Source organism: Vigna umbellata, chromosome 1, assembly GCF_029865625.1.
Source record: "Vigna umbellata cultivar VRB3 chromosome 1, Vumbellata_1.0, whole genome shotgun sequence".
NCBI classification, from domain to species: Eukaryota; Viridiplantae; Streptophyta; class Magnoliopsida; order Fabales; family Fabaceae; genus Vigna; species Vigna umbellata.
In genome coordinates this window covers 8,176,547-8,247,431 of record NC_142165.1, presented here as the reverse complement: position 1 = coordinate 8,247,431, position 70,885 = coordinate 8,176,547, and the positions used below count along the sequence as shown (strand labels likewise).

Genomic DNA, 70,885 nt, shown 5'->3' with positions numbered 1-70,885 from the left:
CGTGGCCTTTATGGAATTCAATCATCTCTTTAAGTGGATACTCACTGATAACATCACTGTTGAGAACAAAAAAGGGCTCTCCAGAGTCATCTATCAGCTTATCCCTAGCAAGAGCCAGGGGACCCGCTGTTCCTAGTGGCTCAGTTTCTTGAGAACACGTGATCTTGATGCCAAGCTTTGTTTCAAAATCCTTCAAAAAATTCAACATAACCTGCAGTAGGAAGTATTACACCAAAGTAAAAAATGAATAAATTTAGCCACGTACATCTCTTTTAAGAATTGACTTAAAAACAATGTCGAAAGGAAAGACATCGTTACCTCTGGTTGGTAATTGATGGCTAGCACCACCTCAGTAACTCCAATGGCCTTAAGCGCCTCTATCTGAAAAACAAGAAAAATGGAAAAAAAGAAATCAGAAGTATACTAAATTTTATTATCATATAAGGAAATAGACATAAAGGACACGTGTAATACATACTAATGCTGTATGTATGCACACACAAAAACTTGGCTCTTTTTATTATATATCTAGGATAAATAAGATTTTTTTTTCTCATAAATGTATAGGTCTCTGTTATATAGAAGGGAGGCATCAAATGTTGCATGAAAAAGGGTTCTACAAAAAAGTAGATCCCTGATTCAATTTTATTAACAAAAGATGAAAACCTTCTAAAAAAAAGCTTAAAGCAACTTTACCTGATGCAGAATCATAGGTTTGTTAGCGAAATCAACAAGAGGCTTAGGGAAACTGAGTGTTAGTGGCCTCAACCTTGTTCCAAATCCCCCAACCAGAATCAATGCCTTCATTTTGTTGTGCCCTTTATTTCCCTGGAAATTTATAAATTAAAAACAGATCAGAATAAGCAAACAGAAAATGTGATCTAAATATGAGCTGATAAATTAAACTGTGCTCTGTAAGTATCAATGCTAGGAACGAAAGAAGAGCTAGCAAAGAACACCTAAATGACAATTAATCTGTTGAGTGTGACATGGATCCCTTTATGAGTCACTGCGGGAAGCATAGGCTAGAACTTGAAAGTAAAACACACACAATGTTTTAGCCATACATAAAAAACACAATAGGCGGCTGTTTCCTTCTCTCAATGGGAGAAATTTTCATACTTGATTTTTATTAAAAAAGAAAAATCCAAAAGAGAATCCTTGAGGTGAAAATACTGCATTAGTTCAGCACACGTGAACCGAAAACACTCCAGACAGGGATAATAGGTTGGCTAGCTTCAATCCACATGGGATACTCTGTAAATAACATTTAAAACCAAACATAAAGGAAACAAAAGACAGAACTTAAAACTGATGTCACAAATGAAACAAGATATGCAATGAGGTTACATGAATTGGACAGAACAAGTAGCATGACATGACGTATAGTTGCTAAGAATAGTTTATCCAAGGTCTTTGCAGAAAAACCCTGTCTCTTCCAAACTAGTGTAAATTTCTTATTACATATAATTCAATTCCTCTGTACCAGCTTCAGCCAGAAATTTCACAAATCCATGAAAATTCAAGTAAATTTACCGAACAAATAAATCAATTCAACACAGAGCAAAAGAAAAATAACTACAGAGAGAGAGAGAGAGCAGGGACTTCCGCACCACACAGCAGCACCAGATCTGAGTAGAACACTGAAATATCTAACGGAAATCAAAAGCAGAGCAAAATTCGAAACAAAAAAAAAATGAGGAGCACGAACGTTGCGATTAAACAATCAGAATTCGGAAACAACATGCACTGATTGATTAGAACAGAGGAAACGGCAATGGCATTGCTTCAATGAGAAATACCTTTAGATCGGCGACGGCGAAAATTAAAATCGAGCTGAGTCTACTCCAACCCGGACCGAGTCAACGCGGCGAGTCGGAATCCACAACTGCAACGAACGAATCCAATAAGAACAACCCCCAAATTCTTCTCCTCCATCTTCCTCTTTATATAACACCCTCACGCGCCAACTGTAAATTATAACTACTCTTTCTTAATTATTACTTTTTTATTTTATTTTATTTATTATACAACATAAACCAATAATAAAATAATGATCATAAGAACCAACAAATTTGTGTATATTTCTATTGTAAGATTAAAAAATAATTAAATATATATTTTTTATCATTCAAAACTATTAAAAATTTGAAAAAAAATTATACAGGATAAGATTTCCACGTGATTTTTAACAAATTTTAATTAATAAAAAAAGATTATCCTATGGGCGTGGATTTTTCCTTTTCTTCGGTGTCGGTGGCTTGATATGCTGTTTCGGAATTTGGCCATTCTTCTGTTTGTTTGTGTTAACTTTAATCATCTTCTGTTGTTATAATCGTAAGGTGCTATTTCCTTATTGTTTTCTCTCTGTACTTCACATGCTACCACAGTTTCTGCCTTCTTCCACATTTTGTTCTTTCTATAATTATTGTTGTACCATTGTATGAAATTTCCTTTCTCTTTTCAATGCCTTTTTTTCCATCTCAACATAAATTAAATGCAATATATTAACTTATCCTATTTATCACATGCTAGATTAATTTTATGACGTCATAATTCACAAATATACCCTTAAATATTAAATACTCTCTTTAATATTAATTCACCATCTTATATATCTTTCACTATCTAATCAGTATTATTATATTTTTCATACTAGAGTAATGGTCGTTGGTAACTGTCATTATAGTATTGCTTAATTAATTATAGTTAAATAATCACTCAGCCAAGGGCAACAAAATAAATTCACATTTCACAATCAGCGTTAGTGGCGCCAAACTGGCATATTCCTGATAGATACTCTCCATCTCTTTTTTCCTTTTCTGAAAAAAATATATCCATGCAAAATCAGTTTTTTTTTTCCTTTGTAAAACGTTTTAAATTACCAACTTAATACATAATATTGTTTAAAAACAGTTATTCTGTCTTTTTTTTTAAATGTCTTATTTTAGCATTATAAATTTACACACAAGATTAATTCAATACATTTGCATCGATAAGACTGACAGCAAGTCTTCAAACGTTCTTGCTTGATAACAATTCTTTGAAGTATTTTTGTTTAAAAACAATTTTAAAAATTATTTCAAAAGATTCAAATTTATTATGTAAGAGGATATTTTTTATTGATTTTATATTAAACTTCCCCCCTTGTTAGGGTATTTCTTGTGGTCTACTTCAAGAAAAAAAAAATTCTAAATTAAAAGTTTGTAAACATTTAATGTTTAGTGGAATTTATTTATTTATTTATTATTGAATACTTAAATAAAGCAAAATTGTTAAATTTCCTCACCAAAAAAGGCGTTACATAGTCCACTTCTATTCTTTAGATTTTATTTAAATTATTATATAAAACTATTTAACATGGGGACAGGGTGACAATGTGAAACATATAATTTATTTAAATTGGTTTCTGTTATTTTAATTTTTCTCTAAAGGATAATTATTTTACACGCAAATGGCCTAACCAAACGTGTTGAATTTTGAATTTCCTTTGACATTATAACGAGTCTTAGATCTGGTCATGCAATTTTAGTGTATTGATTATTAATATTCAATTTGCAAATTTAACATAACATTTTAAAATAATTAAGTCTGACATTACGAAACAGAAATTTTATAAAAACGAAGAGTAAATTATAATTATTAAAAATGTGAAAAGTGTTGAAAAAAGTATATCGAGATTTGTGGGAGATAAGCTGGCATGGAGTATTAATAAAAAAGCTTAACATTGATGTTATTCTAATTAAGTAACTTGGTCAATGAATTCAGTTCCCTGTGCTTGAAGTTATGAAGCTCCAAAGTCAGAAATAAATAAAAATGACTAAAGAATCAATAAATTAAATATTTCCAATAAACATTATCGTAGAAGTATATATCACTAATATTAGTCATTATGTTTTTCTTATATAAACTTTTTAATAAATGTTTTTATATATATCACATGTATGTTCTTTGATTTACATTCTTAAGAGCACAATAGAATTACTTGTTTAGAGAAACTTAACCAGATGTTTTGTATATATGGAATTGTATTAAATATTAAAATATTCAAAGTGAGAGTTTGCCTACTGATAGTGATTCTGCCTAATATTATTGTTTCCAAACGGCACACAATTTACATTAAAAACGATCGTAATGTTCATAAATGCTTTTAAGAACATTTATTAACAAGTTTTTGGGTGCATTAAAGGAAAGGTTTTGACTCTTTGACAGACTCTGTTTAACAAAAGTGAGTTTGATAGTAGCCACCTCACCCACTTGATTTTGATTAAGAAGCAATTACTAAAACTAATGTGAACATGATGAAGATCCAGTGTGATGTCAAGCATAAGATTAGCATAAATACTAGGTTGAATTCATGATGGGGAATATGCCATAACTGCCAAGGTCTATCAACCTGAAATGGAAGGTGGAGCTTCATACTCAGTATTCAGGGCAATTTATTTGGCTACAGGATTTTTTATGGTCTCTACAGAATGATAGTTCCACTTTTTAAATATTGTTATTGTTCTTTCGTTGTTGATTAGTGATTAGTGACCAATTGCAAATTGGAACCACAATTTTGTTTCGTAAGTCACACCAGAGCATATCATATATCATTATCAAAGGATGAATATGACAGTGAAAGCCCTGTGAATGGTCTAAGACAACCTTCTTAAATCCATTGACGGTGAAATTGAGAAGTACCAGAAATATGGATCTCAGAGCATCTTCTACGAGAATTAATTTGACTATTAGGCCCAGCTTCGCTTTCATGGAACAATTCCTAATTGCTATCTTTTGTTTTCTACCGGAAAGAATAATAAAAAACACACGCTTTTACATGAAATTGGAAAAACATTACCTTACTTTCGTCAAAGAAAAGAAAAAGAAAATCACTTCCATCTTATTTCTGCCACTGACATAAAAGAAAAGGCATGCTTTATTTTGGTTCAGAAAAAACGTATTGGATGGGAGAGGTAGTCCTTACAGAGGATACTCTTTCACTCTTTCTGAGGTCCTTGTCAATCTCGAAAGAAGTTGAATGTTTAAAAATCTTAATAAAATCAATAAATAATATATAAATAGACTCAAATATCATTTTATAAATCAATTTTACAAAATTAAATTAAATTTAAAATTCACTTATTAATATTAATAAACTTCATGCCAAAATGGTATAGAACAAATTGATGTTAATTAGTCGAAATGGAATATGTGAATTGGATTCCAAGATTCTACAGATAAAGGGACGTAATCAATTTGTCTCTGGTTGAATCATCTAAAAAGTTGATCCGGGTAAATGTGTAATGGTTGTAAATGGTGCCTGGCAAGAAGCCAGTAAGTAATCCATAACAAAAATAAGGAAGCTGAGTTAGGTGAAATTTGGTTTATATTGTATTGATTAAAAGGATTGCATTTACAACTATCCAACAATTACATGCCAGCAGACTAACTTCCCAGTTCATATAACTATACTGAATAGTCTATACAATAAAATATAATATACACAATGGTTAAGAATGTTACATAGGTGGAAAGACTGAATACTTCTTTCCAAGCCAGATTATCGCTTTTCAATGGTGTTAAATACTAGAGCTAGTCATGGTTATTCACAAATCGCACACCATGAAACAATACACACGTGTATGGGTAGTATACCACTACTTTATGTACATTAACCATTGCCTTTCAGAAGAAGCGCGAATCTAACTAACAAAATTTGATGAAGAGACTCCGATAAAGCATGACATCAGGTGGGGGACTCGGCCAGAAGAAGAGTATGCCACCAACCACAAGCAACACTTTTAGGAACAAAACCTTCAATGGTGACTTCAGAAGGAACGTTACGGTCAACCACGTCCCCAAGGCCCAGCTGTGACACCCACAAATCACAACTTAGAACAGAATGATTCCACGACATGAATGTTACTAATACCAGCACAAGTCTACACTTACAATAGAAGTGGTAAAAAAAACGTTCCTTGTTTAAAACATGAAATAAAAAGATGTACATATGAAAAAGGTTGTGTGATATAAGCACCTGTCCATATTTGTTCCATCCCCAGCAGAAAACTCTTCCACCCTCTTGAAGAACATAAACGAAAGGAAACTAATTAAATGTGGAAGAATAGACATGGCAGTTTACATGTGTATGTTCTTTGAAGTGCAAAAAAAGATAAAAATTAAAAATTAGTTGTGCATAAGATCCTGATGACTACTGCAAAAGTTAAATTAAAAACAGTAAGGTACTTAAGAATTTGAGTTATGCTAGAAATCTTATTTAACTCGTGTGGGATTTGGCTAAAACAGAGATTACATAACCCATTCATAACAAACCATGTCCGAGATTGTTCAGTTTGACCAGCACCGTTGTCTTTATGGACATCACATAATTAAAGAACCTTTTTACCTTACATTCCTTCACAGTGGAACCGACATCCCACATTTTTAACAAAACAAATATGTTACAGCCTATTTTTACCATAGTTTTCTTCGCAGTTGTGTTGGCAAAAAATGAATCCAACCAAACATTGGGAAGGTGAACGAATGATTAACATTTGGGGAAATTTTAAGTGCTCACAGCTCATTTACTTGAGAGATATCAAACAGATATTCAGATTTATAGTGTTTAGATATGTGTTAAATGCCTTTAATGGAAGCCTAACTCTGATTAGACAGCTATTAAAATGATATAAGCAGGTATAGGATGGTATACCTGTTACCAAAGCAGTGTGACGAGCACCACACGATATATTCTTTGCATGAATATTTTCCAAACTCGGAGAATCCACTAGTCTTGGTAGAGTCTGCTTAAAAATTGAAGTTAATACTTGAAAAACTGAATCACAGGTTGCCTCAACTAATAAAACAATCAAATAATACCACGTGCTTAGCAGGTCATTCAGTGACATCAATATTTATGATGAATGTATAACCAAAGCACACTGATATGTAATTATTATTTGTTTTAGCGACAAACTGGGTGGGGAATATGGGATGACACTAATTATAGCATACCTCAGCTTGATCGGCACCAGTTCCTAGCTGTCCAAACTGATTACCACCAAATGCATACACATCACCATCAGCAGATGTACAGACTGTATGCCACAGTCCTGCAGCAACCCCCTCTATGTGGATACCCAATAAGGAAGATACACAAGTTGGGCTTAGTTCATCATCGGTACTTCCTTGCCCACACTTGACCAAAACAAGATGACATAAATAGAGTATAATGAGCTTAAGCATGCATTGACCAAGAGGTGACAAGAAAGATAAAATATTGTAAAGGAATAGAATAAATAATCCCTTGTTAGAGTGAACCACATCTTCAACATCTACTTGCTTTTGTCCACCATATTCTACTTTACCTACAGATTCATCCTTAAGAATGGTTAAGGGGTGATGGTATCCAAACAATGCCGCAGATGAATGTATTTCAACCGAGTATCACATAATTCAGTTGGATTCAATTCAGTTGGATTCAAGTGTATGATAATACTCCCACAATCTAAGGCAAGTCAAATCACAAATTTAATTAAGTACACGTTGCACTTCAAATTTTTCCCCGTACCAAGGAAGTATTACATAGCAAGATAAACAACAGATGTTGGTGATATATCATGCAAAGTGAGGTAATTCAGAGCATGGGGTGCTCCTCAGTACCAAGGGGTTACTATTATCTGATAAGATCTGAATGATAAAATGGCCGATGATGAAGAAAAATGGATTTCCCATGGAAATAAATTAAAGGCAAAAGCAGAACTGGAAGAGAGAGAATTTAAGCTCAGTCGCTGACAAGAATACTGCATCAGAAAGGGATTTTCTAATATTAGGATTCAGGAACCATTGCTAGCAAACTACAGCCTTGCACACATCAGAAGATTTCATTTACTATAAACGCTGGCAAAATTTATGGAAAAACTCAGCAAGTTTGATCTGCTATAACATACCCATTACATCAATAACCTCAGTTATGAAGCCATGAAAATGAATTGGCAATATGCTGGTGACAGTGCATAATTACAAATTCGTCCAGTTACATTGCCGAATAGATATGAACTTGCAGAAGTTAAAAATAATATCCCAGTTCACTTTAAATTTTACCTGTCCATAGAGTCCCCAACCAAAAGTAAGCAAGGCTCCAGCATCTGTCAACTCAAGATAGATATTCCAATATTAGTACAAACAAATTTACCAAAGATGACAAAAGTTTTTTGAAACAAAAACAAGCTTACGAAACAAGTTTTTATACTAGCAAAATTAACTCCTAATCTAGTACCCAGAAAGACAACGCTCTATATAGATCAATATTTTTTCAAGTTTTTGGATCTAATGTTAAGATATTATGTCTCCTTGTCAAATCAGACAATTCCCAATCAGTCCACTCGATCCGTTAAGAAACTAGTTTTCTCCTAAACACCACTAAGCACCAAATTTTGACACCATGTACGAAAATTGCACCATTATAAACAAAGCATATAGATATTTCATTTTAGGTTCTTCAAAGATCTAAAGTGCAGGCTGTCCAGTTTAGTTGCTGAATAGACTGACACATATGTACCTGTAATGACTGCACTATGTCGACCTCCACAGGCAATTCTCTTTATGTAACTTCCAGGAACTCTAAAACTCTGTCCCTCTGAACCCATGCTTCCTCGAACCAGTGTAGCAGATCTATCTTTACCATAATAAGAGGAATCAATACATGGAACGAGATGAGGAGAGGATACCATACGTATTCTTGAACCCAAACCAAGCTGCCCTTCACCTCCATAACCCCAAGCCCACACCAGTCCTGTATCTGAAACTCTCATTCAACCAAAATCAATGATACGTCTTAGACATCAAAGATGTTTCAATCAAACTGCGTTACACAATGGGAAGAAAATAACCCACATAAAATCTTGGACTTGGGTTTAAAACTAGTCCATTACAAGGTCCTGTACTGTACCTGACAATGCAAGCGTATGGCGTCCACCGGCAGCAACACTAGCTATCCTTATTCCTGGATTTAGTGTGACAAGACACGGAAACGCAGTTAGACTATCATCGCTGGATGATGAGCTTTCAGCTGTTTGCTTTGTTGCAGATACTCTCCTTCGCTTTGTACTTTCTTCTCCACTGTTATTGGAGGCAGTACCTCCAGTAGATCTTGAGCCTTGTGAACGAGGGCTCACTATTGCAAAACAACTCTATATCAGTCACCGATAACAAGGAATCATGGTCCCCCCCAGGGAGGGATAAATAACTGGAGGCAGTACATCCAGGTAGGGAATGAGGGTTCATCATAGAGGGGTAAGCTACAAAACTTTTGTTTTCTTCTTTCTTTTTTTGGGGTTGCAAGATTCTATCATAGATCCCCCACTCCTTCTTTGGAGCACCCTAGCTTGCGTAGACCACTCCTTGGGAGGGACAGCTAGCTGTACATAAGCTGTTGTTCTAAAGAGGTCAAACATACCTTGCTCTGTTGATAATTGACTATGACTTCCTGGCACATCCTTTTCAAGACCTACCCCTGTCGATGGTTCACCAAATACCCTCCCTGAGGGAATACATTCTTTCCATCCCCATGTATAAACTTCTCCATGTTCTGTGGCAAAACATATTTGCAGAAAACTTAGCTTAATGTACAAGACATAAAACTCCTTTCCGACTATATGATATTGTTGAATTCGTTTTGGATGTGTTACTTGTTAAAATAATAGATACATGAAAAGGCTTTTAGAAAACCAAAACTATAGGTTCTATTAAGTTTAGTCTTCTTCTTTCACTCTGATCGACTCATTTCTTCTTTTCCTCTCAGGCCATAACGTAAGAAAATCCACCTCACCTGTTACAGCAACACAATGAGCCCACCCTGCTGCAGCTTTCACAATAGATGCTTCGGTTGGAAGAGGGAAAGGCTCTGGAGTTTCCTTTACAAATAAATCAGAAATGTTAGTTTGTTGACAAAGAAGAAAGAGATAATAAAAGAGAGCATCGGGGTCAAACTATCCCATAAGCAGTTATGCATTACCCCGTGCTTGCCAGAAGTCACATAGCTTTGGCCTAAATCATCTGTCGAGCCCCACGTGATGAGCTTCCCTGATTCTGATTAAGGAAGAACACGTGAGTAATGATGAATCCATCATACAAATAAAATGGTAAAAGAAACCGAAAGAGAGACAGGCCATAACCCAAATGCTATCAATTAAATATTTACAACACAAGGAAGAACAAAAACACATTCCATGGGGTGAGGGGCAAGACATTGGTAGTAACAATAAATTGTCTCTACTAAAACAGTAATGAAAGCCTCACGAATTTCCAAACAACCCCATAAATTCATCTCCTTAGGTTTGAGCGTTTAACCATATTTGACCAACCTCACAAAATAAGACCCCATCAAAGTTCAAAAGCGCAATGCTTTATTTAATAAAACCATAAACAAAAATACAAAAAATATTGTTCACTCAGACCCCGGTCGAGAGAGGAAAACAAAAACTCCAATGAGAATAAAATCAGAGAAGGGAGCTCAAGCCGCTAAACTGAATTGAGTTTCTGCTCCAATCCTCCAAGTTCAACTATTTCCCCAAACCTGCTTAATTTTCAAATCCAAACCAATAGAAGAAATGATAGGTAATTAAAGGAATGAAAAGATAAAGCACCAGAGATAGCAATAGCGAATCCACAACCACCGCCGCAAACATCATTCCAAGAGTGACTACATGGCGGAAACCTAACGGCGACGGGAGTCAAGAGCGGCGTCCTCTGCGGCAGAGCTCCGGGAAGGTAACCCCACATGTAAAGCACCCTCTGCAATGCCCCTCCTCCACTTCCCTCGCCATTATTCATGCCCATTCCCACAATCTCAAAACCCACTTCCAAAAGAGTCAACAACACAAACACTCACTCTTTCTTTTTCCCTTTTGTTTTCTGGCGCTTTCTTCTCTTTGGAGAGAGAAAGAGAGACAGCGGGTTTGTTTCTGTTTTTCGTTTTTTCTTCGAATGGCCCAACGTATAAAATGAACGAATCATTTTCAGGGGAATGAGGGTGCCACGTCGGATGCCCATGTGGTTCCATAGCCACGTGGCCTACTTCTGGCCGCTAGATTCTTCCGCCATTTCCAGCCACGAGTTCCATCGAAGCTTCTGGAAGGTCACGCGCGTGGTGTGTTACCGTGTTCACTCCATTTGTCGACACGTGTTACGTATAGGAAAGAACTACAATGATTGTGCTTCCACGTCGCATTTTCTAAACCTGTAACGTAAAACACATCATCATTAACCTGAGTCAAAATGGGTTTAATTTTTGTTTACAGTGTATATTTAATTTTATATATGTAATTTTTACTCTTTTACTATAAATCTTTATATAATTTTATTTCTAATTACCTTTTTAAATATTTATAAAATCCTTTAATTTTTTCACCATTTCATTAATTTTTCCTTAAACCTAACATTAAAATGTATATTCAAAATTGTGGACTTATTTGTACATCACATTTTATTTTTTGAAAGTGCATGTGAACTTGTATTGCATTTTTTTTTCTTGTAAATTAATCAATGACATGTGTAATTTAATGACAAGAAATTAAAAGCTTGACGTAGAATTTTTTAGCAATAAATGGATGATTGTTTCGTCTGACCTTTTAATTGGACCATTACAAAATTTGAAAGAACTATAGGTTTGTTTGAACTTTTTTTTAAGATAATTTTAAAAAAAAAATTATAATAACCATATGAGTTTATGAAAAGTTAAAAGTAAGCTACTTCCAACATTTTTAAAAGGGAAAACAATGACTTCTAAATTTCATGTTTAAATTATTCTTGAATAATTTATTGCTTTTTAAAATTACAAAAAAACTTTTCTAGTTTCATTTCTCATTTATACATTTTTATTAAATGAGACGAAATAATGTAAAGAAAAAAGTTGTTTTATATTTTTATAATTCTTAATTATTCAAGAAAAATTGTTCATCTAACAAAAATTATATTGTAAGAAAATATGGCAAGAAATTAACAAAAAATAAATTCTTCGTAAATTTATATATATATATATATATATATATATATATATATATATATATATATATATATATATATATATACTAATATTATTTTACATTTATCCATCAATTCAATCATCAATTTCACTAAGCAATTATAACAATGAAGGTTTAACACGTCCAGAAGAAAAGAAGCAACTTTAGTTAAGTTATCAACTATTTTTTTAGATATAAGTAAAATAATATTTGAAAATGTTAGTAAAATTATTGTTTTACAAAATAAATTCAAGTTAAACTAATCTTGTTTAGAATTTCAAAAACAAAAATTCAATTATTTAATTTATGAAGCACGGTATTATGAAAAAGTGACATTAAAAATAAGGAGTTTTGTCTTTAATGAAATATTTTTCTTAAAAGGTTTTTTACCCTATTGTGAAAGTATTTGGCTATTTTGAAGGGTTAAAAGATGAAAATAATAGCAATAAAGTGAAAGTGGAAGTATGCATACACATGAAAGTGAAATTAGGACATGTCAAATATTTGAGAAAGAAATATATTATATATTCAACTTTAAAGCCTTTGGTTGCATTATTGGAAGAGTGATAAGGAAAATAAAATAAAGAGAAAGTGACATGAAAAATAAAGGAAATATATCAGAAATAGAACTTTGTAGTTGTTTTAGTGTGTGTACTGATGGGGTTGTAGTTGCCATGCACGTGGATCATATGAGTGGGGTGGGGCTTGTTGTGTTAGTGGGTTCAATGAAGGTAATGTGGTTTCAGGATATTTTGGGTTTCTATGTATTGTGTTGGTTATGGGTTGTAATGGTGGTTATATGAAGAGCTATAGTGTTTAAATGCATGTTTAAGTAATTTTGGGTTCTGGAATATAGAATAGCTGTATAGAAATGATATGGGTTTAAATGCCTTGAATGAACTAAGGTGGTTTAGAAGCAAGTGTATGCATCTCATGATTTCCGCAATTTTAGTGGTATGTGTATAATCAAGTAGAGTGTTACATTAGTCAGGATCTGCAGTTTGATTCATGATGCTTGTTAAGTGGGTTCAATAGGGGCTGAAACTAAATTGTTGAACATTGGGTAATGAGCGTACTGTCAGGGGTGTTTTAATGTGACCATTAATAGTACTTGTAAGGTTTTCCATGGTCATGTAGGAATTATAAAGAAAAATTCACGTGTGGATCATATTTGAACTTAAAACAAAAGTGGTTGAATGGTGGGAATCTATATATATATATATATATATATATATATATAGGGGTACGTGAAACTTATGCATATAATAAAAAAAAAATGAAAGTACATGGGAGATAAAACAAAAACGTAAAGGGTGAACATGATGCGTGAAAGGGATTAACGTGAAATCACTTAGTGATAGAAAAATGGTGGACACATATGGGTCCACTTTGGATGGTGCATGATGGATTGTCATGTGGTGGTGAGTTTGTAAAAGGGAGGGGTATGGAAAGTAAATTGTTAACTTAATCTTGGTATAAGGTTGACTTGTACCTTAGTGGAAATTGTTATATTTGTTCTCTTTAAAGTTTGTCTTATGTCTATACTTCTTTGAATTGGATTTGTGCCTTTTCCTTCTGCAGCCCAGCCAAGACATCCTAAGCTCGGCAACCCGACAATGCAGACCAACCAAGACATCCTAAGCTCGACAACTCGGCAATGCAGCTGGGCCAAGACATCCTAAGCTCAGCAATCCAACAATGCAGCCTGGCCAGGTTAGCCTAGCTAAAACACCTAAGCTCGACAACCCAACCATGCATCTCGGTCAAGACACCCTAAGCTTAATAACCTAGTAATGCAGCCCAGCCAAGACATCCTAAACTCGACAACCCGGCAATGCAGTCCGACCAAGACATCCTAAGCTCGACAACTCGGCAATGCAGCCTGGCCAAGACATCCTAAGCACAGCAACCCGACAATGCAGCCTGGCCAAGACATCCTAAGCTCAATAATTGGTCCTATTGGTATTTGCGAAAACCACTACTCCCACGCTCATGCTCAGTTCAGTTCAACCACACCCACACTCGCATTCGCTCACTGTTTTCTATAGACAATGGGTTTATCACTCAACCAAACTCACCACTAACCTGCGATTATGCTTCCTTTTCTGGAAACTAAGGATAGGTTTTAAAAACACGGACAATAAACACATTTTAATTCAGACTAATATTATTTTCTTGTTTCTGGAAACTTTGGGTTAAGGAGAAAAATAATGATTGTTTTCGTATTTGGTTTTGATATACAGTCAGTGAAATTTGACAATCAATGAAGGCCAGGCCTACCTTTCCTATGGCCAATCACTATGAAAGACTCTTACTCCAATGTTATCACCACAAAAGAAAAATCCAACTAAAACACGGCTAAGTATCACCACTTGGGAGTTGTCCAACAAAGAATTTTGGACCTCTAATATATCTTTGGATCTTTGATGCCTTTGTTTCAACATTGTAGCTTAATATTTTGTTTTGTTTTAGTGGTCCAGCAACTGTGATATTCCACATTTCCGCCCTTCACACTAGGGGGGAGTATGTTTCCAAGATACTGCAAGTCACATATATATGGGTGTAGTCCCTGCATTTTTGTAGATTTCAGCTACTACTGTTGATCCCGTCACCTAGCCATCATTGATGAGGATTTAGTGTAGTCCCTGCAGTTTTGTAGCTCTTAGCTTTCAGCTACCACTGTTGATCCCGTCACTCATCAATCATTGATTGAGAATCAGTCCTTGCAGCTTGTCATTGTACACCACTGCTCTCCTTCATCCACTTTTAAAGTTGAAGTTTCACAAGCTGCTGTTAGTCCATCTATGTTTGCCTCACACTCTTGAAGACAAATCATCTAGTTCAACACTGAGTTCATCTATTCCAAGCTTAGTTCATACAATTTATATGCTCTAGCTTGAGGGGGAGTGTTAGATATATTATATCTTTTATCTTTTAGTTAGTTTGTTATTATTTCTCATTTGTATTTTGGGCTTAGCCCATATTTCTTCTATTATAAATAGAGAACCCTATGTGTGTATTTAACACAAGGGAGATTAATCCAAATATAGTTTTTCACTATATTCAACAGTTTAAAAATGTTGAAATCAGTCCCCCATTTGCTTTAAAAATGTTCACATAGGTCAACCCAATAATGCATATGATGATGACTAATGGCACATATTACCCGTTTATGCAAAAATAAGAAATTTAAGTAGAAGTTTTGACCAAAACATCATCAAACCACTTTCATTCATTACCACACATAACACAAAGACATGAAGACATCAATTCACTAATATACAGTACATAATACCCCCAGTTCATCTAACAAACAGTACATATTACACCACCATACCATGTAAGTTAACTATCTAATAAACCAATTCATCTAAGTATCTTTTCTTCTGACTTTGCATTTTGTTGGACGGGATGATTGGGGACTTGGTGGCTGTGATGGTTGAGGGGTCGGGGAACTTGGAGGTGGCTGTGATGGTTGTGTTGTTTCTACTGGCTGGGGCTTTAAAGGGCATTTATTCTTGTTGTGCTCCCTCTGACGACAAATACTACATTTTTTCCTATGTCCACCAACACGCATTTGAGTGTCATCCTTAGTTAGCTCCCATGCTTCCAACCTCCTTTTTTTCTTTGGCCTCCCAGGCATCTTCCTCATCACTGGGGGTAATAAATCATTGAAATTTGTGGTTTCCCATAATAGGTGGCCATTGAGTGGAAAAATTATGGACGCATACACCTCTTCATAGGTGGATCTTGTGAACAAAGTGGGGATAAAATTCTCTGAATCAACGTTGGAGTAGTTCATTGCTGCAATTGCATGACAGCATGGGATGACACTAATCATCCACTTTCTGCAGCTACACTCCTTTGTGTCCAGGTCCAGTGTGAACTTGTTCCCAACTGATGAAGTATGCCTAACCTCAAAAATATTTCGTGCAGACCAACTGAAAGAAATGAAGCACATCAATAATGTAGATAAATAACAACATGTATATAAAATAAATTGATAATATTACCTTGGCACCCAAAATCTTGACATATTACATTCCTTCTGAAGTCTCTTCTTTATCTTTGGGCATATGGTGAAGTCCATAGATGCCACCTTGGTTTTATAGGTGGCCCACCTTTTCATGAGATAAACTCTGATATCCTCCATAATGGTGATAATTGGTTTTCCTCTTGCATGAATAAGAACACTGTTGAAAGCTTCACTGATGTTGTTATCTAGTGTATCACTCATTGCTTGACCTGTGAAGCGAGATCTTGACCAAAACCTGTTGCACAAAACATTTCTCAAATGGGTTACAATGCATCAGGGACACTAAATTGTATGTAATAACTAATGGGTTACCTCGGGGGAATGCCTATGAGGTATTTATATGCTTCAATATTGACTTCTTTAATTTTCAGCATCTCTCTCCCAAGCCTGGGGATATGTGCTTGTGGCAGCTCTCCACATCAGATTTTTTAATATTTGACCACCAAACATTTTCTTAAAGTTTGCATACAGGTGCAATCTTTGTTCTGCCCGAGGCAGAAGCTCCTGGATAGCTAGGACCAACCCCTGCACAATTAAATTTAGTCATAAAACAAGATCCTTTAAAAAAAACAATGAACCTGCTTTGTGTGAATATTCTTCTTTTTCTCTTGAAAATCCATAAATTCTCCAATTTTCTCTTCTCCAATTCTTTCAAAGTGTTATAGTTGCGAGAGTTCTCTTCTTTCACCCCTTCGGACTCTTCTTCTTTCTCTCTTGAAAACCCAGAAATCCACAAGATTTCTCCTCTCTGATTTCTTTCGAATTCTTTGCTCTAGAATCTTCCTCTTCTTCCTCTCTTTTTCAGTTTTAGAAACCCTCGACTTTCTCTTTTCCTATTCACCTCAACTCCTTCTCGAATTCCAGAAACTCCTCCTTTAATCTTCTCGCTTTTCGAATTCCCTTCTTTCGAACTCACTGTTCACCCTTTTTGCTTTTCCTATGCTTCAATTCCTTCCTTAGCAACAACATGACTGTTTTCAACTCACGTCGCGAGATTGGCGGGTTTTTCTTCTGACAAAAAAAAAGCATGAATAAAGTATTATGCATTTTGTTTTAATTTTTTTTATAAATTGTATTCTCTTAATAATGAGTTTTATTATTATAATATATATATATATATATATATATATATATATATATTTATTGTCCCCACCTTTTCCTATTTTTTATTTTTTTTATTTTTCCTCTTTTGGTTCATTTATTGTTATTACATTTTAAAAAAACTTAAAACAATTATTTCTATTTTTTCTGCATTTTATATATATCCGGATCTCTGTACCTGAATCAGAAGACTTCCTCCTTCGTCTGTGTTGGACTCAAGTTCCATATGAAAACTGCACAAAATTCGAACTTTAATATAAACTTAGATGTTTGCATGAAAAATAGAGATTCATTACGTTTAGTTGAAGTATTACTTACATTTTCAGAGTGGTATTAAGATCATCATGCCAACGAAGATCTTCTTCTCTCCTTCCAATTCGTACATTTGATAGACTGGGGGTGATCAAAATTCCAGGACAAAAAGTTTTCATTTTGGACATCCAATCACATGTACTTTTTCGAGGGCTGGAAAATTGAAGTTGTCACTTTCCTTGCAAAAGCTTCTAAGCTTCGGTAAGTTCTCCAAGTACAATTCTTTCAATTTTATAAAAACTATCTCAATTGCATCATCGTCTTTATTTTCTTTAACTTTCATAAAAACTGCATCATCATCTGTATTTTCTTCAAATTTCTTAAAAAATGGATGACTTTTATTCTGATGCTTGCCAAGGGCACCTCCACTTTGACTCTTCACAACAATGTTCTCTATGTTAATAGACCTTGATATTTCAAGCACTTGAAGCTGTTGAAGCTCCTTAGCCACAACAACTGGAAAAACATGTACCAAGGCACGACATCCTGTAACTTGTATTTTGTTCAACTTGTGAAAAGAATTTGGACCTTATAGTTTGTTCCATAATGATTGCAAACCACTCATGCCACTAATTATCAGTTTCTCCAAGTTTGGGAATGTAACCTATTATCAACATATCAACAAATACTCTTAAGTAAATGTATAAGTATGTATTTGTTAGATTCAATAAGACATCTAATCACACGTAGTTTTTCAAAGGCTGGAAACTTGAAGTTGTTACTTTCCTTGCAAAAGCTTCGGTAAGTTCTCCAAGTACAATTCTTTCAATTTCATAAAACCTATCTCATTTGTATCATCGCCTTTATTAAAAACTGCATCATCATCTGTATTTTCTTCAAATTTCTTAAAAATGGACGACTTTTATTCTTATGCTTGCCAAAGGCACCACCCCTATGACTCTTTACAACAATGTTCTCTATGTTAATAGACCTTGATATTTCAAGCTCTTGAAGCTGTTGAAGCTCTTTCGCCACAACAACTGGAAATACATGATGCAGGGCATGACATCCTATAATTTGTATTTTATTCAGTTTGTAAAAAGAACTTGGACCTGGCAGGTTGTTCCATATTGTTCGCAAACCACTTATGTCATTGATAAGCAGTGTCCCCAAGTTTGGGAATGTAACCTATCATCAGCAACATAACATATATTCTAAGTAAATGCACAAGTTTGTATTGTTAGATTCAATGGGGAAGTATAACATCCTCACCTTCTCTTGTTGGACAAATATCTGCACCAAAGCAGGGCAAGATTGAATGTCAAGAAGTTTCAATTTTGTTAGTTCTCTAGCAGTCGAGGATGAGAACAAACTTTCTGTGTGATTATGATATTCGTCCTCTATCAAATACTTCAAGTTTTCACTGAAAAAGGGGACTCGCCATTTTTCATCCCACATCTTCCTATATGAACCGATGTTAGACAACCTCAAGTTTTCAAGGTTGGGCATTGCAACCTATTAGCACTCAAAGTCATCAAAATGTTATTCTACATGTTTATTGATAGGGTAAAAAACATTATTAAGATAAATCACATTGTTTTCATAGCTATAGTGAGCTAGAGAGTGAGTTAGAAAATGAAATCTATGAAGACATTTGAACTTAAGTAAATGAAATAGATTAGGTTCACATTCCACATTGCAGATTAAACACCACCTTTTCCCTTTTTAGAAAACTCTTGAATATGGATTTCAACATTTAAGATGCATAAAAGATTTTAAATAGTGAAGTAGTCATATACCTTTTCGTTGAACAGATTATTAAGCTCATCATCCTTTCGACCATTTTTACCTCTCCATTCAAGCTGTGCTATGGTTGTGAAGTTTACATGACCAGAAGACTTCAAATTGGGACATCCAATCACCTCTACTGTTTGCAATGATGGAAATTTGAAGTCGTAACTTTCTTGGCAAAACTTTGTGAGCCCTGGTAAGTATTCCAATTTTAAATGCTCCAATTTTGTGAAAGTAATGTGTTATCTGGTGGGCCGTGAATATAATTATCTTCAACAATCATCTCTACCATAGATGTGGATATTTCCAGCACTTGGAGCTGGAGAAGCTCCTTAGCCACAGCAGTTGGAAAAACATGATGCAAGGCATGACATCTAGTAATTTTTATTATTTTCAAATTCCTTACAGAATTCGGAGCTTATTGATTGTACCATATTGAGTTCAAACAATTCATGTTGATGATAACCAGCATATCCAAGTTTGGGCAAGTAACCCGCCACCAATAACATACAAAAATAGATTTCAGCTAATACATTAGCATCAAATCTAGGGACACAACAATTATAAGCAATGCCTCCAGTCTTCCCTCTGTCGTTCTCTCCATAACTCGTTCTCGCGCCCAATTTGGGATCCCGCAGTTTCTTGATTACTTCTTGATCCTTCACCCTCCATTTCGAAACGGCAGGTCGGACCAATTTGTTAGGTTCCTGGGTTTGGAACCTAACAAGAACACAAACAGTAGGTAGAAAATGTAATGAAAGAATGGGTTCTATTTTTGTCAGCAATAGAAATCTCTTTACAAAGAATGGTTTGGGAGCATAACCTCCCTGGTAGAGAGCCTAACCTCCCCTCTCAGGATGACAAATCTTGTTAGAACTACAATCAAAACAATCCACACCCATCTACAATTGTTTATTTGCTATTTATATAGCCAATAACCCCGCCCTTACTAACTGCTAATGCAGTTAGGCATTTAATGTTTTATTCCTTCTCTCGTAAACTCTCCATCTCCTAACAATTTCTCTCAAATCCAACTACCACACTCATCAACATGTGGCATACTGAATCTTACGTTACATAAAAGATTGCCCTGGCTTAGGCATCTTCTTTCACAGTAACTTAGTTCTTCAGCTTAAAGGCTTCAATGACTGATTGGTAACATGCCCCGACACTTGCAAATCTATCATGGGTTTCTCTATCTTTTTATAACTCCATTATCTCCTAGAGATCAAAGAAACATCAAACCATTTTTTGAAGCTCATCTGAGGCTGAATATCACATCCTCACAATCACCACATGCAAGCTTCAATGGTTGACCTTTCTCCTTCAAGATCTTCAAGTTTCTCTTAAAACCCATGTCCTTCTTTACGCTGACAATCAATCAGCGGTCCAAATAGCCTTAAACCCAGTCTTCCACGAACGTACTAACTTAACCACATTGAGATAGATTGTCATATTGTACGTGACAAAGTTGCTAATGGCTTCCTCAAATTACTTTCCATTTCGACTACCCTCAAATTACATGATCTTTTTCTTAGACGTCATTACAACAGGTGCATCCAAGAATCTTTGGTTGAAAATGAAGCCAGCTCGGTTACACAATGATGACGCTGCACCAACAGAGAAGTAATGTTCGTAAAAGAAAGAAAAGAAGACTGTCAGTCAGCACCGACAATGACACAACCACCGCATTTCCCTATCCATGGTCAGTATTGTGGCTTTCATTTCTTCAATATTATCATGTGATTGATCCCCTGCAAGAAATAGATGAACCTTATCTTTCATTGTAATCCAACTACAACCTGGATTTTTTTTTATTCCTTTAAATTTTTTGGTCTTTCTTACTAAGTCACTGTCAATCTTTTCCCCAGAAGCACAATACATGTTAGATAATACCACATAAGGAGTTGCATTTTTAGGCTCCAGCTCAGTAATGTGTTCAGCTGCAAGCTTAGCAAGGTCGAGACGGAGGTAAGTATTGCTTGCACCAAGAATAGCCCCCCAAACACCAGAATGGGGCTTAAATGGCATTGAACGGATTAGATCAACAGCTTCATCAAGCAAATCTGCACGGCCAAGGAGATCGACAATGCAAGCATAATGATCAGCTTCTGGCTCAATTCCATAACGTGATTTCATGGAGTTAAATAAGTCCCATCCCTCTTCAACTAATCCTGCATGAGTACAGGCTGAAAGGACAGCAAGGAAAGTAACATGGTTGGCTTCATGACCTTCACTCTGCATTTTTCTATAGATACTGAGAGCCTCTTTGCCAAAACCATTTTGTCCAAACCCATTGATGATTGAGTTATAAGAGATGACATTTGGTTCAATGACATCTAAGAAAATCCTGTGGGCATCAATCACATTCCCACACTTGGAGTAAAATGATATAAGAGAGTTTTGTACAGACAAATGATACTCTAGGTTCATTTTCAGAATACAAGTATGAATCTGTAGCCCTTCATTTAGTGCCACTAAAGCAGCTGAAGCTGCGAGGACACTACTAATAGTTAAAGGATTTGGCTTGCATTCCCAAATCATCCGAGCATACCAATGCAAAGCTTCCTCATACTCCTTATTATTTACAAACCCAGATATAATAGTCGTCCAAACAAAATCATCCTTCACTGGCAACATATTAAAAAGTTGTATGGCATTTCCAATTCTTCCACTTTTAGTAAATCCTGTGATCATGGCCGTCCAAGAGATCAAGTTTTTCTCTGGCATACTCTCGAAAACCCTATACGCAGCTTCCACTTCATTGTTATGAACGTATCCAGAAATTAAAGAATTCCAAGTAACTAAATCTTTGTCGCTCAATATACAAAATACTTTGTCTGCCATGTCTGTGGAACCAAACATGCAATACATAGTAATCATGGAGTTACTCAAAACACTTTCCAATTCAAATCCCAAGCGTGAAACCAACCCATGTATCTGCATGCCCTCTGGCATTCTACAATAATTCCCGCACGCTTTAAACATGATAGTCACTGTGGTGGAATTAACATCAACCAGACCTTCCCTCCTCATATCAGTAAACAAGGAAAAACCCTCTTGAAAGAAACTTTTCCCCATGTACCCATCTATCATTGCACTCCAAGAAACCACGTTCCTTTCAGGCATCCTGTCAAACAGCTCCCTGGCAGCTGCAACCCTCCCATCCCTGCACAAACCATCAACCATGGAACTCCAAGAAACAACATCCCTCTCAACCATGTTCTCAAAAACCTGCAACGCCTCATTCACTTCACCTGCCTTCAAATATCCATTTATCAACGCATTTGAACAAGCAGGGTCCCGGAACTCATGAGGAGCCTGAAGGTACAGTTCCTCAGCCATGTGGAACTTCCCTGCCTTCACAAAACCCGTGATCATGGCAGCATATGAGACCAAGTTGCGTTCAGACAACACTGAAAACAGCTCATAAGCTTTGGTCACGTTGCAACCATTGCGAATGTAAGCCGAGATCATTGCGTTATATGAGACCGTAGTTCGTTGAGGCGTTTGATCGAACACTTTGCGGGCGTTTTCTATTTGGCCATTTTGGGAGTAGACAGTGAGCATGGCAGTCCAAGAAGCAGTGTTCTTCACGGGCATCCTGTGGAATACCAATTCTGCCCCATTAACGTTGCCATTTCTTCCATTCTCTGCGATCTGTTTGTTGCACTGAATCAAAAGTTTGCTGTCTCTAACATCTCTATTTACAGAGCCACTAGGTTTCGGATTATGCTTGAATTGAAATTGCTGCAACTTAGTAATTCGTTGATGTAAACTTCTGAAGTTCTGCTTCATATTCTACGGCAAATTCGGGGAAGATAGATAATTAAGAGAAAGATGAAACATGAACGTTAAACATACTATACTCCCTGCAGTTAATACACAAATTAACTAATTCAATTAAATTTTAAGAACATTATATGTATACAAAATATGAATAAATCATAATATTTAATAGAAATAAAAAAAACAGGTATACTTTTAAAAAAAATCTAAAATGTGTCTTAAAATAAAAACTAACAGGGAGTAAGTTTTTAAAAGCAAAATAATTGTTGTTGAACGGAACTAACTCCGACAAGAAGATCCAAAAGAATAATAAGTTTGATTTTTTTTTAATTAACAAAATTTAAAATTAAGAGATAGTACTTGCAGTGTTTTAATCTTTTTACTTAAACTCAAAGTTCATATTTTCTAAAAGTTTCTAAAAATCTTTGAAGAGACTTACTCCCTTAACCATCAAATGCTCTCAGCAATATTATACCTATTTTTGTCTTTTCTCTAAATTGGATGTCGTTTTATTTTGAGTGGATTTAACTTCCGTTTACATATTTTATATTTTAATTTATTATTTTTATTTAAAAAAAAAATCTTCAACGTGGTCACATTCATGTGATACATTCATTTTAATAATTTTTTTAAAATATTTTGATTATTATTTAAATAATAATATATAAATTAAATTAATAATAATTATTTTATTAAATAAAATAAAATTAATTTATAAATAATTAAATAATAATTTATAAATAATTAAATAATAATTTTAAAAAATTAAATAATATTTATATATTAATTTAAAATATCAACCATTAAAAAACAAAAAATTAAAATAAAATACTATAATGGATATGATACACGTGACACATTTGTTTTAATAAATTTTTTAAAAATATTTTAATTATTATTTAAATAATAATACATAAATTAAATTAATAATAATTATTTGATTAAATAAATAAAATTAATTTATAAATAATTAAATAATAATTTTAAAAAAATTAAATAATATTTATATATTAATTTAAAATATAATAAATTAAAAAAAAACTAAAAAAATAAATACTATAATGGATGTCTACGGATGTGACATTTAATAAATATTTTAAAAATATTTTGATTATTATTTAAATAATAATACATAAATTAAATTAATAATAATTATTTTATTAAATAAAATAAAATCAATTTATAAATAATTAAATTATAATTTAAAAAAATTAAATAATATTTATATATTAATTTAAAATATAATAAATTGAAAAACAAAAAAAAAACTGCATGTCACGATTTAATAAAATTTTTAAAAATATTTTAATTATTATTTAAATAATAATACATAAATTAAATTAATAATAATTATTTTATTAAATTAAATTAATTTATAAATAATTATTTAATAATTTTAAAAAATTAAATAATATTTATATATTAATTTAAAATGCAGTAAGTTAAAATACTAAAAACTAAAAAAGAAAAAAGAAAAAAACTCTCGCACATCCGTTTGAAGGACCAGCCAATAAAATAGAAGGCCCAACTCAAGTACACACATGGACAACGTTATAATGACTAGTTCATTTCACATCCCCATACTTTTCTTCTCCATCCCATAAATATGAAAACAAACATAACAGAGAAAGCTTGAAGCTGAGGTAACCGAGGATGCTTGCAGCGTTTGAAAATGCAGGAGTTGGCGGCAACGTTGGGAAGTGTTACAAGACAGCGGGATCTCTGGTGTTGCTGGCGAAGCAATGTCGGTCGACGAAGACGGTCCAACAGGTTCATACCCAAATGGTGGTGAACTCCATTCACAACCACCACAACCACCTTCTCTCCAAAGCCATACAAGTGAAAAACTTCACCTACGCTTCTCTTATCTTCTCCCACATGGCTCCCCACCCCGACGAATACGCCTTCAACATCATGATCCGCGCTCTCACCACAACCTGGCACGACTACCCTCTCGCTCTCACCCTCTTCTACCGCATGAAGTCCCTATCCGTCACCCCCAACAACTTCACCTTCCCCTTCTTCTTCCTCTCCTGCGCCAACCTCGCTGAAATTTCCCACGCCCGTGTTGCCCATTCCCTCCTCTTAAAGCTCGGCCTTCACTCAGACCCCCACTCCGCTCACTCCCTCATAACCGCCTACGCGCGGTGTGGCCGCCCCGCATGTTCGCGGAAGGTGTTTGATGAAATTCCCCAGAGGGACTTGGTGTCCTGGAACTCCATGATTGCTGGGTATGCGAAGGCGGGCTGTGCCAGGGAGGCTGTGGAGGTGTTTGGGGAGATGGGGAGGCGGGACGGGTTTGAGCCGGATGAGATGAGTCTGGTGAGTGTGCTTGGGGCTTGTGGGGAGCTGGGGAATTTGGAGTTGGGGAGGTGGGTGGAGGGGTTTGTTGTGGAACGTGGCATGGCTCTTAACTCGTTTTTAGGTTCTGCTTTGATTAGTATGTATGCTAAGTGTGGGGATTTGGGGTCTGCGAGAAGGATCTTTGATAGCATGGCCACCAGAGATGTTATCACGTGGAATGCTGTTATATCAGGGTGGGTTAGTTTGTTGTTCAGATTCTTTCTAGAGATTAAGGGTCTGTTTGGATATGTGTACCTACAAAAGAAGAAAATAGTAAGAAGAAGAAAATAATAAGGAAAACGAAATAAATTTCTTTACAAGGTAAAATTGATTTAGGTATAAGGGAAAAGTAATTTTTTGGAGAAGTTAATGTGAGAAATTTTTTACAAATTAGCTTTAATTTAAGTTAATTTTGACTTTTAGAGAAACTATTTAAATTTTGTTTTTTTTTTATTTTCTCTTCTTATGAATGTTTATAGATAATCATTTTCAAATAGACCCTAAGTTATGTGGTTCTATCTTTTGGCTTGTATGAGCATCATTATGTGTATGGACGTATAGTAGTGTTAGGTTAGTAATGGGTTTAGTCGAGGATGCTTTGTTCTTGTCAAACAAGCACAAACCCTTCAAAATAATACCTGTATAATCTCAAATACTTTGTGGAGACACGGACAATTTGAATGCTTCTGGTTTCATTTTACATGTTTTTTACTTCTATTTTTAATGTTTAATAACATAATTGATGTGAATAACACAATAATTAGATAAATTCTGTCCATACTTTCTAGGTTCATGTTCCGATCACTTTTGCAGTTATGATTCTGCCTTGTTTTTCCTAAAAATTCATTTTAACTCGTCCTGTGATTTTCACAAACATGACAGATATGCTCAGAATGGAATGGCGGATGAAGCGATCTCTTTATTCCATGCCATGAAGGACGACAGTATTAAGGCAAATAAAATTACCCTGACTGCAGTACTTTCTGCATGTGCAACCATTGGCGCTCTCGATTTGGGGAAACAGATTGATGAATATGCATCACAAAGAGGATTTCAACATGATATTTTTGTTGCTACTGCGTTGATTGATATGTATGCTAAGTGTGGGAGTTTGGAAAGTGCGCAAAGAGTTTTCAAAGAAATGCCGCAAAAGAATGAAGTTTCTTGGAATGCAATGATCTCCGCACTTGCTTCTCATGGAAAAGCCAAGGAGGCACTATCACTATTTCAGCGCATGTCAGATGAGGGTGGAGGTGCCCGCCCTGATGACATAACATTTGTGGGGTTGCTTTCTGCTTGTGTGCATGCTGGCCTGGTAGCTGAGGGCCATAGATTGTTTGATATGATGAGCACATTGTTCAGATTGGTACCAAAAATTGAGCACTATTCTTGTATGGTTGATCTTTTGGCACGTGCGGGTCATTTATACGAGGCATGGGATCTAATTGAGGAAATGCCTGAAAAGCCAGACAAAGTTACACTAGGTGCTTTGCTTGGTGCCTGTCGAAGGAATAAAAATGTAGATATAGGGGAACGGGTTATGCGGATGATTCTGGAGGTGGATCCTTCAAATTCTGGGAACTATATTATCTCATCAAAAATTTATGCAAATCTGAACATGTGGGAAGATTCTGCAAGGATGAGATTGTTGATGAGACAGAAAGGTATTACTAAAACTCCTGGTTGTAGCTGGATTGAAATTGAGAATCAGTTGTATGAATTTCATGCAGGTGATGGTTTATGCCTTGACTCTATAGATATAAGTAACATAATTTATTTGCTCTATGAAGAACTCAAAAGGGAAGGGTATCTCCCAAAAGTTGTTGAATAGTTTTTTGAGTCGTGCAGAGCTAAGTTTTGTTTTACTGGAAGTTACCAGAGCTAGGAAAATTGGGTCAAGTGGTAGTCAGCTCAATTTTAGATATTCATGATTATTGGATTGGGCTCATCAGATAAGAGATCAGACAAGGCAGTTCAGTTAATTTACAGTGAACCTTATTTGTTGTTCTGCTGTGTTGTATTCTTTTGTAGACGAAACTCCACATAGATCATTTAAAGAGGATGACATTTGGGCATTTGTATCAGCTTGAATGCCGTATAGAAATGAAAAGGAGATTCTCATGAAAACATGTGCTGCACTGCTGTTGCCTTTTGTAGTATCCATCGGCATCTCTGCTCCAAGTTTTGACACTCTTGAGAAATTTTTCACTTTTTTTATTTGAGGAAATAAGAAAACAGATTTTTCTTCTGAAGAACAAGACTCTGCATCGATCAGGCAAACATTTGGGGTCAGTGGGATCCAACAACTGATCTTTCTTTTAGGGAAGCAACAGTAAATCTTCTATATATTATATCAGCAAGAACATACAAGAGTATTTGAAAATTTTGGTACTCCCTATTTATATTTGATATTTCACAATGGAGGTTTAGTTAGGCATAATATATGACGACAAAAGCTGATGTCTATGGGTGTATTTACTTAAAGACAAATTTGATTGCATTAACTTATTCCAAAAAATTTTAAATATTTTGAAAATCATTTTCATGTTATGTTAGGTTTCCGACGTAGAAGCCTAACTTTCTCACAACACCCACTCACCCAAAGGCAATCAAACAATAAAGAACAAAGGAATTGTATGAATTTCACTGTGATTGTATGTATTTACTATAACGTATAGCGAAATACAATAACGGGAGCCTAATCCCCCTCAACAAGGTCCAAGACTTGTTTACACAAAAGTATTTGGCTAGCTACCTTTTAACAATGAATAGAACTCTATTTATATAAGATCTCCCATCCCGCCTTTCTTAACCGCTCTCTCATTTTCCCGTCTTTCTTAACTGCTCTCTCATTTCCTCTTCCTTCTATCCTCTTACCTTAGATTCTATCATTACACCCTGCTGCAAAACAACCTTGTCCTCAAGGTTGGAACAATGAAGTTTGAGCCCATTGCATTGTGATATGGTCTTATCATAGGAAGGGAACCCTCTGGCTACTCCCTGCAACTTCCTGTCTGGAGGCTTGGGTGGTGGTCGAAATGAGAGACAAAACTTATGGGACCATTTTCGTGTCTACATTATTTCCTTGAAGGCGAGGAGCTTCTTATTCTTCCCTGTAAGATAACTTCTTCTACCGTTCGGTTCTCTTCCCACTATCTTTATACCATTCGGCTTTTTTCCCCTATCTTTATACCGTTCGGCTCTCTTCCCACTGTCTTTATACCGTTCGGCTCTCTTCCCCCTATTTTTATACCGTTCGGCTCTCTTTCCCCTATCTTTATACCGTTCGGCTCCTCCCCCTTGCCTTCAACCGTTCGGCTCGCGTTAACAACCCTTGGCAGAGTTGCTGCAAGATCTTCAATTGTGGACAACTCCGTCTGCTTCAAGTCTAATTTTGTCTCAACTCCTTCAGTCTCCTCCTCTTCATCCTCCGCCAACCTAACCATCCGTAGACTCCTTCCTAGGCAATAGTTGCCTGGACCGAACTGTCCCCTGAAACACCTTCTCTCCTCACTCCATTTCAGGAATTCTGAGTAAGGTAGTTTCCGGGTGTTTAGTACTAACCCCACACTCTTGGCGGCTCCCGATCGGCCTGGGCTATAGCGCATTGCCTCGGACCGCTCGACAACACTCGATCGGCCTGGGTTATAACGATTGGTCTCGGACAGTGTCACCGTCCCCAAGACGACTGGTCTTCAATCCCGTTCCCGTTCCCCACCTTTGCGCCTCCTTGGAACTCCTCAACATCCCTTGCGATCCGCATCGCCACCATTAATTCCTGCGGGTTATGTGGTCGGACTTGATTTCGGATGTCTTCTTGCAATCCCGCAAGAAAATATCCTAACAGCTGCTCGTCCGGCGCCCTCCTCGTTCGACCCGCCAATATCTTGAAGTATTGTACATACTCGTCCACCGTCCCTGTCTGTTTCAATGCCGCCAAACGCTCAACAATGGTTCCAAACCTTATCACTAGGGCTTCCTTCAAACCATCCCATGAACGATTCTTGACTTTCTCCTTCCAAGCTCTGAACCAGTAGCCCGTGCTGCCCTCCATGCTTAGGTACGCGAGCCGCACTTTCTCCTTCTCCGCTACTCCTTGAAGCTCGAAAAATTCCTCTACCTGTGCGATCCAGCCAGTGGGATCCGCACCGTCAAATGTAGGTAGTTCAACGCGCTTCCTCCAACTGCGTCGAACTTCTCCTCTATCTTCTTCTGATTCCTCCTCCGAGTTTTCCGATGGTCGTCGTTCGCGTCCCGCATTGATGGAATCACCACTTCCTTCGGATCTCCTAGGCTGGTTCCTGGTGCGACGTCCTGAAGCTCGTGAAACGCGAGAATCATCGCTCGCACCTCCGCCTTCGATTCCTCCACCGTCGACTCAATCGCTATCAATCGTCCCTCCATTCTTCTTTTTCACACGCGCTCCGTTTGCTCCTCCGATATAGATCCGGCAGGTCGAACCAATTTGTTAGGTTTCCGATGTAGAAGCCTAACTTTCTCACAACACCCACTCACCCAAAGGCAATCAAACAATAAAGAACAAAGGAATTGTATGAATTTCACTGTGATTGTATGTATTTACTGTAACGTATAACGAAATACAATAACGGGAGCCTAATCCCCCTCAACAAGGTCCAAGACCTGTTTACACAAAAGTATATGGCTAGCTACCTTCTAACAATGAATAGAACTCTATTTATATAAGATCTCACATTCCGTCTTTCCTAACCGCTCTCTCATTTTCCCGTCTTTCTTAAGTGCTCTCTCATTTCCTCTTCCTTCTATCCTCTTACCTTAGATCCTATCATGTTACCATTAAAACTTTTCGTTCTGATAATGCTAGAGTTGTCTCTCCATGATTTTTTTACTAATAAGGGTGTTATCCATCAATTTTCATGTGTTGAAAGACCCGAGCAAAACAATGTGGTTGAATGTAAACATTTGCATACTCTGAACATTGCTTGATCTTTGCCTTTTCAGTCTAATGTTCCTATAAATATTTGGGGTGATTGCATACGTACTGCTGTGTTTCTCTTGAATAGAACTCCTAGCCCTGTTTTAGGAAATAAGTCACCTTATGAAATCCTTTTTGATAAACTCCCTTTCTATTCTGACTTTAAAGTTTTCCGTTCTCTCTGTTATGCTTCAACTCTTTTGTCTTCTAGACATTAGTTTAATCCTAGAGCCATCGTTGCTATCTTTATAGGGTATCCCATGGTTACAAAGGTTATAAACAACTGGATGTCAAAATTAGAAAACCTTTTATTTCCAGGGATGTAAAATTTCATGAGCATGTTTTTCCTTTTCAAGAAAATACTGTTTCTATTGCTCCTGATATTTTTAATCTTGTTACTCCTATTTTAAATCCCCATGATCTTAATGATCATACTTTTTCTCTGGATCACAACATTTCTGTTCCTACCTCTGACCCTTCCAGTGACAATAACCTTACCTCTCCCAGTCTTATACCAGCCTTCTCTTCTGACTCTACTGTCCTATTCGCAGGTCAACTAGATTTTCTGCTCCTCCTACCTACCTTTCATATTATCACTGTTACAATGTCATTCATGATTTCAATACTCCCTACCTTATTCAAAATTATTTTAACTATTCCAAGATGTCCACTCCTTACACACACTACATCTGTCGAACCTCTGAAAGTTATCAGCCTCAAAGTTGTAAGCAAGCAATTTGATTTCCTCATTGGTAGAAAGCCATTAAAGATGATCTTGCTGCTATGGATTTGAATAACACCTGGTCTATCACCCATCTTCCTATTGGTAAGAAATTTATAAGCAGCAAATGGTTGTTTAAACTCAAGCTTCACTCTGATGATGGCACTATAGCTAAACACAAAGCTAGGTTGGTTGCTCGTGGGTTTACACAACAATATGATATTGATTTTTATGAAACTTTTCTCATGTTGCCAAAATTACCACTCTATGTATTCTTTTATCTATTGTTGTATCTCATAATTGGCATTTAACTCAACTTGACATTAATAATGCTTTTCTAAATGACAATCTTAATGAAGAGATTTTCATGAATATTCCTCCCGGTTATGCTCCTAATTTTACCCCACATATAATACTCCTTTGGTTTGTCGTCTTCATAAATCAATATATGGTTTAAAACAAGCCTCACAGCTGGTTTCATAAATTTCATGATACTATTGTTTCTTTTGGTTTTTGTCAATCTAAACATGACTACTCTCTTTTTACCAAAGGCAATGGCAATAATTTTGTTGCTCTTCTTGTTTATGTTGATGATACCATCAATATTGGCCCAAACATGGATTGTATTCATTCTGTTAATCATCAACTGAAAAACATGTTCAAATTAAAAGATCATGGTGATTTAAAATTATTTCTTGGCATTGAACTTTCCAAATCTAAAACTGATATTTTTATGTGTCAACGTCATTATATTTTATCCTTGCTTGAAGATTATGGTATGCTTGCTTGTAAACCATATGTTGTTCCTATTTATATACTTGTCATTGGTAGATTGTTATATCTGACTATTTCTGGTCCTGATATTTCTTATACTGTCCATAAATTAAGCCAATTTATTTCTAACCCATATTCTGAACATATGGAGGTTGTTAATATTTTGCTAAGATATCTCAAACACAAAGCTGGATAGGATATTTTGTTTAAATCTACATCTGATTGTAATATTCATGTTTATGTTGATATTGATTGGGGCTCATGTACGGATATCCGTCGCTCAACCACTGGATTCTACATTTTCCTAGGCAATTTTTTAGTTTTCTGGAAAGTCAAGAGACTAAAGTCAGTCAGTAAATCTTCTGTAGAAGTAGGTAACATGCCTTAACTGCTATTTCTGCTAAAATAGTTTGGTTAAGAAATCTTTTGACAGACTTTCATATTTCTATTCTTCATGCAGTAATCTATTGTGACAACAAAGCCACCATTCAAATTGCCACTAATCCTTCCCATCGTGAGTGTAGTAAGCACCTGGGCATTGATCTTCATTTCATCCATGAAAAAATGTGGAGAAAGGCACTATCAAGCTTAATCACATACAAAAGCATCACCAATTAGCTGATTTTGATTCAAGAACAAGGGTCATAAGCTGATTTTGACCAAGTCAATTCTATTGACCAAGGACTATTCTGCAATTTTCAAAAATTAAAGAGGGGGTTAATGAGTAAAGGAAACAATAAAAAGGCTATATAGACAAAACTGTACTTTTATTTTTTTAAAAGGAACAAATATTATTATTTACATTAAAACACTACTAAAAACCACCTTTCAAATGATTTTTTTCAAAAAACTCAATTTTTTGTATAAAAACTAAAATATAACTTAATTATAGAATTTTGCAAACTAATTAAAACTAAAAAGAAAATTTTATTAAGGAAAAAGAAGAAAAAAAACAGTGTCAAGCAAAATTATATCCATTTATTTTTAAAGTTAAAAAAATATATCAAAATTTTAAACAAAATTAATTATAAGTTTGCTTCCAAGTTTAGAAACTAAATATTTAATTTATATATATATATATTTGGATTAGGTATTGGTATTGTAAGAGTGAGTGAAGTGTTTTATATATATATAATTATTTGCTTAGAATGATACATATATAACTTCTATCACTTAGTATCTGAAACAGTTTGATGCGCACGGGCAAACATGCGATGAAGCACTGAAGGCATTAACATGATGCATGAGAGAAGGTGCACCAACCCATTCATGTGACACCCTTCATGCCAAAACAACCTCAAATCATCTTATTATCTCTCCAAATATTTATATATATAATGTTCCTGAATGCATTGAATATACAAAAGAGTTGTTGTTAACACTGAGAAAAGAAAGAGTTATACATGGAAAGTCCAGAAAAGAGCAGTGTTGGATTCTTTCAGATGCCTCTGCACTATCCAAGATACACTCAGAAAGATTACCAGGATATGCCTGAGTGGAAGCTTGATAGCCTTCTCAAGGAATATGGCTTACCAACAAATGGTGATTTAGCTTACAAAAGGGACTTTGCCATGGGTGCTTTTCTTTGGCCTAACTCACTCTTACTGCATAACAATGTAATAACTAAAACTTATCACAAGTGAGATACTCCACAAATTTTCTCCCAATATATGCCTTTTTTTCAACTTTTTAATGTTATTTTACCTTAATTTCTTTTTTTAGAATAATGACACTTATTATCTTCATCACCAAATGTAGGGTAATATAATATATATTAATTATGTTATATGACAGACTTGTGTAAATATATATTCATCAATTCAGCTTTCAACATATTAATTCATTTGTATTTTCAATTTTAAACTTTGCATAGTTTTTTTTTATATATAATTCATATCTTTTAAGAAAAATCTTATTGGGCTTTGAGTAATTTAAAAAACTAACTGCATATTCTAATTAATGCACATTTAATAATAAGCTTCAATTTTTTATCATGTCTCAATGAGCATAAGAAGACCGTAATCCAATAGCTCTAAGATGGAATTTTTTTTTTATATCTTTGAATGTGATGGTTTTTAATAATAATAAAAAATATTTTAAAGAGTGATTATCATTCCCAAGATCATGATTACTGACAATAATATATTATTGGAAATCGTATACTTAAGAATGATTAGAATATATATATATATATATATATATATATATATATATATATAAGTTTTTTTGTAAATTAAATAATAACATCATGTTTAATTAGAAAAAATAGTTATTTGCCATATTAAATAATTTAATAAAAATATCATAGGTTACAAGAATCATATTTTTAAGAATGAATAAAATCTATTTAATTTGTAATAAATATTTCTGAAAATATTTATATAAATTTCATTTAATTCAACGTAACGTGATTTTCTTTTAAAATAATTTAATCATTTACTATGTCAAATGATTTTATGAAATGATAAAATGTTTTTCAAGGTAAAAAAATTAACTTAAAAGAAGAATTAGATTCCCCATCTTATAAAATCAATTTTAAAAGAAAAATTTAACTAAGAAAATTCTAAAAACTCTAATTTCCTGATTTTTTTTTTCTGAAAATTATATAAACATGAGAAACTATTCATTGCCTTCATGACAGACCAAATTTTATATTCGATATGCCATGAGAATGAAAATAGAATAATTTTTTTATACTTATTAAATATATAGGTAAAAATGAAGATGAATTCTTTTCAAAGATAAAAATAGAATAATATGAACAAATTAATAATCTTCACACGAAAGCAAAGGTGTCGGAATTCATACGCGACACAAATTATGACGGTACTCCTTTTTATTATTCATGTATGTGTCACTGTTACCAATACAATACCACCACACAGTTTAATTTCTTATTTTTTTAAATGAAAAAAGGAAATTAAAAAACTGAAAACTCGTAAAATGAATATAAATATATTTTACAAGAAAGAAAAATTTAAATACACGAAAATGAAAGAAAAATAATTCAAAACTTCTTAATTGTGAATTAAGATGCAGGAATAATATTTTTATACAACATATTTCCATTTGATTTCAAACAATTTTATAATATTTCTAGCAATATATTTTTTTTCATATATAATTTCTATGATTTTTTATTATGAACAATTTTCTCCTACATATAGTATTATTTTTTATTTAATTAAAGTTTAGTGGTGAAACAGAGAAATGGACATTGTCATTTTACCTCTGCGTCGATGCTTTGCTTCAATTCCTCCGTTACAGTGGCGCAGTTATTAGCAGCGTCACATGCACACTGCATCCAATTAACTCTCACTGAAACGATTCGTTTCGATTGGCGAATCGAACCATCATGAAACCCTACACCGCCACCATTGCGGATTACCCCATAACCACCCTCAAGATCGTCTTCTTCTTCATCTTCGTCGCCCTCACATTCTTCTTCGTTGGCAAGCACTTCTCCGACGGTTCCTCTCCACAGCTCATTTTCTTCTCCGCCACCACTGCTGCCGCCACCTCCGAGGTCACCGTATCCCCCAACTTCAACCAATTCTTCAATGTCTCCGCCATAATCGACGCCCACACGCCTCCAAAGCCCCCCGTACCTCTCCCCGTTCCTCCCCCCGCTTCTGAGCCTCAGGACGTGTTCAAGCGCTTCGGGATCCTCAACGAGAATGGCACCATGTCCGACGAGTTCGAGGTTGGTGACTTCGAGGACGGCGCGCCGGATGAGGCGGGGAATGTGAGCCTCGTCGCCGAGGATTCCGACTCAGCTCCCAGAGTATCTGTGAGCAAGTTTGGAATGTGCCCGCGCAGCATGAGCGAGCTTATACCGTGTTTGGACAACGAGGATGCAATTCGGAAACTCCAGTCCACGGAGAGAGGAGAAAGATTCGAGAGGCACTGTCCCGAAGAGGGGAAACGATTCAATTGCTTGATTCCGCCGCCTAAAGGGTACCGTCCCCCGATTCCTTGGCCCAGAAGCCGCGACGAGGTAACAGCTTCCTTCCCATGCTTTTGGATTATTAATTTATTACTGGCAAAATTGTTTTTGATTAAAATTGATTTTGAAGTGACTTGTAGAACTCAATAGTATAAAATTCTTTATGTAATGTAAAAACTATCTAAAGTTGCTTGAACCTATAATCAATTCTGTATTCAAAATTAATCTTTCAACAGGAAACTAAATAGGTGAAAATTTACGTAAAACCATTGATTTTCGTCATTTGGGAACTTATTTAGTAAGTCTTTCCTTGGATCCCTTTATATTAACTACTACTAATACTAATGGTTTACTTTTTTCAGTTTAATTTGATTGTTTAGTTGTTATGCACTGGCATTCTAAACCTCTGTAAACTGTCAATCAATTATAAATTACCATTGCTAAAGCGATTCTAATAAGTAGTAAAAAAATTACATTATGGATAAATTTTAGTTTCCATGCATCTCTGTCAATGTAAAAGGTTTTCCACGTCAATCTATGAACATAATAACTATTATAAAAATGACCAGTGTTTTCTAAGTGGATGACAATGTAAAAGCTTTCTACACGTCAGTGCTTGTAATTAAATTCTTAATTTATACATGAAGTTATACTTACATTTAATATCACTTGGCTACTTTATAATGCCATCTTGTTCATTAATATGATGTTTAAATTTTGGTTGTTTGTACAGAGATGTTTCTTATTGAATTTATATAATATCATCTTGTTTTTACACTTTTTTGAAAAAAAGAAACGGATTATTATTTTGTAAAAGAGAAGTTGCTCCCAGTGATGCACTGGTGTAAACATATTTGTGTCTAAATTTTAGAATTTACTTGTCCTTCTTTTGGGTGGGGTGTTTTTACAATGGTTTCTTAATGTAATGTTATGTGTTTCTTCTTGTAGGTTTGGTACAGCAATGTTCCTCACACTCGTCTTGTTGAAGATAAAGGGGGTCAAAACTGGATTTCCAAAGTCAAGGATAAGTTTAGGTTTCCTGGGGGTGGTACACAATTTATACATGGAGCGGATCAATACTTGGATCATATTTCCGAGGTTATTAAATAAATATTGTATGCCTTGGTTTTGCTTTTATGGACAGTGTAGGTGCGTCTTTTTTTATGATTCTGATGTTTATATGTCATGGTTTTGTAGACGGTTCCTGATATTAAGTTTGGGCAGAATATAAGAGTTGCCCTTGATGTTGGCTGCGGTGTTGCTAGTTTTGGTGCATACTTACTGTCACGAAATGTCATAACCATGTCTGTTGCTCCCAAGGATGTTCATGAGAATCAGATCCAGTTTGCTCTTGAGCGTGGTGTGCCAGCAATGGTTGCTGCATTTGCAACTAGACGATTGTTATATCCAAGTCAAGCTTTTGACATGATACATTGTTCACGCTGTAGAATTAATTGGACTCGGGATGGTATGATCTCTAACGACTAATTGATTAGTGGGAGTCATGTATTTAGTCAGTGGTTCTTAAAGCTTCCCACTTCCTTTCATTTTCTCAGTTGTCTTTTGAGTTTCTATTTCTTATGACATGAATGACTGTATTTATATGTTGTGTTTTTACTAGTAAATCTTCATATTTTTCGTCCTTAAATAAACAATCAAATCAAAGATCCTTGAATCTTCTATTACCATCTCTTTTGTTGGGTCCTGATTTCTTCCCCGATAGATTTTTCTTACTAAGAAAATTAATAACTAGTTACCATGTGTTAATTTGATATTAATTTTTACCTGATACAGTGTTTCCTTGTTAGTTGAAAAGGGATTGAATGAGAAGGGGAGGAGGGCAGGACTCTTTTCTGATTGCTTTAAATCTTATAAAAAATACTGTTGGTGAATATAAAATGAGAGCTTTTTCAATGTGCTACTCCAATCTCTATGTCTGTTGCTCACTTTGAATTTCTTCTCTAACATCTATATTTTTACTTTGGTGAAGATGGTATTTTACTGCTTGAAGTTAATAGGATGCTAAGGGCAGGAGGGTACTTTGTCTGGGCTGCCCAACCTGTTTATAAACACGAGGAGGTGTTAGAAGAACAATGGAAAGGTACCATTCAACTTGATAACTATTTATAAGTTGAATTTCTTGAAACTTTTCAGCTGGTTCTTGTATTTATATATTGCTTAGTTTTGTACCTCGGTATTAGTATGTTCATTTTCTGACATGATGTACCCACCAAATTTTTTGCTATCTCAGAGATGCTTAATCTTACTACTCGTCTATGCTGGAAGTTTTTGAAAAAAGATGGGTATGTTGCAATATGGCAGAAACCTTCTGACAATAGCTGCTATCTAAATCGTGAGGCAGGGACTCAACCTCTACTGTGTGACCAAAGTGATGACCCCGACAATGTTTGGTATTGTGTTCTTGCCTTCCTAATCCACAGATTATTATGACATTTTTTTATCTTTTCCAATTATGTGATCAATGCCAAATTTACTATCATCTTCTGTGATAGAGCTTCCCAACTAAGAACTACTATTTTTTTTTGGGTTGTATGGAAATAAAATAAAAAGTTTAGTTATTTCCATGACCAACAATTCACTGAATCCTTCATATAAATATTTTTAAATTTACGTGAATTACCTAGTAGAGCCAATAATATTTGTGGATAAAGCAGAACAAAAAATGAAAAGGAAACAGAAACTATTATGTATGGGTATTCATTGATGCGGAATATGTTATCTAAATTTACTATACTTGTTTGTTTGTTTGTGGTATTTGCAATCTTTTGCAGTCTATATAAACACCCTTTTAACCCAATGCCAACAGTTAGGAAGAAACCTAATGACAAGTTGTATAGTTCTTAAAAATGAACAATTTGGGTCTGCTTTGTGATGACTTTATCAAGCATCAGTGTTTTCAGTATTTGCTTCATTAATTTAGGTATGCTAACCTAAATGCTTGCATCTCCCGACTGCCTGAGAATGGATATGGAGCAAATGTTGCCAGATGGCCTGCACGATTGCATACTCCACCTGATAGGCTTCAAAGCATAAAATTTGATGCTTTCATATCCAGAAATGAGCTTTTTAAGGCTGAATCAAAATACTGGGGTGAGATTATAGCAAGTTATGTACGTGTCTTACATTGGAAGAAGATGAAATTAAGAAATGTTATGGACATGAAAGCTGGTTTTGGAGGGTATTGTCTTTATCCAAAATTTCTTTTCTTGTTATATTATAACTTTAGGATTTTCTATTAGTATATTTGTGTACTTCGCAGATTTGCAGCAGCATTGGTTGATCAGAATCTTGACAGCTGGGTTATGAATGTTGTTCCTGTTAGTGGTTCAAACACCTTACCTGTTATATATGACCGTGGGCTGATTGGAGCTATGCATGACTGGTATTTTTCTTAAAATTATTAGTCATTTTCTTAAACACATACTATTAGGAATCAAATTCAATAGAAACCAAAAACAATATTATTTATTGGAAAAACACAACTATCATATTAGATGACCACTGTAATCTCAGAGTTAATACTCCTCAGGGAGAGGACTGACACTCTTACTACCCAACCTCTAAAGGTTCCAAATGAAAAGATACCTAATATACCTTCTCCCCTGCCGTGTCTCTTGTAACTAATTTTTTGTTCAGGCCAATCCTCAAACCCGATATCCTAATACATTCTAAAAATATTGTACCAATATTTTGTGAACCTGGCAGAAAGTTGTAATATTTCTCTATTTATCTTTTTGTAATTTAGGTGCGAGCCGTTTGACACATATCCGAGAACTTATGATTTACTGCATGCTGCGAACCTGCTTTCTGTTGAGAAGAAAAGGTACCTTTTTCTCTACTTCTCAACTGTCTATCATTTTCTGGGTTACTTTTGCGATTGTGTTGATAACATGAAAAAAAAAAGTTAGAGTACTAAAAGTATGTCGGGTAGACTCAGGATGGCTCACGGACTTTTACCTCTTTCTCTGTTTTTTGTTTTAATCTGCCGTTTGTAGGATTAGTAAGTACCCTTCACTACTCAAGATACTATTTCTCTCGAGCAAAGTAAAATGGTTTGAATATCGGATGTGTAACTCATCCTTTATTGCCATAGTAAATCTGCTGCTTTTTCCTTAGTAACCTGCATCTAAACATTTGTCCATCTAGAAATAAGTTATATTTGTATTTTTATTCTTCCTGTAGATCATGTATTACGACTTCATCAATGCGTATTGCATGAAATAAACTTGTACAAGTTTACGCTATTAAGTTGTTACGTCTGAGTGCATTTCGGGGATTCTTTACTATTGTTTCATTTGTCTTTTATCAGATGCAATGTGTCATCAATTATGCTTGAGATGGATCGCATACTAAGACCTGGTGGACGGGCATACATCCGTGATACTCTTGCCATCATGGATGAGCTTATTGAGATTGGTAATGCCATGGGCTGGCATGTGACATTGCGCGACACATCTGAGGGTCCTCATGCAAGTTATAGGGTCTTGGTTTGTGATAAGCGCCTTCGCGGTTAATGCAAACTCTCACTCTTTTACATCTCTGCAACTGCAATGGGGAAATTAAGAGAATATAGTCACACTGATTTTCTACGAATAGGAGGATGAGGCACGAGCAAATGTCACTTGTTTTTGTCAGTTGGTTCTTGACCCCCAATCGCCAGAGCAGCTAGATTCGTATAGTGTGCACGCCATGTAACTTGTTTATATAATTCAATTTATTTGTATATCACAGTTTTAGGACAAACACCAGACAAATTTTAACTTAAATGGCTTTTTTCTGTTTCTCACCATTCCACTCCTAGATCCGTTGAGTGTAAACTTTCTATGAAAACAAGCATGGATAGTCACAAGCCATGACTAGTTATTCAGTTTGCTGTAACCAATGGTAATTTGTTTCATAGTACATGATTGATCTTGTTAATGTTAGCACTACTTCCAAACAGAGAAAAATCTACTCGCGTTGGCTAAACTCTAACTTCTAAGTGTTTTATATATCGAAAACATGTCAATAAAATAATAATAATAATAATAATAGAGATAGAGTTATTTTGAAAGTAAATTTATAGAAGCTATTGTTCATTTTGTAATCTAACTAAAGTTACTCTTCTGATAATAATAATAATAATAATTACAGAAAAATATTATTTCTTTAAATAGGAAGTCAAAATTGTTTAAGTGGTCCAAACTTGATCCTTTATTTTGTGTTCGTTTGCAAGATTGCAAGTGATTTATTGTGGTGAGCGAAAGGAGAAGAATGATTTGCGGGTAAGAGCCGTGGATTTGAGAAACAGGGGATTAGCGGGACGGGAGGAATGATTTACGGTAAAAGTGAGCACATCATCAACAAAATATTGCAAAAAATTTTATATATTTTGCCTATTTTGACTAAAGGTAAAGAAAAATATCACAAGTTTATTATCTTAATTTGTTTAGTATCAGAATTTTGAGATATTTTAAGTATGTATTATTTTTTTAAATATCTACAGTTTTACTAAATAATTAAATAAAAGATTAATTAAGATGTAAGCTTTTTATGATTTTCATATTAGAAGATATTAAAAGTGATTATGAGATAATGAAATCTAAAAAATAAATTAAGAAATGACACAAGTTATAAATTTCTGACTGCGACTTGACTTTATTTTACTAAGGCTTTGTTCACTTAGAATGAATTTGGAAGAGAGTGATTGAGAGGATTTCAGAGGATTTGAAGGTAATTTTTTTTATTGTTTATTTGAGTGAATTTGGAAGTATATGAGAGTTGATTTGGAATAAATTTTTTTAATTTGTCACGTCAATCAAATTCTACACTAATTCTTATAAACTTTACTTCCAAATTCACTCTCACTTACCTCCAAATCCCCTCAAAATAAATAACAAAAAAATTTAACTTTCAAATCCTCTGTAAGCTAAAAAAAAGAAACACTAAATTATATTCAACTTAAATTAAAAAAAATTAATCCTCTCAAATCCTCTAAAAAAATAAAAAAAAAGAGAAGAGTAAGCTAGACTTAAATTATATTCAAGGGACATAATATAAATGGAGCTGAAAATAAAAAAAGAAACACTAAATTATATGCAACTTTCTAAGCAAAAAGAAAGGACTATAATTTGTCAATTCATCTATACAAAATTAATTTTACTTTATGTAGTTATTTTTCTTAAGAATATAGAAATAATCAATTAATTTTAATATTTCAATTAACAATGTATTTGAACTTTACATCTCAAGGTTATTATAAATATATGCAAGATAATATGCTGAATACAAATATTTTTCAAATAGTTATATATTTTTATTGATAAAATCTCTTCTTTACTTGCCCCAGCGTTTCAAAATATCTATCTATTCACAGTTTATAGCAGCAACACTCACTGCTCCTTCTTCTTCTTCTTCTTCTTAGGCAACGAAGCGAGTAACAATCTTATATATTATGGTACACTCTCTTTTATTTTACTTCATTTTTTCTGCACTCTGTTTTCATTTTGCTTTTACAATTTGTTTTTCGAGGGATACGCCCCTATTGTTTTTTGTGATTGCATTCTTCCATTCTTTTAAGATTGTTGGTTAATTTTGCAAAAAAATTGAAACTTGTGTTGGTTGAGTAATGATTGACGTTTTTGAACTTTGAAACACTGAATTGGTGTTGTTGTTGATGATTCTAGTTTGGAAAAGTAATTTGTTTTGCAATTGTTTATTTGTTTAGTTGGTGGAGGTGGTGGTTTGAGATGGATCTCAGGCATTTTAGAAGTGAATTCTTGCCCACAACACTCAGCCCATCTTCAACTTACCTTCAACTTTCTCCTCTTAGGCGTTTTTACAAAACCCCAAACCTAAAATTCCAATCACAAAGACACTTTGCAGTTCTCTCATTCTCCCAAACCCCTAAACCAGTAAGAAGGGACCTGAGGTGTTACGCTGGTCGTAGCAAGAAGTCTGGTGGTGATGGCTCCTCTGGTGGTCGAATTGAAGGCGCTGCAGAGTTACGGAGTCGGTGGAAGCGCATTAATAGTGCAAGAACCAAGAAGTATGCGGAGTCTCTGTTCTACAGACTGAAAAACCCTCATGGTGGTGGGAATTATCCTGATAACTTCACTGAGGATGAGCTCCAACAGATTGGTCTCGGGTATGATCGAATGGTCCGGTTCATGGAGAAGGATGACCCGAATTTGCGTCATCCTTATGATTGGTATAAGTATGGCCAATATGGACCCTACTCTTGGCGTGGAGTTGTTGTGGGCGATCCGGTTCGGGGAGGGATCACGGATGAGTGTGTGACGCTGATCAGTGAAGTGAAGGACCATGAGGAGTGGGAGAAGATTGAACAAGCTGAAATGGCTGAAGATTATGGGGAAAAAGTGAAGCATCTGGATCAAAGTAAATTAAGGTATTTTTGGGTATTTGTAAGGCACCCAAGGTGGAGACTTTCAGAGCTTCCGTGGGAGCAATGGACGCTAGTTTGTGAAGTAGTACTTGAGGCTGGTAAACAGAGATTAGATAAATGGAATTTGATGGGTAGACTTGGGAACAAGGCTAGGTCGGCGATAGGGCAATGTGCTGCATGGATGAGACCTGATATTGTATATGTGAAGAAGCCTGTGTTCCAGTGTAGGTTTGAGCCACAGGATGGTTTTTTCAAGCCATTAATTCAACAACTTAACCCTGAAACAGAACAGGATTTTCTTTTTGAGTTGGAAAACGATGATGGTAGTGCTGAGTTGTGTACTTACTATGCCGGATTGTGTAAGATTGTGAAGGTGAATCAAAAGGCATTTGTCGATGATGTGGTAAATGCGTATGATAAATTGAGTGATGAGAAAAAGTCAAAATGTTTGGAGTTTCTGTTGAAAAACCATCCAGTGGAATTGTTACATCCATATACAAAGGAGTGGAAGGCTAAGTTGGAAGAGATGGAGCTGGGTTGTGATGCTCCTGATGAAGAAGATGATGCTGTTGATGATCCTGATGATACTGAGATTCTAGATTGGATTGAGGATGAAGGTAGTGGTGACGATGCTGATGAGGAGGAGGAGGAGGAGGAGGAGGAGGAGGAGGAGGAGGAGCTGAATGATGATGATGATGTTGATCCCTATAAAAACCAAGATCTAGTGATGGACATGGAAGAAGGTGAAGATGGCAAATATGAGGCCATGGAAGAGGATGAGACTGACTTTAATTGGAATGAGGAGTTTGAAAAGGCATTAAGTAGCGGAGATGCAATGGAAAATCTGGCAAGGAAGGCTCTTGAAACCAATAGAAAGCTGAATAAGAGGCAACCAGTAATGCACAAAGTAGAGGAAGAGACAGCACCCTCAGTAGATGGAGATGAAACTGCCTTGAGAGGCAAGCGAGCAAAGGTGAGTCCAGAAGAGTGGAAGTATATTGGGATTGGAAGATGGAGAAAAAGGATTAAGAGAAGCAGAATTCCTCCAGAGCTATTTTTGCGAGCGGTTGTTAGACCTTTCACTTACAGAAATCTTGTAAAAGAGATTGTTTTAACTAGGCATGCAATCTTGGATGGTGAAATTGGTGCACAAGGTTAAGACATTTGCCTTTTACCTGAAGGCCATATGTTGTGTACTTGTGTAGGAGTGATGTTGACTGGTCTTTAGATGGTTCAACATTATTCAATTTCCATCATGTTGTTCAAGTTGAGGGAATAGAATAGACAGAAATTTTTAGTGAGTTTTCTTTATGCTTATCTAGTTGCTGAAAAGGATGAAGTATACGTCTTACAGTATACAATATCAGTTTTGGACTACTTCAGAAACTACTTCTATTTATTTATACTGGTGTTTCTGTGTATTGCTCCTCTATACTGCCACTGCTTAGTTTAGTTGTTGTTTACTGCCATCCCATTGAATTTGGAACAATGTTCTATCTGTTTATTTTATTATTATTATTTTGCTTTTCTTCACTTGGAACGATCTTTATTTATTTATTTATTTATTATCATTATTATTGTTATTATGATCCTGGCTTAATCTAAAGAAGGAGGAAGGGTTGCTTCAGCTTTCTTTGTGAATTATAGAGGGAAGGGACTTTGATCTAAAAACGGAGAAAGATTTTGTGGGTCTGAGCTAAAAAAGAATCACTTCCTATGGTGAGGGAGGATATGGACAATCATAACTTGATAAGTATTGTATACATTTTTTTCCTCTTAAATTCTGATGTAGCCAAGTGATCAAATTGCTTAGCTGTTAACTTGGTCCATGAATGGTAAAGGTGTTGATTGATTAGTGCTGGATTTTGAATTGGATGGGCCTGTTTGGATAATCTATCAAAATTTGACCTTTTCTCTTTGGGCCATGATCTGGGCTTCAAAAGTCCCATTACATTTCTGGCCCACAACCTTCCATTCTACTGAACAGTATGGTAGCAGATTCCAATGGTGTGAGTTGTAATTGGACCAGAAAAAAAGGAAAACTTACCAATGATTAATCAACAACAGGCAGAGGTTGAGATGGAACCTCCACTTTGTGTTTGACAAGCTACCAGAATCTGATGCTCCCAAGTAAAAGAAAGTCCAAGCAAAGTTCATCAAATGTTTTGTTGTGGGACGAATGGTTTTTCAACTAATATTATATTATTATTATTCTCCCACTTCCTCATTCCTTACAAACATTATTGTTCCTTGTGGATAGAATATTTAGATAATCACCAAAAGTGGAACACTCATGGTCAATCTCATCAACAAAAGCCACACAAGTTTTGAACGCGTGTTAACTTACTTTTGGAATATAATCATATCTAATACTTTCCCACTCTTCACAATTTTCCTTTACATTTTCAAGATTTTGAAATGAAAACATATACATTCTCATGTTTGGTAGAGATCATCACAAAAATTGTCAAAAAGTAAATTTTTCCTTTCAAGAATTGTGTATACAAAAATATTTCATGTAGATTTTGGCTATATAGTTTGATCTATATACTTAATCACTTTCGATACTTGTTTATATTAAATGAATTTAATTTAAATCATGAAGAATAAGTTGAAACTCACATGGGGTTTATTGCAATGTCGCTATGATATGGTATACATAATTAATTTATAGACTTTGACACAAGTATATACATAATACACACACACACGACACTTTCACCGTCAATAAATTGTGCATCACAACTTCGTATAAAATATCTGAAAAATTATTAACGATAAGGTCCTCTACGACTGATATATTAATTTAGTTTTGTTGTGGTTTTAACCAAGGAAAATGCAAATAAGGCTGATTCTATATGGCTGTTGCATGAATCACTCAACTAAACCCATGAAAATGTAATTAAGTTGAATGAATAATTGCAAATTGAATGCAATTTGTTTATACCTTATGTCAAGGGAAAGTTTCCTTATAATTTTATAAAAAAAAGTCTTACTAAAGCATGAAGTAATTGCATTTTAACCAGGTAAAACAGAGTCTCTTTTTATGTTGGTCCACCCCATTTTGCAATTTCAAGTCATTATATTATCCTTGATTTTTAGAAAGAGGATGGACCCTATCTTGGATATTTTATGGTTTATGATTGAATCATATAATGCAAATAATTTGTAATGATGTCTTCTTTGTAATATAATAAAGAAAAAACAAAGAATAGAACAAATTGACAAGCAAAAATATTAAGTAGAAGAAGTATCAAAACAAAACCAACATGTTGGACATGGAGAACAGAGTTGAGAGTTTTTTATTATAATTTTCTTCTAAAAATGGTTATAATTTTTGCCAAGACATAACAAGTGGAAAGTAAAAGTAAAGTTTTGGTGGAATGCTTTGTTCTTTATAATATTTTTGTGTTGTAACATTGTTTAATAAATTTGAATGAAGGGTTTTTCAACTATTATTTCCTCCACTTGTGCATTATTTCTTACCACATTATTCCTTATGGATAGTATATTTAGGCAATCATCAAAAGTGGAACATTCACGGTCAATCTCATCATAAGAGCCGTGGAAACTTTAGATATATGTTGTTGCAACATACTTGTGGAATAAAAACACATTTCAATAACCTTTTTACAAAATCAAACAAATGAATTATATTTCTTTTATAAACTAAAATTTAGTTGTTTTTCTTTTAACAATTTTTCGTTTAACCTAATAAAGCTTAATATTTTGCTTGAAACAGTTTTAACAATAGTTTTACGATTAAAAAATACCATTCAAGTTAAAAATTAATCTAAAAATTGAACCGGGTCCTAATGATTTATCTCTTTTTTTTTATTCCATTGATTCTTTAGATCAATGTTGGATAAACGTGTGCACTTTCCATTGAATTAGAACATAAGGATGCTATTTCTTCTTTTGTGGTTTTTGTTTTCCTCTTCTGAAAGGGTGCCTAACTCTTGTAAATTTCTTTCAGAAAATTAAATATTGGAACCCCTTTTTTCTCCATTTTGGCCACTTGGTTGGGACACTCTTCGTATTTGATTGTGTGAAGGGTTTGGATAGGATAATATTATTGCATCTGATATCTTATCCAATTCTATATATGCCAAACCAGGAATGGAAATGTGGTTCATTCATGCCCTTAGCTTACCTTCTGCTTCATGTTTCAACCTTATCCTCACACCAAGCGTTATTTTAGGATATTGAAACTAGAATTAAACTCTTCAACAAACAAAAACCAAGAGATAAATGTCAATTAGCAATTTAATGGAGATCATCAACTATCTACAACATCAAGGTAAGTCTAATATACATATAAAGAAATTAACCATTTTCGATCTAAAATCTTAATACAATACATTTTGTTTCAGAACTTTTCCTCCATTGCTCGCTTTATCGTTTGGTTCAATTGGGAGTTACATGCAGATGATATTCATACTAAAGTTAGTAAGAATCTCTCAATATTAACAATAAATATGTAATGAATGTAATAATCTATCACAATACCAGAAATTTGAATTTATAAATTTTGAAATGACTTCAGGTTAATACTAGCTTAATTACAGTCCAATTAGTAATGATCTGACTTAAACTTAACATAATAATCCTTAGTGTTAACTTCAGTTTTAGTTCGATTCTTTTAAATTTATACACTGACCGAACTCTAATCAAACGATCAATATTTTAAAATAATAAATTTATAAATATTAAATTTATAAATATTCTTATTTTATATGTTACTCAATTTTCAATTTTCTTATGTTGTAACTAACCTCGATAGAAGTTTTCCATGTATATTCCTAGAAAAGTATTTGATTATGTTTAAAAAATAATTGTGTATGTTTGCATATTTAGGAAGATCCCAGCGACGTTCTCTAAATTGTTCCATGTGATGTCTAGAAAGTGGGGAGAAGGAATGAGAAAAAAGAGAAATTGCAGGTCGAAAAACTGGAGTGGTGGAATATTATTGAAGCATGAAAGTGGGGATTGACTACTGAAATATATGTGATGAGAATTGAGAACATAATCTACTTATCAAATCATGTCTGATTTTCTTTTCTGTGAACCTCTCATCGTGCCTTAATCCTTCTTTTGCCTCCTTTCCAACAAAATATTCACAGCTACTGCTTCGGTTTGAAGGTCTATCACGTGGATGAAGCTAACAACGTGGCATGTGCTGGTGAAGGTATCAGAGTTCGTGAAAAAGAAAACAACGACATATTCTTTCTTTTTTAAAAAATCTGGTAAACATTTCAGATATTTTCTTTGATTTTATTTTCTGGAATGAGTTTAAGTAGTTTATTGTTTCATCGCTTCATGGATCTAGATTTCGATTGGGTTAATTTGTTTCGTTCTGGAATGAGTTGATTTCCCTTGGTCGGTCATTTTTCACTACTTTAAAATTAACAGAAACAAAAATGTTATGAAAACAAATGAATAGATGCAATTTCAGTTTCTATAATAGAGCTACAAGCAAAACAAGGGTTCCCTTGGTTGTAATGGTTTTTTTCATTACTTTGAAAATTTCCATAATTTGGTGAAGGTTTATCGAAATTACAATTTTCACCCTCCTCTTGATTTAAAATACTTACTAGTATTTAATTACAATCACATGGACTCATGGAATGTGCGCCACGTAACACCTTCATTTTCTACACTTTTTGTCGTCTATAACAAAAATCCAAAGAATGAAGGTTTGGGGCGGTTGATTAGAACATTCAATTAATTATAATAATTCCTTTTATTGTTCACGATCATCTCTCCTCAAATCAACCACCACCACGCTCACATTGTCGGAACTGTGCCTCACCAACGCCAACTTCGTCAGCAGAATGGAGGCGTCGGAGCACGCCTTGTCGGAGCACTCCACCGCCGACTCCCTCCCCGGAGACGCCGCCGCCTTCTGCGCGTTTAGACACATCCGCGCCACCTTACACGCCGTGTCGTTTTGCACCGTGTCCCAAAGCCCGTCACTCCCTATTATCAAACACTCATCCTCTTCACTCCGTTCCGTTACCGTTACCTCCGGTTCCGAAATTACATACGGCTTCAGATAGTTGTCTCCTGCACAACACAACACAACACAAGACGAGGTTCATTAATCTTTCCGAACAACCCTCTCCACTGTGCTATAATGCGCAGCGAATGTATTTGTATCTGTAATTTGTAAAGAAAGAAAAGTTTGTAATACTATACCTATAGCTCTTGACATGGCCAAGACCCCAAGCACTCTAGGCCCGTCCCAATATATCACGCGCCCGCCCGCATCTTGGATCCGAAGCAACTCGTCGGGTCGATCCGGCTGTTAAAAACGGATACCAAAACAAAAAAAGGTTTGATTGTTAGTGCAACTGTTCGACAAACACCAAAGTTTTTTCCTCCACTAACCCTCAGTGGATCCACCACAATAAACCTAAACGATTCACGCGTGTCAGGAACGCGCCCGCCATATCAATTCAGATCCCAAACCCATAAACTCTAAATTATTATTACCTTGTGGTCGTCGGAGAGCGGAACGGGTGCACTGTTCCGGCAGAGCACGGCGCGTGAGTCGCCGCAGTTGGCCACGATGATCTTTTCCGACGTGACGACGGCGACGACCGCGGTGGAGCCAACGGCGTCGCAGCGCGGGGTCTGAAGCTCGCACCTGCATGCGCGTGTCTCATTGTTTCTGCTCCACCTTTGCACCTCGTCGTCCATTCGAGCGAAACTCTTCTTCATCGTCGATTCCCATTCCAAATTATCTTTCGCTTTTTGAATCTCCTCCTTCACTATCTCGTGTAACCTCTCCTTGCACATAGTCGCCACCTGTACAAAACAACACAGTAATTAACTTGTTAACAAGCAAGATCCGAGAAAAATCAAACGTATCCTGATTTCAATTTGTACAGCTACAGTTTATAGTTTATAGTTTATTTACGTGTGAGCATCCGTGGCCGTCAAAAACAGCGAAGAAATGAAACCCTTTCTGATCTTCATCACGACTTTCCAGGCAAAACGAAGGATGCACTGAAACTGCGTCTTCCATGTCCCTCCTCCTGCCACAAACCGAGGTTACCCCATACTTCGGACACACCTCTTCGACCACACCCGTTGTCAAGTCCAAAGTAGGAACCTTCAAACAATTCGTATGCGAGACATCCTCGACTTCCTTCGATTCGGAACTCTGAATCGCGTTTTCACACTCCCGCGCCGGAGAAGCGCGCTGATCCAGCTTCTGGCGCTTCCGAGGATTCTCCGGCGCCGGGATTGCCACTCCGGCGATGTATTTTAAAGGCAGTTGGTCCAAACTCCGGCGAGAGAAAGGGCGCGAGGTAGGCTTGGTCGGAGAAGAAGTCTCTCCGGCCTCTCCAACAACGCCGCAACAAATCCCAGCCATCCAAAACGAAACACACTGATTGAAACCGTGTAATTGCTTTCACCAGCGAATTCTTCTTCGATTCTCGAGAAGAAAAGAGGGAAAATTAAAAGACAGTAGAGAACGCTATTATTGCTGTGGTAAGATATGATACGATACACGAAACGCACGTTCAATTGAGATTGGTTTGGGGTATAAGGTTTTGTAGAGAGGAGAGAGCAACCGGGCAGGCACGTGGGGGCCACACAGCTGCCCGTCACCGTCACGGGCATCACCCGACACGTACAGTTGGAATGACGTCGAACCATTTAATACCCACATGCAATCCCAACCCTTCATCGTATCGTCCCCTACCTCTGATTCCTACACGTGGTCCTGTCCTTTGTGCTTCTACACGTGGACCAATCACAACTCCCCACGCTAGGACCAAACTTGTTCCTTTTCTGACACGCATATGGTCCTTTCCCCTCTCTCTCACACACCCGCTCAAATTTTCTCCTTTGCATTTTTTTCTCTCTTTTAGGTGTCACCCCTGCCGATGCTACCACGTGGCGACATCGTAGAATATGAGATTCTTGTCTGATTCTCTCATCTCCCATCGTTGACGCCTCACGCCAAAGCCTCCTGTCTTGATTCATGGTTTTTCTTTTCAAATCTTTTCTATTTTAATTGAATTTCCTTTCATCATATTATAAATGCAAAATATCTGTCTACTTTTCTAATCAGTCACTAATATCTATTACCATGAAAAATAGATTTTTCACAATTCTTTATATTTTTTTTAACAGAACATCGCTAAGTAAGTTATCAATTGAAACAAAATTTTAATATTTCTTCCATTTTCAACACATCAAAATGTTCTTATTAACAATTGGAAGAAAAGAAAAAAAAATACGTGGAATAAAGAATAAAGATATAACTCAAACAAATTTTAATCGGTTTTTTTTTCTGGTATTTTCATCTTTCTTCCCACATTATTTCCTCTTAATGATGAATGGATTTTGATTGAAAATAATTAAGAATGATGAAAGATTGATATAATATAAGTTGGTTGAAATAAATGTAAAAAGCGGAGAAGTTAGGGGTAGTGAATGTGTGTATGTTGCGTGGGTTGGGCGTTGGTTCCAATTGCGATTGAAAAGGTTGTAAGTGAGAATGAAAATGAAAACACGTGTAGGATTGCATGTGAAACATGATTGACCCTTGCACCAATACCTTAGCTTACTCAAATTATTAAGAGGACGCGTGTCCAATACTTAGGTGCGTTTCAAACGACCATCTTTCTTCTTCTACTTCTCCTTTCACACATTCACCTTTATACTTTATTAAAAACTAAAAATAGTAATTACCATTTTTATAAACCAACATATAAAACATTAGGAAAATAAATATCAGCATTTGTTTTTACATTAAAGACTACAGAAAACAGTTCTTGTTATTAAGTAATTAAAGATATTTTACTTAAAAAAATAATTCACGAATGTGGACGACGTGAAAAGAAACTCATACAAACCGACAAACAAATTTATATATATAAAAAAACATTACATACGGTAGTAGTGTACAATTCATTTACAAATACTTTGTAAATGTATTTTCCAACAATATTATTAAAAATAATTAACATATTTTTTAGATTATGTTTAACTCTCCATTTCTATTAAGATGATAAAAAAATCATGTTCGGCAAGTTAGGTTCTAACCAACCTGGTCTCCCAAGTTTGGTAAGTTAATTTTGTGAATCAATCGAGTAGTTTGTCAAGAATTTTATTAAAAAAATTAGAACTATACAGTCTTGTCAAAATTAAATTTAACTTAGTTAAAATATGATATTTAAGATCTAAAACAATTCAAACGATAATTTTTTAATCTGTTATTAATTAGATAGTCTGTCATCAACCCGGTTTTATGTATAAAATAAAAAATTTCAATTCATTTTCATGTGATATTAAAACTTTTAATGGCATAAAAAAAATAGGAAAGTAAGTTTAATAGTTCATCAAATTATAAAATTCAACTTATTTTTAATTTACAAACTAATTCAATCCGATTCATTTTGTATTTAAATAAATTGAATTAACCTATTTTGTCATCTCTAAAATCAATATTTACATAGCCGCAATAATATTCGGTTTTATCGATACAATTTGGCACATACATTTTTTTAACTTGGATATTCTTTTACAATATTTTGTAACTTCTTTTCTTAAATGGTAGTACTAGTAAAAAAATATTTTTTTAACACGCTACATATGCTTCAGTTTCGTAAAAACCGAAGCGTATATAAATATAGTGGCATTTTCCTAGTTAAGGAGAAGTTATATACCTCAGTTTAATGGGAATCGAAGCGTAAGAGGGATATTGTCTCGATTCGATTAGCAATCGATGCCTATACCCAAAGCACATGCCTCTTCTACAAGTCAGACTTTTCGTCTGATACCTTTTTCAAAAAAGGCCTATTGTCTCAGTTATTTAAAGAACCGAGGCAGTATATATTCTCAGACCTGCAACCTTTGAATTTGAACATTCCAAATTCCCTTTGTCAACTGATACTGCCTCGATTACCAAAGCAAAAAAGCCTTCTAAATGCCTCTGCTACCATTGATATCCTCTGAATGACCATGTATAGGACATACTGCTTTAGTTCTGTGCAGAATTGAGGCAATATATTTTTTCGAACAACTACAGTTTCTGAAACCGAACTTTCCAAAATAATTAATATAAACAGATACTGCCTCTGTGCTAGGTGAATCAATGCCATAGGCTGTTTATGCCTCGATTTACCAAAGAACCGAGGGCTATAGGTTAGAGTTATTTTCAAAATTGCCATTATCTGAAACGTTTAGGCATCGTTTTTATGGGAAACCGAGGTAGTAGGGTTTTTATTACCTTAGTTAAGTAAATAACCGAGGCAATATCCTTTTATATTTTCCCCCGCGAAAGAAGTTACCCTACTGTGTTTCTTCCTCGCGCAACCTTCGTTTTCTCTCCTCTTTGCAATGAAGTCATTCCTCCATTTCTCGCAGTGACTTCCTCTCCATCCGGCGACTTCCTCTCCAAGTTGGGTGCCTCCATTTCTTGCGAGAATTGTTGCAGCGTTGTACTCCCCAAGCGCTGCCTCCAACACCTCGCTGTTGCGTCACTACTCTGTCGTGATTCCTTCATTTTGTGGGTGCCACTTTCGTCGCCTTCATTTGTTCCTGTGCCAACAAAGGAGATTGTCATTGTAACACATGCATTTCAGTCTTTCGTCGCTTAGCCTAAATCTTTGGTTGGTTCTATTTCTAACCCTTCGGTATGGACTCATACTATATACTTCTCAATGTTAAACTTTACTTCTTATTAACGTCATAACATAAATATTTTTTCATGTAACAACAGACGGGTTGAAAGGAAAGTCCTACACCGAAGAAGATTCGCTTATCTGAGGACGACCCTCTTTGCATGTTAGACGAGCTTTCTAACATCATTACAGATGCGCTGATGATTGTTCTATGGGATCCTACTATATTTGGAAGAGACTCAGAGATCTCATTATACTTGCATAAGCAAGATTTTCAGGAGCTTACGTCGGGAAGAAAAGAGCTTAATATTACTGTCATTCAGTTGTGGATGATGTAAGTCTTTAAGAACTTTTTTATATAAAATTGATTTATCAAGTTACTTATATAAGATCATTTCTTGATTTCAGGTATATGTTTGGTGTAACTAACAAGATGGGGTTCAATGATGTATATGGGTTCATTTGACCCCCAAATGACCCATGAAGGAAATAAATTTGATGACATCCAAACATACATCACCGGTTGTTTTGTAATGGGGAATGAGATATATTTTATCCCTTATATAGTTGGGTAAGTGAAGTTTTTTAATTTTAAAATTTTTTTTGTGATTTTAGTATATAACAATTAAGTTATTACCAATTTCAGACATCATTGACAACTACTTGTGGTTTCCCTAACAGAGACCACTACTGTATGGTTTTGTTAATTGCACAAGTCTCCCCCGAACCCTCTCAAACAAGTAATAAATGTGTAAGAACCTCAAAGTTTCGACTTCCTTCCTTATATAAATGTACTCTAATGCCATTTTTTTAATAGTTTCCTTCCAACACATATGATATTGTCCAGGAGATCAACTGCTAAAGCTAAACAACTTGCATGGTTTTTTAGTCCATACTTTGCTATATTTTGTACCATTCCAATGATGTTCCTTAACATTTTATAATTATGATAATATACTGTAGTGTAATAGACAAAGCTGGTTATATGAGTGTGGTTACAACGTCATGTATTGGATGACGATCACTATTCGTGCCCATGTTATAAGTTGATTAGAAACGGTAATATTTGGTTTTATTGATTTTTTCTTCTGTATAGTTTAGAATTCATATATTGAAATCATTGTATTTTATGCAGAGATTCAATTTTACTACTTCAATTCCGGACTAAGTCCCTTAAATCCATAAGAAAAGCATTTGCAAAATATGTAATTCAACTCTGTAGCATTATGTATTGTCACAATCAATACAAAAAGACTATGAAAAAACAAAAAAAAGAAAAGAAAAACATTTCTACTTCCTTGGTTCAACCACAATCGAGCAGAAGACCCCGATCTACTATCTCAGTTATCCACCAACTAAGGCGGAAACTCTGACAAAAAAAAAAGGATTATCCTCTATTACTTGGATTGTTCAAATGATAAAAGTCTACACCTTTTTTATTGATTAAATCGAATGCTTATGTCGGTCTGGAAACAAGTAGTACGAATAGACAAAAATAACAACTTCCCTTTGCTGCACTTATACTTCTCTAAATTTTTTAATATATTTATTAATTTACAAGGTAAGTTTCTATATACTTTTGCCCTTTTGTTAACAGCACCCAAGAACTTTCAAATTAATGTTAGTTTTCGCCGTCTATATGCAAATTACGGAAAGAACACTAACTATTTTTTGAACACGTCGTTGGATGTCTGACACCTGTAACACATGTCATTTTGTGGTCCAATCAACGTGGAGGAATATCTATACAGCTGTTATTCAACATTCATTCACGCTCTTCAACAAACAATAAGTCTATGACATTATAAAGAAGATGAATATATAAAATGTCTTTGAACTCGTTGATTTTTATAAGTGAAACCATCAAAGTCCACATATTTTATTGTTGCTGCTTATTAATGAACATAGTTTTATCACATGATGACTCATAAGTGTGCCAAACACTGAAGCAGGCCATGAAGTGGCATACCCTTCACCACCAACCTCAAAAATAAAATATAATATATGCAATAATACAACCCTAAACCTAAATATATGCTATGTAAGACCATTCTTTGGCATATTCTGCACTTTCAAATGTTCTTTTAAAAAGCTACATGATAATTAGCAATCTGTTGGAAGTTATAATGATTCAAACATACGATACACAAAAATATCTTAAATAAGATTGAGTTACAAAAATAATAAATTACTTTTTAATTTACGAAGACTATACTTGGATTAAAATATGAATAAAAGATAAATTTTAAAACTAATATGCAAAACAACATCTATGGTATGGTTCTTGCATGTGATTTTTTTTTGTCTATGTTATTTTTGTATTAAATGTATTTGTAATTTTAAATTTGAAGTAAAATTAAAATTTATTGTTACCTAAAATTTTAATAATATATTTATTTTTAAAATAGAAGTTGACAAAAATGTTTTATTATAGAGTCTGGTTTTGGTATTAAGTTTAGTGTGGTGTGATTTATGGGGAAAATAAAAACATTGCGGGTGGGACACTTGAGTCTGCAATTTCCTACGAAGCTGAATGTTTGCCACGAAAGCCAAAAGGTTATAATTTGGGTGTCGTTTAAGGCCAAACTAAAACATTATGTGTCACTTGCCTCTGCAATTTCCAACGAAGCTTAATATGTGCCACGAGAAGGCTATAACTTACACGCATTATATACTCTTTTTTCGTTAATTATTTTCTTTTATTGTTTGATTTTAATAGTAAGAAATATGGAAAATATGACTTAATGGCCCACATGTAAGCCCATGGCCCAGAAAAAAACAAGTTGAACTTCAGTCTCGGTTCTTGGCATCTGAAGGCAAATGCATCTACTACACGCATGCAACACCAAAAAGCGGTCACAAAATTAGTCGAATTTAGGTTATTCTATCAAAACCTACGTGCGAGAGGTTATATCATGAACATTTCAATTAGGGTTCTTTTACAATTAATTATAAAATTTACGTTTAAAGTAAGTAGCTAGCTATGAATTTTTTTTCTTTAACTCGTCATTTCTGTACCTGTGACAAATATAATATTTTTCCATTTAAAGTGAATATAATGTAAATAAGTAGATCAATTTTAATACTTACATTATTATTATTATTATTGGTTGATTAAGCACCTAAATTACCTTGTTTGAGAAAAATGTATAATTGATTTCTTATAAATATATAATATTTCTCGAGTTGAATTGGATTGAGTAGAATAAGCAAACTCATTATCTAACCTACTAAAACAATATGAGGATGAATTAGGTTGGATTTTTGTCTTTTCTTTTTATATGTTAAACCCATTTCAACTAAACTTATTACTGAACAGGTTGATTGAGTAGCATTAATTGAGTGAAGATTTTGAGAAAAATTACTTTTAAATAAGTTCATGTTGGCGTTATATAATTTTTTTATTAAAAATACAAAAGGAAAGAAAATATGAATTTATATAGTAAAATTAAATATCTATTTATTATAAATCTAGTAAACTGTTCACGATACAAATTACATTTTATAGAAAAAAATATTAATTAAAAATCATATTTTACTTACGTATTATCACGTAGATTCTTATAAGATAATACTTGTTTAAAAGATAAATATTATTATGATTATTCTATCTCACTCAAACGGTGAGTGAGTAATAAATTACACTCTCTCTATTAAGATTGGTAAAAAAAAACTCGTATCCGCAGGTGTTGTGGAAAGTTGATATATATGGATAATAGATATCTCTAGATATAAGATAATAGGTAATTTAATACTCATTTATTAACGAATTGAGTTTAAGTATCATAGTATTTGTATTCGCAGATATCCGTTATCTGTAAATAAATTGAATTTACCTTATTATTCTTAGGCTTATTAAGTTTAAGTTTGTGAACTTTGTATTTTATCTTCTTATGCGACTGCATGAACCAAAGGAAGACATATCTACAAAATCCTACATGCACATGGTAATCTAACTTCTCTTCTAACTATCTCTTTTTTTATTCTCTAATTTCTTCTTGTTCTCTAGTTTCCTGTATAGTGTTTGAGTGGGTAGATATAATGTTTTCACGAGTGGTGTTTGAATCCAAGAAGTGACTATTTTCTTCATCTTCTAGATTATACTTTCATGGGTAATGGCATCCGAAAGCAGGAATTGAAGAAGCCAAGGCAATAATTAAAGAACACCTTGTAAAGGATTATTTGGAAAGAATTAGGAAGGATGGGTGAGGTAACCTTTCATTTAACCACAAAACATTTACATGTCTCTTACAGCAAGAATTTTTTTTTTGTTTTTGCCCACCTGTGTTCATTAATTAATTACTAGTTCCTTACATAAAATATATTATACATATTTGTTAAAACCAATAAGACAAAAAACATGAGTTTTTTGCTTTTGCTATACATTTTATATCAAAATTAGGGAATATTCTATCTTTTAAAACATAAGTTCTTGCTGCAGTAGTTTTATTTTATCACAGATCATTCTCTTATAAATGTTTGATAAAAAAAAAAAACTAACTAAAGAGAAGAAAACAAAAAATTTAGGCAATAATTATATGCAATAATTATTTTACTACATATCATTCTCTATTAATTTTCTTTGATTTCACAACCACTGAAAGCTATTAGCACTGCCTCACATGATCTCAATTAACTTTCTTTGATTCCAAGATGGTTCACGAACTTGTATATGGTATATGCACATGTGGGAGGGGTTTAAATTGATGGGTGAGAATTTTTTCAAATTCAACTTGAATTTTTTCTGTTTTATTATTAGGATGTCTAACATTTTATTTGTGTTTTATTTGTTTCAGATATTAAAGTGGTCAAAACGAATATATTGAAAAGGAAACGTAGATATTAGAGTGTTACTTTTGTAACAATTTTTTTTATAAATTATTTGTACTTGGATATATAGTTTAGATACTATTAATTTGAATTTATATTTAAAATTTTGTTTATTTACTTATCATTAAATTTTACTTTGATGTATGTTTTAAATATTTTTTATTTTTTTATAGTTTAATTTAAATCTTACTTAAAATTTTATAAAATATGTTTTTAAAATATTTGTGGGTTAAAAACGAATATCAAACGGATACCGTGAATTGAAAAAAATCTACGAGTCCTTTTATATAGATATTCTGCAAATAATAGGATAGATAACGAATACAGTTTCATCCGACGGGTTCGATTACGAGTAGACACTACCTGTAGACACTACCTGTAACCAAACAAACCCGTTATCATCCCTACTTTTTTTCTCATAGATTTTATCATTGACTCTATCCTAAGTTCTTACCAGAGGTTATATCCCTTAAACTAAAGAACCTTTAATCCCATTTTATACACCAACAACATTTGAACAATAATATTGTTTAAAAAATTATTTTATTTTGAACTTATTTCTTACATTTTATAATTAACTTTGTTATATATATATATATATATATATATATATATATAATACATTTATTTTTAAATATATTTCAAATTAAGAAAAAAAACGTATTAAATTTAAAATAACAAATAATAAGTTTTGAAAAATCAAAATAAAACAAAAAACAAAACAAAAAGTAACAAAATTTTAAATAAAAAATAACAATAAAATACAATTTGAATATTTAAAAAGTGAAGTAGAATTAAATTAAAAATTATAAACAAATAAAAAAATCGATAAAATTTTTTTATTGTTATTTTAAATTGCATGTTTTTTGTTATTTAATTTTATGTTTTGTTTGTTTTAATAAATTTGTAATATTTAATAATTGTTATTAAAATATTTTTTTGTTTCAAATTATATTGATTTTATTTATTTAATTAATTTTATCTTATATAATTAGTTATTTTTAAAATATTACAATAGTATTTGGTTGTTATTTTTTATTTGATATTTTATTAAATTTTGTTAATGTTATTTTTTCTGTTTTGTTTATTTTATTTTGATTTTTTAAGTTTTTTTTTTGTTATTTTAAATTTAATATGTTTTTTAAACGTATTTTTAAAATAAATGTATTTCAAAATAAGTTTCTTTAAAATACTGTTTATCTCTTACATGTATTTTAAATTTTAATCGATTTTTGAAAATTGTTAAACTTTTAATTGATTTTTGAAAGTTAATTAAAAAAATAAAGAGATGCAGTGAGAGAGAAAAAAGAAAGGTAAAAAAAATTATTTAATAAAAATATTATATTTTTAATTTTGTTAAACTCTAATTATTTTTTGAAAATTGAATAAAAGGACCGCAGCCAAAGAAAAAGAGAAGAATAAAGTAAAGGGTGTTGCTCCCTCCACCTCCACAGCCTTCTTCCTCCACCTTCCCAATTATTTTTAATTCCAATTATATCCTTAAAGTTAAAATTTTTTATTTTTATTATTTTATTATTTTAATATTTTAATATTTAAATATAAACTAATATAAATATACATTATTAAAATACAATAAAAAGATATTCAAAAATAATAAATCAAAATATTAAAATATCTAATAAAATAATAACAGAAACATAAAATTAAAACAAAGCTTAAACGGATGACATCCTTCAACGGATGTCAACATCCGTTTAAGGCGAAACAGATGTCGACATCCGTTTTGCCTTAAACGGATGTTGACATCCGTTGAAGGATGTCATCCGTTTAGGCTTCGTTTTCATTTTACGTTTTAGGGTTAAAGGATTATTGGAAAGATTATTGGAAGGATTATTGGAAGGGTTTAGGGTTTAGGATTATTGGAAGGATTATGACTACGTACCTGGAGAGAAACCACGACAAGCACATTACACCACAAACGCACTGCACCACATACTGCACCGAAAGCAAGAGGAAGATTGCTTGATAATTCTTTTCACGATCACTGAGCTTTGCAGAAAAATATTTTACTCATACAAGGAACTACGTAGGTTATCAGTGAAATATGTTATAAATGAATAAAATTAAAAAACAATAATTCTAAAAATAAAATTTTACTGAGGGGCAAAATAGAGAAGACTGTGGTGGTGGAGGGAGCAACACCCTAAAGTAAAAAACAATTTAACAAAAGTGCTATATTGATAGGTCTGTTTAGTTTTTTTTTCACTGCAAGACTCCTAATACAGACACACACGTGCTAGGTCTCTGGATTTGTCAGTTCTTCTCTACACTCTGAACAACTGCTCTGAATCCACATAAATACTGCAATTTACACTCTTTTTTACCCAAAACCATCCAAAATCCATTACAATATTATCATTTCTTTTCTAAATTTAATTAATTTACTTTTTGATGGAACCAATTTTTAAAATATTTTAAACTCGGGTTGTGAATAAGTTAAAATTTGGAAGTTACTTTCAATGTTAATAATTTAATATGTTTTTGGTCTCTAACCAAAAATAAAAATTGATTTGATGATTAATTTTTTTTACTAATCAAAATTTTAATAAAATATTAATGATGACTTATAAATTAATTCACAAATGACTTATTAACACCTTTTAAAAATGACCATTTAAACATAGAATTCAAATTTCAAATTTTCACTTCAAACTCTCAAAAACTAATTCTAAATCAAACTAAATTCTATCTATCAACCACCAAATACTCTTACATCATATTTCCTCCATTTCAATGCTTAGACAAATCATAAAACATTTCATGACAAATCCTAAATGCCTCAAACCAGTTTGCAATCATTCTCTCACAATTTCACTACCTACAACCTCATTTTTTCCTTCGAAACACTTCTACACTTCAACTATAAACTTCACTTTCACTATACCTCAGATTTCAACCCTCAATATACACCCAACAAGTCTGAACCTACCTCATGACAGTACCTAAACAATAGTTTACTCTCAATTTCTCAAACTCACTCTTGTAAACCTCTTCTTTTTAGACTTAAAACTAAAAAATGTAATCATTTCTCATCACAACCACTTTGAACTCAGTTTCTAATAACAACACAACTTCATCAAACACATTCATGACAATATAACACATTAAGATCACACAATTATAATTACTCTCAACATCATACCATCCAAATTAACAATTAAACACACTTATAAAACACCCAATCATAGTAACTTCTTTAAAATTAATAACAATTGAGATACCAAATTATTAATATAACCATAACTAAAGCAAAAATCTTAGCTTCCCTTACCTTAAGGAGAACTGCTACAGCTCTAAGAGCGCCTGACCGTTGTTTCTACCACAAGAAACTCTAGAAAAGCTTGCAACTCACCAATTGGTGATCGGAGTCAAACCTTAGAACCTCAAATTGGCCAAGAATCAAGGAAGAAACACGTTTGATACATGCAAAATAAATTTATCTGCATAATCAAAGACTGAAAATAAAAAGGAAAAAGGGAAGAAACTTACTTGCTCTAAACAAAGAACTGATCGGGTAGAAACATAGATCTTGTTGCTGTGGTTGATTATACACCTCATGATGGTCAAAGAGATGACTCGGGAGTTAGAACTCTTAGAAAAAAAGGTAGAAAATTCTAGAAAAATAGTTTTTAGAGAAAGGATGCATTTTAAAATAATAAAACTGGTTTATAACAAAACTATTTATGAATAAACTATTTAATATTAAAATAACCAAACTATTTTTAAATCATCAGCACTTCTGAAATACCATTTTATAAGGTTGTACGGTAGTTAATTATTTTTTGTCATTAAAATTATTTATTATTATTTAAAGACTTTTTTGTAATATTAAAAATTAAAGAGAAATTTAATGTGATAAGTCATTGAAAACATTGTTTTTTTTCTGTAGAGAAACTGGGATAAACCTTTTGCATATTCTCTTTTTAATAAAGTAAGTAATTTTGTTACGGGAGATGCAATAAATTAATTAATTTTGTTAGAATTGACTTTAATGTTATGAAAATGAATTTAAGCATATATCATTTTCATACAATTGATTTATATGATATATTTTTATTGCAAACTAATTTTTAGATGATAAATATAATTGGTTGGAGATGTCATCAATTATATTTAATCTTTTATAACATCATATTATCATTCATATATATATATATATATATATATATATAAAAGAATATTTTGGTCTAATAAATAATTGTAATGGTGATATGTAAAAATATATATAATCCAAACCGAAAACGTTTTGACGCTTTCTTTTGTGTTTTGAAAGTGATGGATACAGAGATATTACATAAAAACTAATTTATTAAAAAAATAAAGGGTTAAATAATTTGGTCCTCATTCTTTAGAAAAACGTTCGTTTTAGTCCTCAAAATTTTGTTTTTAGTCTTCGTTTTAGTCCTCAAAACGTTCGTTTTTTCGACTAAAACGAACGTTTTTTAAAGATTGAGGACTAAATTGTACCTTACTTTGGAAGAGGGACGAAAACCAGAAACGGTCAATAGTTTAGGGACTAAAAACATATTTAACCCAAAAATAAATTTTAAACCTAATTTAATTCAAAATGAATTGATTTTGTTAGGTGAAACTTTTATTATTATTATTATTATATATATATATATATATATATTTTTATGTTTATGTGTATATTAGTAGATGATTTAATATTAATTTAATAATAAACAAAGTTATAAACTTAATATTCATAAAATTTGGTTAAGATAGATATTTACTTTTTAATAATATATTAAAAAATAAATTTTAAACTTAATTTAGTTTCAAAAAATCAATTTATTTATTGATTTAAATTATTGGATGATCTTCGTATTTATACGGAAATATCATTCATAATTGAAACGGTCTTCATCTCACAAACGTACGTTAAAGTTTGATGCTGTGATGCACAATGCTAACTTAACAAAGTAGAATTTTTTAGTTGAACAGTATGACACGTCACAAAATTAATTTTTTTTTTAGTTGAACAGTATGACATGTCACAAAATTTAATTGAAAATGTTAAGGGATTGCGATTCCTCCATCGCCTTCATCACCCTTCATCGTTTTCATCACCCTCCACCGTCAATTCCAGATTGGGATTCCAGCCTAGGGCGGTGGCTCCGTCGAATTCCGCCACCGATCGGAATTTGTATCTAAACCCGCGTTTGCAGTAGCGATTTTAATCTTATAAATTAAATTTATAAATCAATTGGACCAAAAATCACAAACAAAGATGCAAAACAGATCACCAGAAACGAATGGGCAGAAGAATAAAAGAGAACCCTACTTCAATAAAATCAAGCATCAACACTGAAAAGGATCAGATAACTTTGTCAAAAGAAATTTAAAAGGAAGAAAATTTAAAAGAAATTTAAATCAAGCATTTACTTCGCCGGCGATGAATGTTCTCCCCATCGGGAACATCTGCCCCTCTCGGAAGATCTTGAAGACGGGATGGGGATGGTGGCGAATCGGAGTAGTAGAAGCGATGTTTTGGGGTACGACATGGAGAACATAATGCGCGGCGGCGGGAAGGCGGAGTCCACCACGAAAGCTTCCAGATCTTGATTCGAAGATCCACCTTACAGTCGGAGTCCACCACGGAAGCCACTGCCGGAGACTTGCTGACGGGAATCGTTCCTCTGATTCCGTCGCACGTTACTCGAATTCCCACCTTCTTGCTCTTGAGCCAATCCATCTTCATCTTCACCTTGGTATCCATCTGTATCATAATGGGGAAACCATTCCTCATCTTCATACCCGATCTCAGGTTAGTAACCGAATCAGTTTCCAGATCTTGCAAACCGGACAGCATCGGGCGGAGGCTCATTTGGTTGTTTTTGTCGGAGGGTTCTCTTTTTGGGGTCTTTTTCATGAAAATCCCATCTTTATCATTTTCTTAATGTCCCATTAATGGGTCTCTTCTTTTCTTGTTTCCTTAGAAAACCATGAGCAGTATTGCAAATGCGGGTCTCGACAACATTGTCAACATCAATTTCTGCTCTTCGTGTTCTTACAGGTACTTGCTATTAATATTATGGTGTTGATGGGCTTTTATATAGAGAAAAGAATTACAAAAAAGGAATGCTTTTTTAGATTATGGGGGAATCGACCTAGAAAGATTATTTGACTTTAGGTTTTTGGTTAATTCATCCAGCTTGTGAAATCTTAGTTGGGTTGTATATCATATCATGAATCAGTGGTTAGCTGGGGATTTAAGGGAGTATTGTTCCAAATCATTGCTTTAACTTTTTGTTCAGTGTTCCTTAAACCTGTGTGTTGGTACAGTTGAAAGAAATTGAAAAGAAAAGAAAAGTTTGAAGTTTTAATTGTTTGGTACAAGGGAAAGAAAATGAGGTGGTTGTTGGGGGGGGGGGGGGGGGGGGGGGGTTTTGGCGATGAGAGTGAGGTTGAAGAGCGTTATGAGGTGCGAGGGAGAGTCGGCCGAAGAAGTGAGGTTCATCTTGACAATGTGGAGTTTGGTGACGGAGAATTTGGGACGGTGCGGGCGGTACAGACAAACCAGAAATAGCAGGAACCCTGGATCAATAGTTCGTCTTCTTCGAGCAATGCCTTCCTCGTCGCTGCGATTTGCAAATCTCTACGAGCCTCCTCTATAGCAATAACAAGAATTCCGAACTTGCACAGTAGGGGAATCCTTCCGTCTTCTTCGCGCCTTTCCTACGTGTGACGACACAACCTTTTCCTCTTCTCTGCAGAATGAAAAACCCTAATTTTACATGTCATAAATCTTTAATTTAAATAAAAATTCCACCTAATTAAACAATGCACATCAGCATAAACACGTCATCAAAGTTTAACGTCATCTCTAACAACTTAATATAATTATAATAAAGGATTGGTTTTTTTTATTGTTCTTTAGCATATGTTGTTATATAATGACGGGGACATCGACATCATTTTATCAATTCCAATCAACTAGGCAGGTGTATTGTGTTGATTCTTGTTAGTAATCTATCTAGAAATACTGCTTGATTCCTTATTTAGACTCTTTTTATCACAACCAGTACCTTCCAAAATAACACTTACTCGGATATCTTTACCCTTGGACATGACCCTCCTTTGGGTTTTTAATTAACTGATAACTCTTTTCGGATTCGAATCTAAGAAAAAGATGAAAACAACTAAGATAAAAAAGAAGAATTCGAAAAATGATGAAAGATTTCGTTCCAATTTAATTGAATCTAGTACAAAAAAGATAGTACAAAAAGAATACATGGATCTGGAACTATATTTCATTTCAAATTGCCAATATTTTAGTTTTTTTTAAGTCTTTTTTATGATATTGGGTGCAAAGGTTTCCTCGGGCCAGACGGAGATTGGCCCTCGAGTGCAAAGGCAGAAGGGAGCTTGACTGCAAGACCCACCCGTCGAGCAGGGACGAAAGTCGGCCTTAGTGATCCGACGGTGCCGAGTGGAAGGGCCGTCGCTCAACGGATAAAAGTTACTCTAGGGATAACAGGCTGATCTTCCCCAAGAGCTCACATCGACGGGAAGGTTTGGCACCTCGATGTCGGCTCTTCGCCACCTGGGGCTGTAGTGGATAGGGTAAAATTGGCTCAATTTTACAAATATTATGACCCGATTGAGACAATTTTAAGTATGAGGACCCAACTGAGATTCCCATACAAATATGAGGACCATCAGAGGGTTTAAACTTTATTTATTTGATGAAATTTGCAATGTATACTTTTAAATTAGGTTTAATCATTTCGAACATCTTTAATTGTGTTGGGTCGTCTCAAATAGGTCATCGTATTTTTTTCATCTTAATTAGGTCCCTGTTTCTGTAAAATTGAGTCAATTGGAGCCTTGCCGTTAATTTTGTCATAACGACGTTAAAATTGTAGTGAGGTAGGATGCTGACTTGAGACATGTTTTAGAGTTACGTGGAATTTAATTATTTTAAATTTTAAAAAACTATCCTCTTTCTTTCTCGCATTCATCCTCATCCTCCTTTCTTATCCTTTTTTCCTCCATCAATTCTTTCATTACCATGGTTCGTTCAGACAACACCGTAACTTTTACTTCTTCATAGTGTGGGAAGAACAATTGTGTCCATTTTTATTTGTTTTATTGTGAAATTGAAAATAAGGAAAAATTGGAAGGCACGTTGGAACTATAATGCTTATGATGAAAATGTTATTAGGAGATTTCGAGCTTGAGTGTGGAGCCATGTGAAGAAGAAACTCTTGTAGTAACAGTATTCGAGATCAGAAAATACAGGGATATGATTTGCTGACTGCATAATGCGCCGAAAATACGAGGAATTTGGCATTTTCAAATTTAGCTTGTGCCAATTTTCTTTTACTAGGGAAGGAGACTTTCTTGAACTCGTGGATCCACCACTTTTGGACAGTGTGATCGCCCCTGGTGAGCTCGATGGTGGCAACAACGTCGGGATCCTGAAGCAAGGGGTTGTTTAGGGGGTTCAACAAATCGAAGTTGTATCTGAACATTCTATCTTTCCTGAGAAACAAATTTTTCTTGTCGAACCAGTCGCCTTAATCGTCCCTGAGGGGAGAGTTTTTGAGTAGCAACGCGTCCTCAATTGTGGTGATGCGGGTGGCCATGTTCCTGACAGCGTCATCGACATGGATGTCATCGGAGGCGAAGGCGACCTTGAAGGGGTCGTGGTCGGGGAAGGATCAGAGGGGTAAGTCGTTGTTGGTGTGCGATTGGCGGAGGGAGGGAGGGGAAAGGAAGGACTGGGGAATGGAGGTAGTAAGGGGGTCAAAGTAGTAACGGGGAAAAGGGTTGAGGCAGAGGGAAGGAGGGTCTAGGGTATCGTCTACGAAGTCGACCTCGTCGATGGGGTCATCGACGGCGGAGAGGTCGGTGGAGTGGGAGAAGGAGGGGGCGGGGGAGATGGTCGAAGTAGCTTGCTGCTTTTATATTTTGAGTCTTCTGATATTTTTGTATGTGGTGGCCCCTTGTTTAGAGAATCAGTGTTTAGTGGATCTTCTTTAAAGTTGGACTATTTGACCAAACCTTCATTTTTTGAAGATTTTGGATTTGTTGAGAAAGTGAAAATGTCAGACAGAGTGAAGACAAAAGATGAACTTTTCTTTCCTCTTCCCTCCTTCAACACCCTCTCGTTCGAATCGCCCAGTTCTGGTCACCACCTCCACCACCATCCCACCGGTTCAACGTGACCGAAGAAGTGACCCAGTGACCCATTTGGTAGAAAGGTGGGTCCCACCTCGGAGGAGATGGAAGAACTCGATAGAGCCCTGGAGTCATGTGAAGAACCATTCATTCGGGTGATTCAGACCAGTTCAAGTATTGGAGGTAGTGAAGAAGGGTATTTAGAGAATAAGGGTATGATAATAAGTAGTATTTTGATTAAATTAAACTTATTTAAAACTGTAAATAAAAAAAATTCACCTAAGGCGACCAAACTCTGCGAGACGTCAGTAAAATTTGCTCATGTCACCAAGTCACGCACCACAACTTTTAACGTCGTCCAGCCTAATTAACGGCTAGGTCTAAATTGATTCAAATTTTCACAATAAGGGACCTAATTGAAAATATTTACAATACGAGGACCTATTTGAGAAGATCCTACAAAAACAGGGATGTCCGAAATGATTAAACCTTTAAATTAACCCTCTGTTTTTATGTGTTTTGATCGGTGATGCATACAATGATGTTACATATAAACCAATATATGTGATGATGCATGTGAAGCTAGGTAGAAGAAGATCGATTCCCCTTGTAAGGTATACATCACGATTAGTCTCTATGTGACATTGTTTCTTGTATTGGGAGATCTAATAATTAAATAAAGGTTTAATACCTATTTTGATCTCTAGATTTGGTAGGTTCCTATTAGATTTGGTAGGTTTGTTTAGAGTGCTCCTACTTTTTTTTTCCAGATATTTATAGTTGTCATATATTTTGTAAAAACGGTTTAAGTTAGTCCTTTATGCTTACGACCTCTGACCAATGTTGAGTGACTTGTGTAGTTTTGTAATACTAGAAATAATCGGTACAATTGTCGTGGCATGATTAGAAATTAAAGTTAAATTTAAGCTGAGGAGAGTTAGAGTTTTGAGTCTCCTATGCTTCTCACGGTGAAGAACCAGGCTGTCTCGAGGTGTAGAAGACGAACATGGTAGAGTGATGGTGTGATTTGGGTTTTTGCATATTGTTAAAGTAGAATGACTCAATTTCTCACACCAAGGAGGGGGGGGGGGGGGGTGAATTGGTGAAGTGTAAAAAACAAAAGCTTTTAAAATCTTTTCCACAAAAAAATGATGCCTTTATACTTTTCTTGAATCGCAAGGTAAAAGATTTTTCAATGTAGCGGAAACTTAATCGAATAAGTACAGAAAGTAATCGATTGAATAAAAAAGAGTAAAGGGATCAGAAAATTCAAACACTGCGTTTTTATACTAGTTCGGCCAACCTGCCTACATCTAGTGTCCTTCCAACCACGATAAGCAAATGCACTATAATGATCAAGGTTTTTACAACAAGGTTTCTATAGAAGACCTCATGTCAAAAATGTAAAACACCTATGTAACCCTTTAATCAAAATATAGGCAATACACAACAAGACCAATAGCAAGAATCTCCTCTCCTGCCGTCTAACCCCTTTGAGACACCCTCAATGTCAAGAACACACATGTTCATCTTCCTGTAGTCACAACAGAGAACTCAAACCAATCTTCAAGAGATTACAGAATCTGATCACGCAGTAACACCTAAATGTGCAGATTTATCAGTCTTTGAAACCCAGTAATCTTGCTCTTCAAGAAATCACAAGTTCTTGATCACCACGGTCAATCTTGTTTCTTGGAGCTTTTCCTCTCTTTATGTAAGATCACAACTTTCTGTAAAGGATATGAAATTGTTAGAAACACAAAAGTTCTTAGAGAATTCAAATCTGCGTCAATTTATAGTATAACACATATCAGACACATTTTAATCAATTGAGCTACAAATATAATCGAATATAACAATCAGTTATAACAAATTTAGCAGCAGTCAAACAAATGATTGAATGTACAATTAATGCAATCGACTATCGTTTAATGCTTGGTCAACATTTTTAAAATATGAGTTATGTTAGTTGTTACAAGCATTTAACAGATTTTCAAAACATCAACTAACTTATTCGAATACAGAGAGCATGGATTCTATTAAGTGAAATCTTTTTGCCCAGTTTTGAAAATTTTTCTCCTTGAAAAATCTCACGGCACACTTCAAAAAAGATTGTGCAAACACACGAGTTTTAATCGATTCACCCCATAATGTAATCGACTTAAAACTGTTGTTTTGCCACACATTTAAAGTTCAACCATAGTGCTTGTGATTTCCCTTTTCTAAAAACATATGTCATGCATACACATATAAAATCACATATTTAACACAGTGATATGCAATGAACAACACAAACATGTTCTCAAATATGTTTTAACAGATTTAACACATTAAGGAAAAACATATAACATGTAAACATAGAACATGTAACACAAAATACACATGTGTTATTAATTATGTGTTGTCATCATCAAAAACTCAGATATCATTGAGATTGTGGGTTAAGCTAAACCTGAGCTCCCCCTATCAACAATCTCAACACATATTATGAGTTTTCTGATTTGGGATTTTAGAGTTTTTTGATTTAGGATTTTCTAATTTGGGATTTTAGGGTTTTTTGATTTAGGATTTTAGGTGAAGCTGTTGTGGATTGGTTATTGTTCGTGAGAAGAGGATGATCGCGATTAGGGTTTCACGTTCTCAATTTGGGGTTTTGTAGTTATTTCTTGCAAGTTGAATCGTGGTCATGGAACTTTGAACGAATGTTTCTCTTGTTCTTGCGGATCCTGAGGAGAAGAGAATTAACAATGGTGGTTCTGGAATGAGATTAGAGGTGGTTGTGATTTGGGTATGTTTGCTGTTTTAGATTCGTGGTTGCACGAGAAAGGGGAATGATGAACCTTTCGTGATGACTGACGTGGTGGTTGTCCAAGGGAGATAATGGATGCTGCATTGATGGTGATGGCTCAAACGGAGAAAAAGATGAGAATCTATTAAGAATAAAATAAAATAAAATAAAAAATATAAAAGGTAAAATAAAAACTTTTAACATTGTTATGTAATGTGTCACACAATTAATAACTAAACACTCATTCGATTTTGGCCAGAGTAATTGTACCGTTAATATTTTTAACGTCATAAGCAAAAAAGACTCATTTAAACCATTTTTACAAAATATAAAACAACAATGAACGTGTGAAAA

The 70,885-nt window shown here is 34.4% G+C and overlaps 8 protein-coding genes and 1 pseudogene across 14 annotated transcripts in view; 4 read left to right on the top strand and 5 right to left on the bottom strand.

Annotated features, from left to right (window-relative positions):
- The window catches only part of LOC124823940 (mannose-1-phosphate guanylyltransferase 1), a 3,035-nt gene extending 1,073 nt beyond the window's left edge, over positions 1–1,962 (bottom strand). Inside the window, exons 1-4 of one of the 2 annotated variants that reach the window (XM_047296276.2) lie at positions 1,803–1,962; positions 697–828; positions 319–381; positions 1–211 (exon numbers count right to left, since the gene is read on the bottom strand). The exon at positions 1–211 is cut by the window's left edge and continues 29 nt beyond it. In XM_047296276.2, the coding sequence (XP_047152232.2) occupies positions 1–211; positions 319–381; positions 697–807 (385 nt within the window). In that variant the 5' untranslated portion in view covers positions 808–828; positions 1,803–1,962. Of the gene's footprint in view, positions 212–318; positions 382–696; positions 829–959; positions 1,539–1,802 lie in introns of those variants that run through there. The other variant, XM_088093217.1, reaches the window with a different exon arrangement.
- A 3,458-nt stretch (positions 1,963–5,420) lies between these two features.
- On the bottom strand, positions 5,421–10,972 carry LOC124823939 (ultraviolet-B receptor UVR8-like). Its single transcript, XM_047296275.2, has 11 exons — positions 10,632–10,972; positions 10,001–10,074; positions 9,815–9,899; positions 9,443–9,574; positions 8,936–9,160; positions 8,546–8,785; positions 8,089–8,132; positions 7,000–7,182; positions 6,698–6,788; positions 6,023–6,066; positions 5,421–5,854 (listed from the first exon to the last, which is right to left on the bottom strand). The coding sequence occupies exons 1-11, from the start codon at positions 10,822–10,824 to the stop codon at positions 5,732–5,734; spliced, it is 1,434 nt and encodes a 477-aa protein (XP_047152231.1). The 5' UTR covers positions 10,825–10,972; the 3' UTR covers positions 5,421–5,731.
- Positions 10,973–17,323: 6,351 nt separating this feature from the next.
- Positions 17,324–23,146, bottom strand: LOC124823938 (pentatricopeptide repeat-containing protein At1g53600, mitochondrial pseudogene; annotated as a pseudogene). Of its 5 annotated transcripts, none has more exons than XR_015780366.1 (4): positions 19,197–23,146; positions 18,670–18,912; positions 17,464–18,585; positions 17,324–17,378 (listed from the first exon to the last, which is right to left on the bottom strand). The product of XR_015780366.1 is annotated as a pentatricopeptide repeat-containing protein At1g53600, mitochondrial pseudogene, transcript variant X1 (transcript). The 5 variants fall into 5 exon arrangements; XR_015780370.1 differs by having other exon boundaries at positions 17,464–18,061; XR_015780372.1 differs by having other exon boundaries at positions 17,324–18,585.
- A 1,295-nt stretch (positions 23,147–24,441) lies between these two features.
- On the top strand, positions 24,442–27,784 carry LOC124823936 (Pentatricopeptide repeat (PPR-like) superfamily protein). The gene is made up of 2 exons (XM_047296268.2): positions 24,442–25,514; positions 26,203–27,784. Exons 1-2 carry the CDS (start codon positions 24,631–24,633, stop codon positions 27,149–27,151), a joined length of 1,833 nt encoding a protein of 610 aa, XP_047152224.1. The 5' UTR covers positions 24,442–24,630; the 3' UTR covers positions 27,152–27,784.
- Positions 27,785–31,797: 4,013 nt separating this feature from the next.
- Positions 31,798–33,502, top strand: LOC148204530 (uncharacterized). The gene has a single exon (XM_088097433.1). It carries the CDS (start codon positions 33,173–33,175, stop codon positions 33,410–33,412), a length of 240 nt encoding a protein of 79 aa, XP_087953559.1. The 5' UTR covers positions 31,798–33,172; the 3' UTR covers positions 33,413–33,502.
- Positions 33,503–34,967: 1,465 nt separating this feature from the next.
- LOC124823935 (putative methyltransferase PMT11) lies at positions 34,968–40,638 on the top strand. Its single transcript, XM_047296267.2, has 9 exons — positions 34,968–35,766; positions 36,664–36,813; positions 36,913–37,183; positions 37,706–37,816; positions 37,967–38,126; positions 38,657–38,914; positions 38,996–39,118; positions 39,482–39,559; positions 40,046–40,638. Exons 1-9 carry the CDS (start codon positions 35,125–35,127, stop codon positions 40,248–40,250), a joined length of 1,998 nt encoding a protein of 665 aa, XP_047152223.2. The 5' UTR covers positions 34,968–35,124; the 3' UTR covers positions 40,251–40,638.
- A 1,378-nt stretch (positions 40,639–42,016) lies between these two features.
- On the top strand, positions 42,017–44,653 carry LOC124823937 (uncharacterized). Its single transcript, XM_047296271.2, has 2 exons — positions 42,017–42,172; positions 42,443–44,653. Exon 2 carries the CDS (start codon positions 42,465–42,467, stop codon positions 44,277–44,279), a length of 1,815 nt encoding a protein of 604 aa, XP_047152227.2. The 5' UTR covers positions 42,017–42,172; positions 42,443–42,464; the 3' UTR covers positions 44,280–44,653.
- A 3,959-nt stretch (positions 44,654–48,612) lies between these two features.
- LOC124823934 (protein phosphatase 2C 37-like) lies at positions 48,613–50,549 on the bottom strand. The gene is made up of 4 exons (XM_047296265.2): positions 50,043–50,549; positions 49,616–49,930; positions 49,319–49,424; positions 48,613–49,186 (listed from the first exon to the last, which is right to left on the bottom strand). Exons 1-4 carry the CDS (start codon positions 50,499–50,501, stop codon positions 48,864–48,866), a joined length of 1,203 nt encoding a protein of 400 aa, XP_047152221.1. The 5' UTR covers positions 50,502–50,549; the 3' UTR covers positions 48,613–48,863.
- A 13,324-nt stretch (positions 50,550–63,873) lies between these two features.
- On the bottom strand, positions 63,874–65,688 carry LOC124823928 (uncharacterized). The gene is made up of 4 exons (XM_088112166.1): positions 65,665–65,688; positions 64,955–65,215; positions 64,562–64,640; positions 63,874–64,512 (listed from the first exon to the last, which is right to left on the bottom strand). The coding sequence occupies exons 1-4, from the start codon at positions 65,686–65,688 to the stop codon at positions 63,986–63,988; spliced, it is 891 nt and encodes a 296-aa protein (XP_087968292.1). The 3' UTR covers positions 63,874–63,985.
- Positions 65,689–70,885: the final 5,197 nt, after the last annotated feature.

Bases quoted from the DNA above. Each gene is read 5' to 3' on its own strand.
- LOC148204530 (XM_088097433.1), top strand. From the start codon at position 33,173: ATGGAAAGTCCAGAAAAGAGCAGTGTTGGATTCTTTCAGATGCCTCTG.
- LOC124823934 (XM_047296265.2), bottom strand. From the start codon at position 50,501: ATGGCTGGGATTTGTTGCGGCGTTGTTGGAGAGGCCGGAGAGACTTCT. The intron at 49,931-50,042 runs GTAAATAAACTA...TGTTTTGTACAG, and splicing joins ACGGCCACGGATGCTCACAC to GTGGCGACTATGTGCAAGGA. The intron at 49,187-49,318 runs GTATAGTATTAC...TGTGTTGTGCAG, and splicing joins GGCCATGTCAAGAGCTATAG to GAGACAACTATCTGAAGCCG.
- LOC124823935 (XM_047296267.2), top strand. From the start codon at position 35,125: ATGAAACCCTACACCGCCACCATTGCGGATTACCCCATAACCACCCTC. The intron at 37,817-37,966 runs GTACCATTCAAC...TTGCTATCTCAG, and splicing joins GTTAGAAGAACAATGGAAAG to AGATGCTTAATCTTACTACT. The intron at 38,915-38,995 runs GTATTGTCTTTA...TGTACTTCGCAG, and splicing joins ATGAAAGCTGGTTTTGGAGG to ATTTGCAGCAGCATTGGTTG.
- LOC124823937 (XM_047296271.2), top strand. From the start codon at position 42,465: ATGGATCTCAGGCATTTTAGAAGTGAATTCTTGCCCACAACACTCAGC.
- LOC124823939 (XM_047296275.2), bottom strand. From the start codon at position 10,824: ATGGGCATGAATAATGGCGAGGGAAGTGGAGGAGGGGCATTGCAGAGG. The intron at 9,900-10,000 runs GTAATGCATAAC...TTATTTGTAAAG, and splicing joins TGACTTCTGGCAAGCACGGG to GAAACTCCAGAGCCTTTCCC. The intron at 6,067-6,697 runs GTATACCATCCT...ATGTTCTTCAAG, and splicing joins TCACACTGCTTTGGTAACAG to AGGGTGGAAGAGTTTTCTGC.
- LOC124823928 (XM_088112166.1), bottom strand. From the start codon at position 65,688: ATGTCCAAGGGTAAAGATATCCGA. The intron at 65,216-65,664 runs GTAAGTGTTATT...GGAGGCTCGTAG, and splicing joins CCAAGGGTAAAGATATCCGA to AGATTTGCAAATCGCAGCGA. The intron at 64,641-64,954 runs GTACCAAACAAT...TAATATTAATAG, and splicing joins CACCTCATTTTCTTTCCCTT to CAAGTACCTGTAAGAACACG.
- LOC124823936 (XM_047296268.2), top strand. From the start codon at position 24,631: ATGCTTGCAGCGTTTGAAAATGCAGGAGTTGGCGGCAACGTTGGGAAG. The intron at 25,515-26,202 runs GTGGGTTAGTTT...CAAACATGACAG, and splicing joins TGGAATGCTGTTATATCAGG to ATATGCTCAGAATGGAATGG.